Raw genomic sequence first — 72,089 nt, 5'->3', positions numbered from 1 at the left:
GATTCTGGGATTGAATGACTGTGACGAGCTTCAAACTCCTGAAGGCTGGGCGTTAGTGACAGACGCAAAAGAATCAATGGATTCTATTCCAACCTGATTGAGAACCGACAGATGATTAGCCGTGCTGTGACAGAGCATAGGAACGTTTTCACTGAGAGGATGGGAGGTAGCCATTGACAACGGTGACACCCTACATAGAGCTTGCCATGGAAGGGACTTTTCGTGTGTTGAAGGATTTTAAGGAAGAGTTGATGTTCGAAGGACAAAGCATCTCCAAAACTCCAACATATTTCTCATTACTGCACAACAAGTAACGCTGTTATTCTCTTTTATTTGTTCCAATCAAATCTAATAATTCCAACTTAAAATTTTAACTAATATCCTGACTAAGAATAATAAAATAAACATAGCTTGCTTCAAACCAATAGTCTCCGTGGGATCGACCCTTACTCACGTAAGGTATTACTTGGATGACCCAGTGCACTTGCTGGTTAGTTGTGCGGATTATAAATTCGTGCACCAAGTTTTTGGCGCCGTTGCCGGGGATTATTCGAGTTTGAACAACTAAAGGTTTATTTTATTTCTTAGATTAGGAATAATTTATTTTTATTTTTATTATTATAGAGTCATTAAATCTTGGTAGGATAGTTTTTTTTCAAAAATTTCTTTTCAAAATTTATTATTTTTCTTAATTACTTGCTAATTTTCGTGAGTCTAGTGTTTTGTTCTAAGTTTGGTGCCAATTACATGTCTTATATTTTTCTTTAAAATTTTCGACTTGTGTTCTTTGTTCTTCATTGATCTTCAAGTTGTTCTTGTTTATTTTTCTTGTTTGATCTCAAGTTTTTCTTGTTTTGTGTCTTTTCTTGTTTTTCTTGTGCTTTTTCAAAACATTAACTTTTAAAAATTATACTTTTATCCATAAAAATAACACATCTTTAAAATACATTACATTTTTAGCTCAGTTGGTTATAGCGGGGGTTTATGTTCTTAACAATTGGGCACTTTCTTTTTAAAATCCTTTTTCAAAAATAATTTTTCTTGATTTAATCTTGTGCCAAACTTTAAGTTTGGTATTTTCTTGTTAATCTTTCTTTAATTTTCGAAAACTTGTCTTGGTTTTCTAAAAATTTTAAGTTTGGTGTTCTTTCTTGTGTTCTTGGTGTTCTTGTGAATCTTCAAAGTGTTCTTGAGTTTTTCTTGTGTCTTGATCTTAAAATTTTTAAGTTTGGTGTTCCTTGGTGTTTTCCCTCCAAAAATTTTCGAAAATAAGGAGCATTAGATCTAAAAATTTTAAGTCTTGTGTCTTTTGTGTGTTTTTCTCTTTCATCATAAAATTCAAAATTCAAAAAAAAATTTATTTTCTAACTAATTTTGAACTACATTTTTCAAAAATTTTATATAAAAATTCAATTTTCAATTTCAAAATATTTCCACTTTCTTTTATTTATTTAGCTTTTATTTTATTTTATAAAAATTAATTTTTATAAAATAAATAATATCAACATATATACCATCTCTTTTATTCCAACATGGAACTAAGTGGGAATGAACAGTCCAAGAGGACTCTGGGGTCATATGCTAACCCCACTACTGCTTCATATGGGAGTAGTATCTGTATACCCTCCATTGGAGTTAGTAGCTTTGAGTTGAATCCTCAGCTCATTATCATGGTGCAGCAAAACTGTCAGTATTCTGGTCTTCCACATGAAGAACCTACAGAGTTTCTGTCACAATTTTTGCAAATTGCTGACACAGTACATGATAAGGAAGTGGATCAGGATGTCTACAGATTATTACTGTTTCCATTTGCTGTAAGAGATCAAGCTAAGAGGTGGTTAAATAACCAGCCTAAGAACAGCATAAAAATATGGAAGCAGCTGTCAGAAAAATTCCTGAATCACTATTTCCCTCCAAAATGGATGACACAGCTAAGGCTAAGCATCCAAGGCTTCAAACAAGGGGATAATGAATCTCTTTATGATGCCTGGGAGAGATACAGAGAGATGCTAAGAAAATGCCCCTCTGAAATGTTTTCAGAATGGGTGCAATTAGACATCTTCTACTATGGGCTTACAGAAAAAGCTCAGATTTCTCTAGACCACTCAGCTGGTGGATCTATACATATGAGAAAAACAATTGAAGAGGCTCAAGAGCTTATTGATACAGTTGCCAGAAATCAACATCTGTACCTAAGCAGTGAATCTTCCATGAAAGGAGAAGCTAAAACAGTAACTGCTGAACTCAGTCCGGTGGATCAGGCTAATGAATTCAATCAGCAATTAGACTTTCTAACTCAGCAGCTAGCCGAATTCAAGGAAATATTACAGGAAACAAGAATGGCTAGCAGGAACATGGAAGTACAATTAAAGCAGACAGAAAAGCAACTGTCAAAATAAATAACAGAAGAATGCCAAGCAGTTCAATTAAGAAGTGGGAAAACATTAAATACCTCACTTCAAAGCAGCAGGAAACCAAGAAATGAACAAGTGGATACTCAAAATCCCTCTGAGGACAGTCAGAGCCCAGAGAGGAATAAAGCTGGCGCTGAACGCCCAGACCATGCTCATTCCTAGCGTTCAACGCCAGAAACAAGCATGAATCCGGCGTTGAACGCCCAAAGGGAGCATGGTTCTGGCGTTCAAACGCCAGTAACAAACAAGGAAGTGGCGTCTAACGCCACTCCAGCTCCCACCACTGGCATTCAAATGCCAGTGGGGAATCAGTCACATACAAGTGCTGATAACAACCCTTCTAAAAAGGCTTCCCAACCCACCTCTGTAGGTAATAAACCTGCAGCAACCAAGGTTGAGGAATACAAAGCCAAAATGCCTTATCCTCAAAAACTCCGCCAAGCGGAACAGGATAAGCAATTTGCTCGCTTTGCAGACTATCTCAGGACTCTTGAAATAAAGATTCCGTTTGCAGAAGCACTTGAGCAAATACCCTCTTTTGCTAAGTTCATGAAAGAGATCTTAAGTCATAAGAAGGATTGGAGGAAAACCGAAAAAGTTTACCTCACTGAAGAATGCAGTGCAGTCATCCTGAAAAGCTTACCTGAGAAGCTTAAAGATCCTGGGAGCTTTATGATACCATGCACAATAGAGGGCACTTGCACCAAGCAAGCTTTATGTGATCTTGGGGCAAGTATCAACCTAATACCTGCATCTACTATCAGAAAGCTTGGTCTAACTGAAGAAATCAAACCAACCAGGATATGTCTTCAACTTGCTGATGGCTCCATTAAATACCCATCAGGTGTGATTGAGGACATGATTGTCAAGGTTGGGCCATTTGCCTTTCCTACTGACTTTGTGGTGCTGGAAATGGAGGAGCACAAGAGTGCAACTCTCATTCTAGGAAGACCTTTCCTAGCGACTGGCCGAACCCTCATTGACGTCCAAAAAGGGGAAGTAACCTTGAGAGTTAATGAGGAGGAGTTCAAGTTGAATGTTGTCAAAGCCATGCAACATCCAGACACCCCAAATGACTGCATGAGCGTCGATATTATTGACTCTCTGGTAAGAGAGGTCAATATGGCTGAGAGTCTCGAATCAGAGCTAGAGGACATCTTTAAAGACGTTCAGCCTGATCTGGAGGAGTCAGAGAAAATAGTAGAACCTCTGAAAATCCCTCAGGAAGAGGAGAAACCTCCTAAACCCGAGCTCAAACCATTACCACCTTCCCTAAAATATGCATTCTTGGGAGAAGGTGATACCTTTCCTGTAATCATAAGTTCTACCTTAGAGCCACAGGAAGAGGAAGCACTAATTCAAGTGCTAAGGACACACAAGACAGCTCTTGGGTGGTCCATCAGTGATCTTAAGGGCATTAGCCCAGCTAGATGCATGCACAAGATCTTGCTGGAAGGTGACGCCAAGCCAGTGGTTCAACCACAAAGGCGGCTGAACCCAGCTATGAAGGAAGTAGTGCAGAAAGAGGTCACTAAATTACTAGAGGCTGGGATTATTTATCCTATTTCTGACAGCCCCTGGGTGAGCCCTGTCCAAGTCGTCCCTAAGAAAGGTGGCATGACAGTGGTTCATAATGAAAAAAATGAACTGGTTCCTACAAGAACAGTTACTGGGTGGCGTATGTGTATTGATTACAGAAGGCTCAATACAGCTACCAGAAAGGATCATTTTCCTTTACCATTCATAGACCAGATGCTAGAAAGACTAGCAGGTCATGAGTACTACTACTTTCTGGATGGATATTCAGGTTATAATCAAATTGCAGTAGATCCCCAGGATCAGGAGAAAACGGCATTCACATGCCCATCTGGAGTATTTGCATACAGAAGGATGCCATTTGGCCTTTGCAATGCACCTACAACCTTTCAGAGGTGCATGCTCTCAATTTTCTCTGATATGGTGGAAAAATTTCTGGAAGTCTTCATGGATGACTTTTCAGTGTTTGGAGACTCATTCAGCTCCTGCCTTAACCATTTAGCACTTGTTCTAAAGAGATGCCAAGAGACTAACCTGGTTTTAAACTGGGAAAAGTGTCACATTATGGTGACTGAAGGAATTGTCCTTGGGCACAAAATCTCGAACAAGGGAATAGAGGTGGATCAAGCTAAAGTTGAAGTAATTGAAAAATTACCACCACCCACCAATGTTAAGGCAATCAGAAGCTTTCTGGGGCATGTAGGATTCTATAGGAGGTTCATAAAGGATTTTTCAAAAATCGCCAAACCTCTAAGCAACCTGCTAGCTGCTGACACGCCATTTATCTTTGATAAAGAGTGTCTGCAGGCATTTGAGACCCTGAAAGCTAAATTGGTCTCAGCACCAATCATCTCTGCACCAAACTGGGCATTGCCATTTGAATTAATGTGTGATGCCAGTGACCAGCCATTGGTGCAGTGTTGGGACAAAGGCATGACAAGCTTCTGCACGTCATTTACTATGCCAGCCGTGTTTTAAATGATGCACAGAAGAATTACACAACCACAGAAAAAGAGCTACTTGCAGTGGTTTACGCCATTGACAAATTCAGATCCTATTTAGTAGGATCAAAAGTGATTGTGTATACAGATCATGCTACTCTTAAATATCTACTCACAAAGCAGGATTCAAAACCCAGACTTATAAGATGGGTACTGCTTCTGCAGGAGTTTGATATAGAAATAAGAGACAGAAAAGGAACAGAGAATCAAGTAGCAGATCACCTGTCCTGAATAGAACCAGTGGAAGGGGCGTCCCTCCCTCTCACTGAGATCTCTGAAACCTTTCCGGATGAGCAACTCTTTGCCATCCAGGAAGTGCCATGGTTTGCAGACATTGCAAACTACAAGGCAGTGAGATTTATACCCAAAGAGTACAGTAGACAGCAAATAAAGAAGCTGATCACGGATGCAAAGTATTATCTTTGGGATGAGCCATATCTCTTTAAGAGATGCGCGGACGGAGTAATCCGTAGATGTGTGCCTAAGGAAGAAGCACAGAAGATCCTATGGCACTGCCATGGATCACAGTATGGAGGACATTTTGGAAGTGAGCGAACAGCCACAAGAGTCCTCCAAAGTGGCTTCTACTGGCCTACTCTCTATAAAGACTCCCGAGTGTATGTACTTAATTGTGACAGTTGCCAAAGATCTGGCAATCTACCTCACAGTTACGGCATGCCTCAGCAAGGGATCTTGGAGATTGAGTTATTTGATGTATGGGGCATTGACTTCATGGGACCCTTCCCACCATCATACTCAAACACTTATATTCTGGTGGCAGTGGATTATGTATCCAAATGGGTGGAGGCTATTGCAACACCCACCAATGACACTAAAACAGTGTTGAAATTCCTCCAGAAACATATCTTCAGCAGATTTGGTATCCCTAGAGTGTTAATCAGTGATGGGGGCACTCATTTCTGTAATAAACAGCTTTATGCTGCTCTGGTTCGTTATGGAGTTAGCCACAGGGTAGCTACTCCATATCATCCACAAACTAATGGGCAAGCTGAAGTCTCAAATAGAGAACTCAAAAGAATCCTGGAACGGACTGTAATTAACCGTAGAAGGGATTGGGCAAGAAGCTTGGATGATGCTCTGTGGGCATACAGAACAGCATTCAAGACCCCTATAGGGACCTCTCCATACCAGCTTGTGTATGGAAAGGCATGTCACTTGCCCGTGAAACTGGAACACAAGGCCTATTGGGCAACCAGATTCCTAAACCTTGATGCCAAGTTAGCCGGAGAAAAACGATTGCTCCAGTTAAATGAGCTAGAGGAATTTAGACTCAATGCTTTCGAAAATGCAAAGATTTACAAAGAGAAAGCGAAAAGATGGCATGATAAGAAATTGTCATCCAGAGTCTTTGAGCCGGGGCAGAAAGTTCTGCTATTTAATTCTAGGCTCAAATTATTCCCCGGGAAATTAAAATCCCGGTGGAGAGGTCCATATGTCATTACAAGCGTATCACCATATGGATACGTAGAGCTTCAGGATAATGAATCCAACAAAAAGTTCATTGTTAATGGACAGAGAATTAAACATTATCTTGAAAGTGACTTCGAGCAAGAGTGCTCGAAAATGAGACTTGATTAGAGCTTAGTGGTAGTCCAGCTAAAGACAATAAAGAAGCGCTTGCTGGGAGGCAACCCAGCCAATCACAAAATTTAATTTTATTTGTTTTGATTAATTAATTGATTTTTACAGGTATATGTCAAAGTATCTTCAAGGTAAAATAGCAATTGATTGGATTCACAGAGTTATAAGGGAAATTGGAAGCTCACTGGCGTGAAAAAGCCAGTAAGAAACATTTTGGGCGTTGAACGCCCAAAAGAAGCACCCACTGGGCATTCAACGCCATTAAGGGTAGCCATCTGGGCGTTAAACGCCAGAAAGGAGCATCTTCTGGGCGTTAAACGCCAGAAAGAAGCACCTTCTGGGCGTTTAACGCCAGATTGACAGCATCCTGGGCGTTCAGAAAAATGCCCAGTGACAAAGGACTTCCTGGCGTTCAACGCCAGAAAGATGCATCAGCTGGGCGTTGAACGCCCAGGAGAAGCAACATTTGGGCGTTAAACGCCCAAACCATGCAGCAGTTGGGCGTTTAACGCCAGGATGGTGGGGAGGAGGTAAAATTCGTTTCTCTTTACAAAATTTCTATTTTTTTTATGTTTCAATTCATGATTTCTTGCATAAACATATTTTAAATTATCATCCCTCAATTCAAATTAGTGTTCTAAAAATCCTAATTTCTAAAATCCCTTTTTCAAAAATATCAAATGTATCTTAATCCATAAAGACAAATTATTTTTCAATCCAATCAAACTCTTTTAAAATTTGTTTTCAAAACTCAATTACCTCTTTAAAAATCTTTTTCAAAATTTAAAATTCAAATCTATCTTTTTAATTATTATTATTCATATCTTTCTCTTTTTAAACTATATCTTTTTCTTATCATATCTATCTTTTATAAATCATATCTTCTATCTTATCCTTTTCTTATTTTCGAAATTTCCCACCCCCTCCCCATATATTGAGTTCGGCGGCCCACTCATCATCACCTTGCCACACTTGCTCTCTTCCTATCCCTCTTCTTTCTTCTCTTTTGCTTGAGGACAAGCAACGCTCTAAGTTTGGTGTGGTTATCCGTGATCACAAAAATATACTCATTAAGATCATGGCCCCTAAAGGAAAACAACCCACCCCAAGGGGCAAGAAGGAGAGTGCTCCAAAGCCACTTTGGAATCAAGGGAAGTTCTTAACTAAAGAACATTCAGACCATTACTACAAAATAATGAGTCACAGATCAGTGATCCCGGAAGTCAAATTTGATCTGAAAGAAGATGAATATCAAGAGTTTCAAGAGCAAATTCGAATAAGGAATTGGGAAACTCTTACCAATCCTGAAACGAAAGTGGGAAGAAACATGGTCCAGGAGTTCTATGCTAATTTATGGCAGACAGACAGGCAGAGAATAATTGGAGCTGCTCTCTATGACCATCGGACCTTAGTCAGAGGAAAGATTGTTCATACTCATCCAGACAAGATCAGGGAGATATTCAAGATTCCTCAACTGAAAGATGACACAGACTCCTTTAACAGGAGAATGATGAGGGTAAACAAAGGTCTAGACAAGATTCTAGAGGATATATGTATCCCTGAAGCCAGGTGGACTACCAGCACCACTGGCACCCCAATTCAACTCAAAAGAGAAGATCTAAAACCAGTAGCCAGAGGCTGGCTGGATTTTATTGGGCGTTCCATATTGCCCACCAGCAACCGTTCTGAAGTTACCATCAAAAGAGCTGTCATGATTCACTGCATCATGTTGGGAAAAGAGGTAGAAGTCCATCAACTGATCTCATGTGAGCTATACAAAATAGCAAACAGGAATTCCAAGGACGCCAAATTGGCCTATCCAAGCTTAATTTCTATGCTCTGCAAAGATGCCGGAGTGAAGATGGGAATAACAGAGTATATTCCAGTTGAGAGGCCAATCACTGGAATATCAATGGTCAGACAACAGCAACAAGATGATTCAGCCAAGAGGAGAGCACTAGAAGCCCTCCCAGAACTGCCTCAATTCGAATATTGGGAACATCTTGAGGCTTCTATTTCCAGATTGCAAGAAGCTATGGACCAAATAAAGGAAGAACAGAACAATCAAAGTAGCATGCTTTGCAAACTGCTTAAGGAACAGGAAGAGCAAGGGCGTGATCTAAGGGAGCTAAAGCGCCAAAAATTAATCCTTGAAAAGCACCCCACAGATTAGAGGAACATCTACTCCTCAAAACAACAGGTTGCTGAGTTCCAATTTTTTTTTTTGCTTTAACTTAGTGATAGTAGTATTATAGAAATTTACCTTAGGAGATATTTAGTAGTAGTAATTAGTATGTCTATTTTGATTTTATTTCCAAGTAAGCTATAATTTATTTTTCTCATCATCATCAGGCATGAATAAAGTAGTAGATTTTTTTTAGAATAAAGAAGTAATCTATATTTTTCGAGTTCTTAATAATAAAAATTATAATTAATTATGTGTGGTGGCAATACTTTTTGTTCTCTGAATGAATGCTTGAATAGTGCATAACTTGTACTTTGAATTTGATGAATATTGGCTCCTGAAAGAATGAGGAACACGAAAAATATTATTGATGATCTGAAAAATCATGAAATTGATTCTTGAAGCAAGAAAAAGCAGTCCAAAAAAAAAAAGAAGGAGCAATAGAAAAAGCCACGAGCCCTTAAAAGCAAAAGGCAAGGGTAAAAAGGATCCAAGGCTTTGAGCATCAATGGATAGGAGGGCCCAAGGAAATAAAATCCAGGCCTAAGCGGCTAAACCAAGCTGTCCCTAACCATGTGCTTGTGGCATGCAGGTCCAAGTTACAAACTTGAGACTGAGTGGTTAAAATCGTGATCCAAGGCAGACAGAGTGTGCTTAAGAGCTCTGGACACCTCTGACTGGGGACTCTAGCAAAGCTAAGTCACAATCTGAACAAGGTTCACCTAGTCATGTGTCTGTGGCATTTATGTATCTGGTGGTAATACTGGAAAACAAAGTGCTTAGGGCCCGGCCAAGACTCATAAAATAACTGTGTTCAAGAATCAACATACTGCACTAGGAGAATCATAATACTATCTGAATTCTGAGTTCCTATGGATGCCAATCATTCTGAAATTCAAGGGATAAAGGGAGATGCCAAAACTGTTCAGAAACAAAAAGCTACAAGCCCCGCTCATCTAAAAGAATCTGAGCTTCATTTAAAACTCTAAAATATTATTACTTCTTAATTTCTGTTAAAACCTATTTTATTTATCTAGTTGCTTGAGGACAAGCAACAGTTTAAGTTTGGTGTGATGAGCGGATATTTTATACGCTTTTTGGGGGTAATTTCATGTAGATTTAGTATGTTTTAATTAGTTTTTTAATAGAATTTTATTAGTTTTTAAGCAAAAATCATATTTCTGGACTTTACTATGAGTGTGTATTTTTCTGTAATTTCAGGTATTTTCTGGCTGAAATTGAGGAAGCTGAGCAGAAATCTGACTTAGGCTGAAAAAGGACTGCAGATGCTGTTGGATCCAGACCTCCCTGCACTCGAAATAGATTTTCTGGAGCTACAGGAGTCCAATTGGCGCTCTCAACGGCGTTCGAAAGTAGACATCCAAGGCTTTCCAGCAATATAATAGTCCATACTTTGCGCGAAGATAGACGACGTAACTTGCGTTGAACGCCAAGTACATGCTGCTGTCTGGAGTTAAACGCCAGAAAAACGTCATGATCGGAGTTGAACGCCCAAAACACGTCATAACTTGGAGTTCAACTCCAAGAAAAGCCTCTACTCGTGGATAGCTTTAGTCTCAGCCCCAGCACACACCAGGTGGGCCCCAGAAGTGGATTTCGCACCAATTCTCTTAGTTTACTCATATTCTGTAAACCTAGGTTACTAGTTACTATTTAAACAACTTTTAGAGAATTATTCTGGACCTCATGACATTTTCAGATCTGAATTACATACTTTTTGACAGCATGAGTCTCTAAACTCCATTGTTGGGGGTGAGGAGCTCTGCAGCGTCTCGATGAATTAATACAATTCCTTATTTTCCATTCAAACACGCTTGTTCTTATCTAAGATGTTCATTCGCGCTTAATTATGAGAAGGTGATGATCCGTGACACTCATCACCTTCCCAAACCATGAACGTGTGCCTGACAACCACCTCCGTTCTACATCAGACTGAATGAGTATCTCTTAGATTCATTACGCAGAATCTTCGTGGTATAAGCCGGATTGATGGCGGCATTCATGAGAATCCGGAAAGTCTAAACCTTGTCTGTGGTATTCCGAGTAGGATTCTGGGATTGAATGACTGTGACGAGCTTCAAACTCCTGAAGGCTGGGCGTTAGTGACAGACGCAAAAGAATCAATGGATTCTATTCCAACCTGATTGAGAACCGACAGATGATTAGCCGTGCTGTGACAGAGCATAGGAACATTTTCACTGAGAGGATGGGAGGTAGCCATTGACAATGGTGACACCCTACATAGAGCTTGCCATGGAAGGGACTTTTCGTGTGTTGAAGGATTTTAAGGAAGAGTTGATGTTCGAAGGACTAAGCATCTCCAAAACTCCAACATATTTCTCATTACTGCACAACAAGTAACACTGTTATTCTCTTTTATTTGTTCCAATCAAATCTAATAATTCCAACTTATAATTTTATCTAATATCCTGACTAAGAATAATAAAATAAACATAGCTTGCTTCAAACCAATAGTCTCCGTGGGATCGACCCTTACTCACGTAAGGTATTACTTGGACGACCTAGTGCACTTGCTGGTTAGTTGTGCGGATTATAAATTCGTGCACCATGCGTGCGCGCGTCGATTGCACAATCTGCACTCTCGGTACTTTTACCCGAGAGTTGTGCCAGACTTGGGCCGACATTATGCCTCCGACCTAACTCGATGCACGCGTGCGCGCACCTGGCGCGTACGCGTCCTTCAACCAATATGCACATCGACGCGTAAGCACGCATGACGCGCACGCGTCGGTAAAAAAAAAAGAGTTTTTTTTTTCTCATCTTCCATTTCTTTGCTATCACATTTGCATACTTCTACTCTTCCCATTTTCATTTAGTTTTTGTAGCATGTTTCGTTTTTTTAGTCGTTTTAATAATGGTGTTGCATCTTCCTACTCAATTGTTGAGGATTCATTGCATTACTTTGGTGCTTCTTGACTTGTTTCATATTGTTGGGTGATGTTTCTCTTCAAATCAATGCTCAATATTTATGCACTTGTGTTCTTTGTGCATTGATATGACCTTCTATTGTCTTTCATGGCCCACTCTCTCTTGTTCGAACTTGATGCTCATCATGCTCTTCATGCTTTGACCTTACTCTGCATCAAGTATCATTGATATGCCATTTTCTCTATTGTTTCCTCCTACATGTTGTAGCTACCATGTAGTGTGAGAACCATACCTTTATTTGGCATTAACCCCCGCCTATATTCTATTTGCTTTGATATCTTTGTTATAGGCTTAACTTTCTTTCTTTTTCTTTCCTTTAGGTTGGCCACCAAGAAGGGGGAAAGGAAAAGCTTTTAATGGGGCAACAAACAAGTCATCCGCACTACCATTTGAGAGCTCATCAATTGTCGCAACCCGTCCACCGTGCTCTTCTTTGCATGCACCGAGGACGGTGCAATCTTCAAGTGTGGGGAGGTCGTTCGACCGATCTCCATGGGTAACAATTTCCTTTTCAACACCAATTCTTAGTTTTCTTTGTTAGATTAGTTATTGCATTGCATGATAGGTTGCATGTTAGTTAGAATTTGTACATATTTTACTACCTTCTTCTTATTAGGACTACTTGGTTAGAGTGATGATTTCTTTTCCAAGAAACCATTGTAGGGCAACCTACCAATTTGAAAAATTTTTGTTGAACTTGCTTGAAAGAATGTATTTTGGAACATGGTTTTTGAGCTAAGAAACAGAATTTTCCCTTGTGTGGTTACTCTTATAAACTTATTTTTTAACCCACTTGTTCTTTAATTTAGCACATTACAAGCCTTAAAGCAAAAAAAAAAACAATGAATGTCCTTTATTTGGATCTTTGATTGGCTTAGGCTAGTGAGTGTGAGTGTCATCCAAGAGTGGGAAAACTTTGGGACATTGGTTGGGATAAAAGGATGTTTGTGTTTTGTATTTTTATATTGGGGAATTGGTACATACTCATGTATTGATTAAATGTATAGACCTTATGCATTGATGTTCTTGTGTATAGTTTGAAAGAAAAAAAGAAAAATAAAAAAAAAGAAAGAGAAATAAAAGTGAAAAAGAAAAAAAAAAGAAAAGAAAAGAAAAAAATATAGAAAAAAAAGAAAGAAAAAAAAAAGAAAAAAAAAGAAAAGAAAAGTAAAGTAATAAAGGGGACAAAATGCCCCAAAGTGAAGCTCAATAAGAATCATGCATAAGTGTAAAATGAAAAGAAAAGATTCAATCCTAAGTCCACTAGCCAAATATGACCCTACCTTAACCCTAGCCCCATTACACCTAAGGAAAAGACCTCATGATAATTGTATGCGTGCATTGAATAATTGTTGATTGTTAGATGAAAACAATCTTGGGAGCATGATTAGGGGAGAATGAGTGAATTAACCCAACATCGAGTGACTAGAGTGCAAACACTTCCGGTGAGGGTTCGATGCTTAATTCCTTGATTCCCGGCTTTCACGAGCATTCTTCTTGCAAGTCTATTTGAACTTCAATTTTTATATTGAATTGGTAGGATTCATGAATCGTTATAGATCTTGACCCTACTTGTGCATGAATGACTTGGAGGATGATTTATTTTAACCAAGTAGGTACAACCATTTTGCATCAGTTGCATTCATGTAATAGGATGCATATAGATAGGTTACATTGAATAAATGTTGATGCCCTTTGCTTTCTCTTGGCTTAAGCATGAGGACATGCTTGGTTTAAGTGTGGGGAGGTTGACAAACCCCGTTTTGACGGTTTATCTTGTATTGAATTTAGGGGATTTTATCACCTTTTACCCACATTTATTCAATGAAATAGCATGGTTTTGTATATTCTCCTTTAATTGTGCTTAAGAGTGAAAACATGCTTTTTAGGACTTAAAATAGCTAAATTTAATTCTCCTTGATTCCATTAGATGCCTTGATATGTTTGCTAAGTGATTTCAGATTTAGAAGGCAAAGATTGGATCAAGGGAATGAAGAAAGAAGCATGAAAAGTTGGAGAACTCATGAAGAAATGAAAGAACCGGAAAGCTGTCAAGCCGACCTCTTCGCACTTAAATGACCATAACTTGAGCTACAGAGGTCCAAATGATGCGATTCTAGTTGGGTTAGAAAGCTAACATCCGGGGCTTCGAAACGATATAAGATTTGCCATAGTTGCTACACGTATGGTGGCGCGCACACGCAAAGTACGCGCACGCGCCGTTGCTGCCACCTAGTTCACTTAAAGCAACATGTGGCCAGCGATTTTAGAAGCCTTGTGGGCCCAATCCAACTCATTTCTGATGCTATTTAAGCCAAGGATTGAAGGGGAATCAACACACTCTCATACTTTACATGTTAGTTATCATTAGTTTAGTTTAGTAGTTAGAGTTAGTTTCTAGAGAGAGAAGCTCTCACTTCTCTCTAGAATTAGGATTAGGATTAGGTTTAGTTCTTAGATTTAGATTTAGATTCATCTTCTTCTACTTCTATCTTCTCAATTCCTTGTTGTTACATTCATTCTTCTTCCATTCTTTTATTGAAATTTCCTTTATGTTGTTCTTATATTTTGTTGTAGATCTAGTATTGTTCCTTCTACTTTCTTCCAATTCAATAAAAGGTAATTCATAATAAATGTGTTTCTTTTGATTGTTGTTGTTAATTCCTTTCAATAAATGTTGTTAGATTCTATTCTTGTTGTCAATTTGCTTTGCTTTTCTTTTGTGCCTTCCAAGTGTTTGATGAAATGCTTGGTTGGATTTTAGTGTAGGTTTTGTTCCTCTTGGCTTTGGTAGAGTAATTAGTGACTCTTGAGTTATCTAATTCTTTTGTTGGTTGATAATTAGAAGTTGCTAATTGATTTGAATGCCTCTAAAACTAGTCTTTCCTTTAGGAGTTGATTAGGACTTGGACTTGAGGAATCAAATTGATTCATCCACTTGACTTTCCTCCATGGTTAGAGGTTAACTAAGTGGGAGCAATACACAATTCTTATCACAATTGAGAAGGATAACTAGGATAGGACTTCTAGTTCTCATACCTTGCCAAGAGCTTTGTTAGTTGTTAGTTTATTTCCTTTGCCATTTTATAATTCTTGTCTATAATCTCAAAAACCCCAAAATAACTCACAACCAATAACAAGACACTTTATTGTAAATCCTAGGGAGAACGACCAGAGGTTTAAATACTTCGGTTTATAGATTTTAGGGGTTTGTACTTGTGACAAACAAATTTTTGTATGAGAGGATTATTGTTGGTTTAGAGACTATACTTCGACGAGATTTCATTTGTAAAATTCTAAACCGTCAAAAATCCAATCGTCATTCTTCTGCTGAACCACTGCTGCAATTATATTTTCCATTTCTGTTTGAGATCTAGTTGAATCCAAATCATCTCTTGCTGTGATAATTGTTGCAATTTAATTTCCTTTGCTTAAATTCTGAAATCCCAGTCCTCAAATCCCTTTTCCATTCTTCAGCTCTTTTACTTTCAGTTCTTTTTAATTTCTGCAATTCATCCATCTCCCTTTACATTTTCTGCTATTTACTTACTGTTGGATACAAAATCACTCAACCAATACTTAATTCGCTTGACTAAATCAACCACTAAACTAAAGTTGCTTGATCCATCAATCCCTGTGGGATCGACCTCACTCTAAGTGAGTTATTACTACTTGATGCGATCTGGTATACTTGCCGGTTAGATCTATGTGTTGGAAAATTCATTTTCCGCAAAAACACCCATTACTATACACATGAGAAAAACAATTGAAGAGGCTCAAGAGCTCATTGATACAGTTTCTAGAAATCAGCATATGTACTTAACTAGTAAGTCCTCCATAAAAAAAGAGGCTAAGACAGTATCCACTGAACTTAGTCCTCTAGAACAAGTTGCTGAAATCAATCAACAATTATGTTATCTAACAAAAAAATTGGCAGAATTTAAAGAGATGTTACAAGACACTAAGGATGCTAACAGGAACATGGAAGCACAACTTGACCAGACAAGACAGCAGTTATCAAAACAGATAACAGAAGAGTGCCAAGCAGTTTAATTAAGGAGTGGAAAAACATTGAATACCTCAACTCAAAGCAGCAGAAAGCCAAGAAAAGAACAAATAATAGAGGATGAGCAGACTACTACCCAAAATCCCTCTGAGGACAGTAAGAGCCCAGAGAGGAATGATTCTGGCATTCAAATATCAGAAAGGGGTGAAAAATTGGCGTTTAAAGCCCAGTGGATGCCCAGTTCTGGCGTTCAAACGCCAAAAAAGGGAGAAAATTGGCGTTAAACGCCCAACCCATGTTCAGTTCTGGCGTTGAAACGCCAAAAAAGGGAGGGAATCTGGCGTTAAACGCCAATCCAGCCCCTAATCCTGGCGTTCAAATGCCTATGAGGGTCAAACACTTGCAAGTGCTGATAATAACTCCCTCAAGAAGGCTTCTCAACCTACCTCTATAGGAAATGAACCTGCAGCAACCAAGGTTGAAGAATACAAAGCCAAAATACCTTATCCTCAGAAACTCCACCAAGCAGAACAGGATAAACAATTTGCCCGCTTTGTAGACTATCTCAGGACTCTTGAAATTAAGATTCCGTTTGCAGAGGCACTTGAGCAAATACCCTCTTATGCTAAGTTCATGAAAGAGATCTTAAGTCATAAGAATGATTGGAGAGAAACTGAAAAAGTTTTTCTCACTGAAGAATACAGTGCAATCATTTTAAAGAGCTTACCAGAGAAGTTTAAGGATCCTGGAAGCTTTATGATACCATGCACATTAGAGGGTACCTATACCAAGACAGCTCTATGTGATCTTGGGGCAAGAATCAACCTAATCCCTGCATCCACTATCAGAAAGCTTGGGTTGACTGAAGAGGCCAAACCAACCCGAATTTGTCTTCAACTTGCTGATGGCTCCATTAAATACCCATCAGGCATAATTGAGGATATGATTGTCACAGTTGGGCCATTTGCCTTTCCCACTGACTTTGTAGTGCTGGAAATGGAGGAGCACAAGAGTGCAACCCTCATTCTAGGAAGACCTTTCCTAGCAACTGGACGAACCCTCATTGACGTCTGAAAAGGGGAAGTGACCCTGAGAGTCAATGAGGATGAGTTTAGGCTGAATATTGTTGAAGCAATGAAGCATCCAGACACATCAAAGGACTGCATGAGAGTTGATATTATTGACTCCCTGGTAAAGGAGATCAGTATGGCTGAGAGTCTCGAATAAGAGCTAGAGAACATCTTTAAAGATGTTCAGCTTGATCTAGAGGTACCAGAGTAAATAAAAGAACCTTTGAAAATTCCTCAGGAAGAAGAGAAACCTCCTAAACTCGAGCTCAAACCACTACCACCATCCCTAAAATATACATTTTTGGGAGAAGGTGAAACTTTTCTTGTAATCATAAGCTCTGCCTTAGAGCCACAGGAAGAGAAAGTACTAATTCAGGTGCTAAGAACACACAAGACAACTCTTGGGTGGTCCATTAGTGATCTCAAGGGCATTAGCCCAGCCAGATACATGCACAAGATCCTACTGGAGGATAATGCCAAACCAGTAGTTCAACCACAAAGGTGGCTGAATCCAGCCATGAAGGAGGTGGTGCAGAAAGAGGTCACTAAATTACTAGAGGCTAGGATTATTTATCCCATTTCTGATAGCCCCTGGGTGAGCCTTGTCCAAGTTGTACCCAAAAAGGGAGGCATGACAGTAGTTCATAATGAAAAAAATGAACTGGTTCCTACAAGAACAGTTACAGGGTGGCGTATGTGTATTGACTACAGAAGACTCAATACAGCCACCAGAAAGGATCACTTTCCTTTACCATTCATAGACCAAATGCTAGAAAGGATAGCAAGTCATGACTATTACTGCTTTCTAGATAGCTACTCAGGCTACAACCAAATTGCAGTAGATCCCCAAGATCAAGAGAAAATAGCATTCACATGTCCATCTGGAGTATTTTCCTACAGAAGGATGCCATTTGGTCTGTGTAATGCACCGGCAACCTTTCAGAGATGCATGCTCTCTATTTTCTCTGATATGGTGGAAATACTTCTGAAAGTCTTCATGGATGACTTCTCAGTATTTAGAGATTCATTCAGCTCCTGTCTTGACCATCTAGCACTTGTTCTGAAAAGGTGCCAAGAGACCAACCTGATTTTAAACTGGGAGAAATGTCACTTTATGGTGACTGAAGTAATTGTCCTTGGACACAAAATTTCGAACAAGGGGATAGAGGTGGATCAGGCCAAGGTAGAGGTAATTGAAAAATTATTACCACCTACCAATGTTAAGGCAATCAGAAACTTTTTGGGACATGCAGGATTCTATAGGAGGTTTATAAAGGATTTTTCAAAAATTGCAAAACCCCTAAGCAACCTGCTAGCTGCTGACACGCCATTTATCTTTGACATAGAGTGTTTGCAAGCTTTTGAGACTCTGAAAGCTAAGTTGGTCACAGCACCTGTCATATCTGCACCAGACTGGACATTACCATTTGAATTAATGTGTGATGCCAGTGACCATGCTATTGGTGCAGTATTAGGACAGAGGCATAATAAGCTTTTGCATGTCATTTACTATGCTAGCTGTGTTCTAAATGACTCACAGAAGAATTACACAACCACAGAAAAAGAGCTGCTTGCAGTGGTTTATGCCATTGACAAGTTTAGATCTTATATAGTAGGATCAAAAGTGATTGTGTATACTGACCATGCTGCTCTTAAATATCTACTCACAAAGCAAGATTCAAAACCCAGGCTCATAAGATGAGTGTTGCTCCTGCAAGAGTTTGATATAGAAATAATAGACAGAAAAGGGACAGAGAATCAAGTAGCAGATCACCTGTCCCGGATAGAACCAGCGATGTCTCTCTCCCTCATTGAGATCTCTGAAACCTTTTCGAATGAGCAACTCTTTGCCATTCAGGAAGTGCCATGGTTTGCAGACATTGCAAACTATAAAGCTGCAAGATTCATTCCCAAGGAGTACAGCAGGCAGCAAAAGAAAAAATTACTTTCTTATGCAAAGTACTACTTGTGGGATGAACCATATCTCTTTAAGAGATGCGCAGACGAAATAATCCGTAGGTGCATGCCTAGAGAAGAGGCGCAGAATATCCTATGTCATTGCCATGGATCACAATATGGTGGACATTTCGGAGGTGAGCGAACAGCCACCAAGGTCCTCCATTGTGGCTTCTATTGGCCTACACTCTATAGAGACTCCCGAGAGTTTGTACGTAACTGTGACAGTTACCGGAGAGCTGGTAATCTACCTCATGGTTATGCCATGCCTCAACAAGGGATCTTAGAGATTGAGTTGTTTGATGTATGGGGTATTGACTTCATGGGGCCTTTCCCACCATCATACTCAAACACTTACATTCTGGTGGCAGTAGACTATGTATCTAAGTGGGTGGAGGCAATTGCAACACCCACTAACGATACTAAGACAGTACTGAACTTCCTCCAGAAACATATCTTTAGTAGATTTGGTGTCCCTAGAGCACTAATCGGTGATGGAGGCACTCATTTTTGCAATAAACATCTTTATACTGCCATGGTCCGATATGGGATTAACCACAAGGTGGCAACTCCATATCATCCATAGACCAATGGGCAAGCTGGAGTCTCTAATAGAAAACTAAAAGAATCCTGGAACAGACTGTAATTGCCCGTAGAAAGGATTGGGCAAAGAGCTTGGATGATGCTCTATGGGCATACAGAACAGTATTCAAGACTCCTATAGGAACTTCTCCATACCAGCTTGTGTATGGGAAGGCCTGTCACCTGCTCGTGGAACTGGAGCATAAAGCCTACTGGGCAACCAGATTCCTAAACCTTGATGCCAAATTAGCTGGAGAGAAAAGATTGCTCCAGCTGAATGAGATAGAGGAATTCAGACTCAATGCTTTTGAAAATGCCAAAATTTACAAGGAGAAAGCAAAGAGATGACATGATAAGAACCTGTCATCCAGAGTCTTTGAGCCAGGACAAAAGGTTCTGCTGTTTAACTCTAAGCTCAGGCTATTCCATGGGAAACTAAAATTTCGGTGGAGAGGACCATATGTGATTATAGGCGTGTCACCATATGGATATGTAGAGCTTCAGAATATTGATTCTGACAAAAAGTTCATTGTTAATGGACAGAGAGTCAAACATTATCTTGAAAGCAATTTTGAGTAAGAATGCTCAAAACTGAGACTAGATTAAAGCTCAGTAAGGTCCAGCTAAATACAATAAAGAAGCGCTTGTTGGGAGGCAACCCAGCCATTACTGTAGTTTATTTGTTATTTAAATAATAATTATAGGAGTTTAATAAATTATCATCATAACTAATTCTCATTTATAGGAGTTCACAAAGTTACAGAAGGATTCAGAGCAGAGAGTAGAGAAAAGAAGCTCACTGGCACAAAAACACCAGTAAGAGGCAGTTTTGGGCGTTAAACGCCAGAACGGGCACCATTCTGGGCGTTTAACGCCAGTAAGGATCCCTTTCTGGGCGTTTAACGCCAGACTTACAACATCTTGGGCGTTTACAAAATGCCCAGTGACAAAGGCTTTCTGGCGTTTAACGCCAGCCAGGGTACCTGGTTGGGCGTTAAAACGCCCAAAACAAGCAACAATTGGGTGTTAAACGCCCAAAACAAGCTACAGTTGGGCGTTAAACACCCAAAATAGGCAACAGTTGGGTGTTTAACGCCAGGAACGTGGAGGGGAGGTAGTTTTGTTTTCCAACTCAAATTTTTTTATTTTTTTGTTTTCATCCATAATTTCTTGCATGAACATATTACAAATCCTCATCTTTCAATTTCAAATTTCAAAAATAACTCTTAATTCTAAAAATCTTTTCTTCTTTTCAAATCTTTTTTTTCAAAACTCATATATCTTTTTTATTTCTTTTCAAATCTTTTGCAAAACCCATCTATCTTTTTAATATCTTTTCAAATCTTTTTCAACTCATCAAAATATCTTTTCCAATTTAATTTTATCTTTTTCAAAATTCTCTCATATCTTTTCAATTTTAAAATTACATCTTTTGCATTTCATACTTATCTTTTACAAATCATATCTTCTATCATATTTTTTTCAAAAATTTTCGAACCCACCCCTTCCTTTTAAATTAACATTCGGCCAACCCCTCTCCTCCATAATTCGAATTTGGCTCTCCTCCTTCTCTTCTCCTTTCCTTTCTTTTGCTTGAGGACATGGAAACTTCTAAGTTTGGTGTGTTTTGCGTGATCACTGAGCTAAGACTCACTAAGATCATGGCTCCTAAGGAAAAACAAACCACTTTAAGAGGCAAGAAAGAGAATAATCCAAAATCACTTTGGAATCAAGAGAGGTTCTTAACCAAGAAACATTCAGACCATTACCCCAAAATAATGGGTCTAAGATCAGTGATTCTGGAAGTTAAATTCGATATGAAAGAAGGCGAATATCCGGAGATCCAAGAGCAGATTCAAAACAGAGGCTGGGAAATTCTAGCTAATCCTGAGACAAAGGTGGGTAGAAACATGGTTCAGGAATTCTACTCAAATCTGTGGCAAACAAAGAGGCAGAGAATGACTGGAACCGCTTTCTATACCTTTCGAACCATGGTCAGAGGGAAGATGATTTACTTCCACCTTGACAAAATAAGAGAGGTCTTCAAGCTGCCTTAACTACAAGATGATCCAGAATCCTTTAATAGGAGAATGGTGTGTGATAATAAGCGCTTAGACCAAATTCTAGAGGACATATGCATCCTTGGAACCAGGTGGACAACCAGCATAAAAGGTGTTTCAAACCAACTCAAGAGAGGGGATCTCAAACCAGTTGCTAGGGGATGGCTGAATTTCATTGGGCGTTTCATACTGCCTACCAGCAACCGTTCTGAAGTCACTATCAAGATACCATTGATGATCCATTGTATTATGCAAAGAAACGAAATGGAGATTCATCATCTGATTTCTTGTAAGCTCTACACAATTGCAAATAAGAACTCCAAGGAAGCCAAATTGGCTTACCCAAACTTGATTTCTCTGCTATGTAAAGAGGCTGGGGTGAAGATGGGAGTAAATGAGTTCATCCCAGTCAAACATCCAATCACCAAGAAGTCAATGAAGGGACAACAAGTACAAGAAAACTCCATCAAAATGAGGGCACAGGAGTTCTTCCCAGAAATTCCTCAGATTGACTACTGGACTCGCCTAGAAGCATCTGTCACCAAGCTGCAAGAAACTATGGATCAACTTGAGGAAGAACAGCAAAATCAAAATAGTATGATCTGCAAGATACTTAAAGAACAAGAAAAGCAAGGGCGTGAGCTACAGGAACTGAAGTGCCAGAGGCTCTCCCTTGAGGGACCAGACACCCCACAGATTGAAAGAGCATCCATATCCCAAAATAAAGGTTGTTGAGTCCTAATTTTAACTCTGTAATAACTTCTGCTATTAGAAATTTATTTTAGGAGTCATATGAGTAGTAGTAGTTAGTATTTTTATTTTTATTTTTATCATCTTCAAGTAAGCTATAATTTATTTTTCTCATCATCACTAAATATGAATGAAATAGCAGATATTTTTAGAATAAGGAGGCAACTTTTTCGAGTTCTTAATAAAAAAAATTCAAATTATTTATATGTGGTGGCAACACTTTTTGTTTTCTGAAAGAATGCTTAAACAGTGCATATTTTTTATCTTGTTATTTATGAATGTTAAAACTGCTGGCTCTTGAAAGAATGATGAAAAAGAGAAATGTTATTGATAATATGAAAAATCATAAAATTGATTCTTAAAGCAAGAAAAAGTAGTAAAAAAAATTTGCACAAAAGAAAAAGAAAAGCACGCAGAAAAAGCCAATAACCCTTTAAACCAAAAGTCAAGGGTAAAAAGGATCCAAGGTTTTGAGCATTAAGGAATAGGATGGCCAAAGGAATAAAATCCTAGCCTAAGCGGCTGAATCAAGCTATCCCTAACCATGTGCTTGTGGCATGTAGGTCCAAATGAAAAGCTTGAGACTGAGTGGTTAAAGTCGTGATCCAAAGAGTGTGCTTAAGAACTCTGGACACCTATAATTGGGGACTTTAGCAAAGTTGAGTCACAATCTGAAAAGGTTCACCCAATTATGTGTCTGTGGCATTTATGTATCCGGTGGTAATATTGGAAGGCAAAGTGCTTAGGGCCACGGCCAAGACTCATAAAGTAGCTGTGTTCAAGAATCAACATACTAAACTAGGAGAATCAATAACACTATCTGAATTCTGAGTTCCTATGGATGCCAATCATTCTAAACTTCAAAGGATGAAGTGAGATGCCAAAACTGTTCAGAAGCAAAAAGCTACAAGTCCCGCTCATTTAATTAGAATTGAGCTTCATGTAAAACTCTAAGATTGCCTCTTGATCTTTGTGCTATCCTATTTTGTTTATCTAGTTTCTTGGGGACACGCAACAGTTTAAGTTTGGTGTTATGATGAGCGGATATTTTATACGCTTTTGGGGGATATTTTCATATAGTTTTTAGTAGGATCTAGCTACTTTTTAGTATATTTTTATTAGTTTTTATGCAAAAATCACATTTCTGGACTTTTCTATGAGTTTGTGTATTTTTCTATGATTTCAGGTATTTTCTGGCTGAAATTGAGGGACCTGAGCAAAAATCTGATTCAAAGGCTGATAAAGGACTGCTGATGCTATTGGATTCTGACCTCCCTGCACTCAAAATGGAATTTTTAGAGCTACAGAAACCCAAATGACGCGCTCTCAATTGCATTGAAAAGTAGACATCCAGGGCTTTCCAGCAATATATAATAGTTCATACTTTTCTTCAGTCTAGATGACGCAAACTGGCGTTCAACGCCAGCTTTCTACCCTATTCTGGCGTTAAACGCCAGAAACAAGTTGCAGGCTAGAGTTAAATGCCAGAAACAAGTTACAAACTGACGTTCAACTCCAAAAAAGGCCTCTACAATTGAAAGCTTCAATGCTCAGTCCCAACACACACCAAGTGGGCCCCGGAAGTGGATTTCTGCACTATCTATCTTAGTTTACTCATTTTTTGAAAACCTAGGTTACTAGTTGAGTATAAAAACTACTTTTAGAGATTTATTTTGGACCTCATAACATTTTACATCTGAATTTGTATCTTTGATGGCATGAGTCTTTAAACCCCATGGTTGGGGGTGAGGAGCTCTGCTGTGTCTCGATGAATTAATGCAATTAGTTCTGTTTTCTATTCAATCACACTTGTTTCTATTCTAAGATATTCATTCGCACTTCAACATGATGAATGTGATGATTCGTGACACTCATCACCATTCTCAACCTATGAACGCGTGCTTGACAACCACTCATGTTTTACCTTAGATTGAATGTATATCTCTTGGGTTCCTGGTTCACGAGTTTGACTGCCTCTCCTGACAACAGAGCATTCAAATTCATGAGATCAGAGTCTTCGTGGTATATGCTAGAATCAATTGGCAGCATTCCTGAGATCCGGAAAGTCTAAACCTTGTCTGGGGTATTCCGAGTAGGATCCGGAAAGGGATGACTGTGACAAGCTTCAAACTCTTGAATGCTGGGCGCAGTGATAGTGTGCAAAACGATCAATGGATCCTATCCCAACATTAGTGAGAACCAACAGATGATTAGCCATGTACATGGACCCTTTTCACTGAGAGAACGGCTGGTATCCATTGACAACGGTGATCCACCAACATACAGCTTGCCATGGAAGGAGACCTGCGTGCGTGAATAAGAAGACAGTAGGAAACCAGAAATTCAGAAGACAGAGCATCTCCAAAACCTCAACCTGTTCTCCATTACTGCATAACAAGTATCATTTAATTCATGCTCTTTTACTTTTTGCAATTAAAACTAAGAACCACTATTGATATCCTGACTAAGAATAATAAGATAACTGATGAGTGGATATTTTATACGCTTTTTGGGGGGTGTTTTAATATAGTTTTTAGTAGGATCTAGCTACTTTTTAGTATATTTTTATTAATTTTTATGCAAAAATCACATTTCTGGACTTTACTATGAGTTTGTGTATTTTTCTGTGATTTCAGGTATTTTCTGGCTGAAATTGAGGGACCTGAGCAAAAATCTGATTCAGAGGCTGATAAAGGACTGCTGATGCTGTTGGATTCTGACCTCGCTGCACTCAAAGTGGAATTTTTGAAGCTACAGAAATCTAAATGGCGCGCTTTCAATTGCGGTGGAAAGTAGACATCCAGGGCTTTCCAGCAATATATAATAGTTTATACTTTGCCCAAGTTTAGATGACGGAAACTGGCATTTAACGCCAGCTTTCTGCCCTATTATGGCGTCAAAAGCCAGAAACAAGTTACAAACCAGAGTTATACGCCAAAACAGGTTACAAACTGGCATTTAACTCCAAGAATAGCCTATGCACGTGAAAGCTTCAATGCTCAGCCCCAGCACACACCAAGTGGGCCCCAGAAGTGGATTTCTACACTATCTATCTTAGTTTACTCATTTTCTGTAAACCTAGGTTACTAGTTGAGTATAAAAACTACTTTTAGAGATTTATTTTATATCTCATGATATTTTACATCTGAAATTGTACCTTTGATGGCATGAGTCTCTAAACCCCATGGTTGGGGGTGAGGAGCTCTGCAGTGTCTCGATGAATTAATGCAAGTATTTCTGTTTTCTATTCAATCTCGCTTGTTTCTATTCTAAGATGTTCATTCGCACTTCAACATGATGAATGTTATGATCCGTGACACTCATCACCATTTTCAACCTACGAATGCGTGTCTGACAACCACTTCCGTTCTATCTTAGATTGAATGGATGTCTCTTGGGTTCTTGGCTCACGAGTTTGACTGCCTCTCCTAACAACAGAGCATTCAAATCCGTGAGATCAGAGTCTTCGTGGTATAAGCTAGAATCAATTGGAAGCATTTCTGAGATCCGAAAAGTCTAAACCTTATCTGTGGTATTCCGAGTAGGATTCGGGAAGGGATAACTGTAACGAGCTTCAAACTCATGAATGCTGGGTGTGGTGACAGACGCAAAGGATCAATGGATCCTATTCCAACATTAGTGAGAACCAACAGATGATTAGCCATGTACATGGACCCTTTTCACTGAGAGGACGGCTGGTAGACATTGACAATGGTGATCCACCAATATACAGCTTGCCATGGAAGGAGACCTGCGTGCGCGAAGAAGAAGACAGTAGGAAAGCAGAAATTCAAAGGACAAAGCATCTTCAAAACTCCAACCCATTCTCCATTACTGCGTAACAAATATTCATTTCATACTCTTTCACCTTTTATAATTAAAACTAAAGAACCCTATTGATATCATGACTAAGAATAATAAGATAATCATAGCTTGCTTCAAGCCGGCAATCTCCGTGGGATCGACCCTTACTCACGTAAGGTATTACTTGGACGACCCAGTGCACTTGCTGGTTAGTTGTGCGGAATTACATAGTGTGAGTGTAATTTTTGTGCACCAGTAACTATAGCTTGCTTCAAGCCGGCAATCTCCATGGGATCGACCCTTACTCACGTAAGGTATTACTTGGACGACCCAGTGCACTTGCTGGTTAGTTATGCAGAATTACAATGTGTGATTGTAATTTTCGTGCACCAACTCCCTTCTTCCACAAGTGAGGGTCATCCCAAATATAGTATTTGGAATCACTCTTCAACTTATCCCTTTGGTGTTTAGAAAAGTTGGAAGGAAAGAGTTTCGCTATCAAGTAGTTCGCCATTGGGGCAAACCAAGGAAAGCAATCCGATACAGCGTGCAAACTATCCAATGGGAATGAGTCATTGATCGGAAATGGATCAAATTTTAAATTCTCAAGGCGGCTTAAATGATCCGCAACCAAGTTTTGAGATCCACTCCGGTCCCTAATCTCAATATCAAATTCTTGCAAAAGCAAGATCCAACGTATGAGTCTAGGTTTTGACTCATTCTTTGTCAGTAAGTATTTCAAAGCTACATGATCCGTGTATACCACTATCTTTGATCCTAGAAAATAAGATCTGAATTTATCTAAAGCATGAACAATAGCTAGGAGTTCCTTTTCAGTAGTGGTATAGTTGGATTGTGCTGCATCAAGTGTTTTAGAAGAGTATGCAATGACATAAGGGAGTTTACCATCGCGCTGTGCAAGCGCGGCACCTATACCATGGTTTGACGCATCGCACATTATCTCAAATGGCTCTGGAGCCTCGCACAATCGGTGTCATGGTAAGAACACTCCTTAGCTCTTTAAAATCTTTCACACATTCACTGTCAAACTCAAAGTCCACATCTTTTTGGAGTAGGCGCGACAATGGCAAAGCAATTTTCCTGAAATCTTTGATAAAGCGCCTATAGAATCCTGCATGTCCTAAAAACAAGCGGACCTCCCTCACAGATGAGGGGTAAGGTAAAGTGGTGATAACATCGACCTTGGCTGGGTCTACAGAGATTCCTTCATGAGATACTACATGTCCTAACACTATACCTTGTCTTACCATAAAGTGACATTTCTCAAAATTCAAGACAAGGTTAGTGTCAACACATCTAGCTAAGACCTTGGCCAAGTTCTCTAAGAAACAATCAAATGAAGTTCCATAAACACTGAAGTCATCCATAAAGACTTCCAGACAATTCTTCATTAGATCGGAAAAGACATTAGTCATGCACCGCTGAAAAGTAGCAGGTGCATTACATAGTCCAAATGGCATCCTTTTGTAGGCAAAGGTGCCAAAAGGGCAAGTGAATGTGGTATTTTCCTGATCTTCAGGAGCAATGTAAATCTGGAAGTAACCAGTGAATCCATCAAGAAAGCAGTAATGGGATTTACCTGCCAAACGGTCCAACATCTGATCGATAAAGGGCAAAGGGTAGTGGTCCTTCCTTGTAGCGGCGTTCAATCTTCTATAATCAATGCACACTCGCCACGCGTTTTGTACTCTCTTGGTGACCACTTCACCATCATCCTTTTTAACCGCAGTGATGCCTGATTTCTTGGGAACAACCTGGACAGGACTCACCCACTCACTGTCAGAAATCGGGTATATGATACCCGCATCAAGTAGCCTAGTGACCTCCTTCTTTACCACATCGAGGATGGTTGGGTTGAGCCTCCTTTGCAGTTGCCTAACCAGCCTAGCTCCCTCTTGGAGAAATATACGATGCATGCACTTGCGAGGGTCAATCCCCACAATATCGGCTAGGCTCCAACCAATTGCCTTCTTGTACTTTCTGAGAACATCTAGGAGCTTTTCTTCTTCTTCACTAGAAAGCTCACTAGCAATAATGACCAGAAACTTTTGGTTGTCCTCTAAGAAAGCATACTTCAAATGAGATGGAAGAGGCTTCAATTCACTCTTTGCCTCAAGCTGAGGTTCCTTTTCATCAAGCTCATGGAGTTCATTCTCAACAAATTTCTCATGTTCACCTTCTTGGTCATCCGTCTCTTCAACAATATGGTAGCACAACTTGTTATGGTCTTCTTCTCGCACTTCCGCTACCACTTCATCGATTACATCACATCGGAGAACAGAATGCTCTTCAAGAGGATGCTTCATGGCTTCTTCCAAATTGAACTTGATAGTCTTGTCTTCAACCTCAAAGGAATATGTGCCGGTGAAGGCATCTAACTTGAATTTAGAGGTCTTAAGGAAGGGTCTACCAAGTAGAACGGAGGATGAGCTTCTATTTTCTGTTGGAGGCATTTCAAGGATGTAAAAGTCAACCGGAAAAACCAAATCCTCGATCGCCATAAGTACATCTTCGGCTATTCCTGTTACCGTGATCACACTTTTATCGGCTAAGGAAAACCTCGCCGCCGACTTCTTTAATGGAGCTAAATTCAATCGCACAAAGATAGAAAGCAGCATGATGCTTACACAAGCTCCAAGGTCACACATACAATCAAGAAAAGTGCGTCCACCAATACAACAAGACACCAAACAAGGCCTAAGGTCACCACATTTCTTTGGAATAGGTTCCATCAAGGAAGAAATTGAATTACCCAAGGATAATGTCTCCAATTCTCCTATCCTATCTTTGTGTGTACACAAGTCTTTCAAAAATTTTGCATACTTTGGAATTTGTAAAATAGCATCAAAAAGTGGTATGGTTACCTCAACCTTCTTGAACACTTGAAGCATGTTCAAATCAAATTCCGGTGTTTTCTTTGCTTTCTTCACCATGGAATAGGAATGGACTCATCCACTATAGCTTTCATCTTGGGTTCCTTGAGGTTTACTCCTTCTTCCTCATGCCTTTTGTCTACCTCCCCCTCTTTATGTGGAGCTTCAACGACCACCTCTTCCTCATGAATGTTTTCCATGACCCTAGGAGGTATCTCCTCCAACGTAGTCCCTTACCGTAGAGTGATGGCGTTGAGACCGCTGATAAACCACTATTTTACGGTTTATCTTGTGTACAATTGAGTGGATTTTATCAATCTTTCATACACTTATTCATATGATTTGCATGAGTTTATGCTTTCCTTCCTGATTTTGTGCTATGATTGAAAACGTGCTTCTTTGGCCTTAAATTTCCTATGTTTAATCCTCTCTTATTACCATTTGATGCCTTGATATGTGTGTTAAGTAATTTCAGGGATTACAGGGCAGGAATGGCTTAGAGGATGGAAAGGAAGCATGCAAAAGAGGAAGGAATACAAGAAGTTGAAGAAATTGCTAAGCTGTCCAGCCTGACCTCTTCGCAGTCAAACGGTCATAACTTGAGCTACAAAGGTCCAAAGGATGCGGTTCTAGTTGCGTTGGAAAGCTAACGTCCGGGGCCTCGATTTGATATATAATTCGCTATAGTGGCCGTACAGCTAGGTGACGCGAACGCGTGCTCCACGCGGACGCATCGTAGTGACGAAAATCAACGTGGCAAATTTCGCCCCCAACGATTTCTGGACTATCTCCGGCCTTCAGGCCCAGAAAACACATAATTCACTTTTCATAATTTAGATGTAGTTTTTAGAGAGAGAGGCTCTCTCCTCTCTCTTAGAATTAGGATTAGGATTAGGATTTCTCTTAGTTTTAGGATTTATGATTATTTCTTCTTCATCATAGGTTCAATGTTCCTTTAATTTATTTTCTACTTTTATTTGTTCTATTACTTTAATTGTTATTTATCTTTTCAAATTGGTTTATGAACCTTCCATTTTAGGATTGATTTTTTTAATTAATACACATCGAGGTATTTCAGACTTATGATTGTTTTGTTTAATTTATGTTATTGATGCTTTCACTTTATCCAAATTATTTTCATTCGAGTAGATTTTCTTCCCTTTTGGCTTTGGTTAATTAATTGGTAACACTTGAGTTATCAAACTCAGCAGTGGTTGAAATTGGCAATTGCTGATTAATTTGGATTCCACTAACTCTAGCCTTTCCAAGGGAAAGACTACGACTTGAGGATTCATATTGATTTATCCACTTGACTTACCTTCATAGTTAGAGGTTGACTAAGTGGGAGCAACAAACAATTCTCATCACATCTGATAAGGATAACTAGGATAGGATTTCCAGTTCTCATACCTTGCCAAGAGATTTTCTTAATTATTAATTTATTTTTCTTGTCAATTAAATTACTTGTTCTCTATTTCAAAGCCCAAAAAATTATATCTTTTTACATAACCAATAATAAATCATATCTCCCTGCAATTCCTTGAGAAGACGACCCAAGGTTTGAATACTTCGGTTAATTATTTTTATTGGGTTTGTTTAAGTGACAAACAAAACTTTTGTACGAAAGGATTCTCTGTTGGTTTAGAAACTATACTTACAACGCGATCATATTTGTGAAATTCTTTACCAATAGGAATTCAATCGTCAAAATGGCGCCGTTGCCGGGGAATTGCAAACGTGTGCCTTATTATTGGTTATTGTAAATATTTGCTTTTTAATTGATTTTTTTTCAAAAATTACAAAAAAACTCAGATTGTTATTTTAAATTTTTATCTTATATTATCTTAGTTTTAAATTTCAAAATTCAAATCTTTTTCAAAAATTATATCTTTTTCAAAATCTTATCTTATCTTATTTCAAAATCAAATTTCAAATTTCAAAATTCAAAATTCAAAATTTAAAATTCAAAATTTAATTTTCAAATTCAAAATTTAAATTTCAAACCTTTTAATTTAAAAACTTATCTTCTCTTACCTAACTTTTCTTATCTTTTCTAATCTTAAAATCAAATTTTTTTTCAAATCTTTTCTCTTATCTTATTTTATTTTATTTTCTTTTGCTTGTTTATTTGTTTTTGTTTTTAATTTTTATTAGTTACTATGAGTTCTCACCCCTTTGACTATGAGTTTGGTTATAATTATATTGCAGGAAGAGGAGATTACAATAAGAATATGCATCAAGGTTGGGACAATCAAAGATGGGAGGTGCCACAAGGGTTTGATCAACCCTCTTGGCAACAACCACCTCCAATGGACTATCAACAACCATTCTGTGATACATATCAAGGCAATGGCTATGGTGAGCACTCTTTTGATTATCAACAACCACCACTATATGCCTATGAACCCCCTCTTCAACATAGCTTTGGACCACCATACTCACAAGCCCCTTTCCATCATTCACCTCCATATGACCCTAACCCGTATCCACCATACCAACCACCTTATGAGCCAAATGAACCATACATAGAGCCACCCCAATTCCAACCCAATTACTCCCAAAAACCACTACCTCCTTATACACCATGTCCATATCCATGCATCCAAGAGCCATATGATCCTAATCATGCAATCAGAGCGCAACAAGAATCAAGGGATCGTTTCAAGGAAACGGTGGAAAAACTTAATGCAACCCTTCGCCAACTGGATCAAGCGATAAATCGGTTACCTTCCCAATGTTCGGATACTCAAGGAACCCCTATGGCTTCATGTGGGCAATCTAATGAAGAACGTAGCATGAAGGAGATATTAGAAACTTTGGTGGACAGTAAGGAGCATGAATTTGTACTGGAACGAGTGGAGGAAGCCATAATAGTTGCAAAGGAAGAAGTGGTTGAAGATTTAGGAGATGCAGAACCTCCATGGGAAAGCCCAGTCATAGAGTCTCCTTCAAAGACGTCTGAAATTGATGTTGAGGAGGTTGTACAACCTCCAAGGCATAGCCTGGTTGAAAACTTCGAAGGGGATGATCAAGAGATGGATTCAATCATTGATGAATCCTTATCTACAATTGAATCCTCTCCCATTGGATTTGACATGGCGATTAAAGAAGAAGAAGCACAACCTCCCATGCCCTTGGTGAGCAATGAAGAAGAGATTGAATTGGAAGAAAGCTACCAAGAGGAAGAGGTTGATATTGAAGAAGCTTGCAAAGAGGTGAAAGTTGTCAAAGAAGAGCACAAGGCAGTGGAGCTTGCAAGTTCATTAGAAACACCTCTCCTAAGGCCATTACTGTCCAACACAACATTCAAGTGGGTAAAATACCTATCCTTAACCTTTACTTTCCCGCTTGAATATAGGATACTAGAGACGGATGGTCAACTTAGAGCTCTTTATGGAATTAAGAGTAAGAGGAAGATGGTTAGTGGTGGGCAACACAATCCTAGGTTCATTATGGCTGAAAGCTCAAAGTTTAAATGCAAGTGTTGGTGCAGAGCTCAATTGAATGGGTCTAGGATGTTGTTTGGCCGCTTCAGTGAGAATTCAGACTGCCTGCCACCCGGATGGAACAATGATGATCAAGGCAAAGATGGGTGCAAAAGCAAGGTTTGGGACCCCGAAATTCAGTCTAGCAATCTATACTTTTGGGGCCTTATCACTTGCTTCCACTTGCTTGAAGGCGTTATGCGCCTAATCTGGGACCCCGGAGGTTACTGGAAGTACAAACATTGGTGGAGATTCCTGGATGAGTTCAAGCACAAGCTGCCATAATAAGGAGCTCGCCAAATGTCCAACTTAAGGACTTTAACTAAAAGTGCTAAGTGGGAGACAACGCACCATGGTATGATCATTCCTTTTTCAGTTTTAATTCTAGTCTGTTTTATTTGTTTTTGAGTTTTAATTGAACCTGGAATCATGCATAACATTCATATTAGCATTGCATTCTGCATACTGTATTATTATAAAAAAAATGGCATGCGATGCGACAGCATCGCCGACACGTCCGCGTCATATGTGCCTCAAAGAAGAAAAGAGACTTTACAGAAAGTCATGCAAAAGTGTGGTTGGAGGCGTGCCTTTGGCACAAATTGATCCACACGACCGCGTCGCTGACGCGTTCGCGTCATTTGCGAAAAATGCCTCCCACGCGTCCGCGTCACCCACGCGCACGCCTGACCTGAAAATCGGCATAAAAAAGGATGTATGGCAGCAAGTTATGATGGAGTAGGGCTGGACTCGTGCTAGAAGCACAAGCCCTACCACGCGAACGCGTGCCCCACGCGTCCGCGCCATTTTTCAAAAAAGGCCAACCATGCAATGGTGCTTCATGACTTGTTTTATTCTAATTGGTTATTATTATTATTCATAAATCAATGCTAATTTTTATAATACTAATATTCCTTTTGCATTGATATGCACTTACACTATCTTGCATTACCCACACTCTCTTCCCCATTGTTGCAACTTTTGCATTATTGATAGGCCATTTGCTTCCATTTTTTTCTCACTTGCATGTTGTAGCTACCATGTAATTGAGACCTTTATTATTTGGCATTAACACCCATATTTTATTTATTTTTTTCTTTATTTCAGGGTTACTTTTCCTCCTTTTCCTCTTCTTTCAGGATGGCCACCAAGAGGGGAAAGAAAGAACTTATATATGGGGAGACAGGCAAGTCAATCTACACAATCTATAGAGAAAGGCATCAGTTGTAGCAGCCCGTCCATTTGTACATCTTAGCATGCACCGAGGACGGTGCAATTTTTAAGTGTGGGGAGGTCAATACCGATCTCCATGGGTTAGTTACCTTCTTCTCAACACCAATGTCTTATCTTATTTATTAGTTCATTGTTGAATTGCATAATAGATTGCATGTGTAGTTGATTGTTTGCATTTAAATACTACTTGGTTGAGAAATAATAGGTTTCTTTCTAGGACCCTATTTTTGAAATATTTCACTAATTTAAATTAAAAAAATTAAAATTTTATATATGTTAAATTTGTTTGCAGTTGTATTTGGAACATGGTTTTTGAGCCAAAGAACACACAACCTGTGAGATTTTGAGCCTATTTATATGGTTATATTATTTAACCATAAATATTTTATTCTTGTGTGTTTTCTTCTCTATGATTGCAATCTTTACTTTGTTCCATTCTATATGTCCACTATTTAGTGTATTTACATGCTTGCATATGATTGAGGCCATCATTTGATTATTAGCTCACTTATCCTAAATAAGCCAACCCTTTTATGTCACCCTTGTTAGCCACTTTGAGTTTTTTAATCCCCTTCTGTTCTATAACCACATCACTTGCCTTAAGCAGAAAAACAAATTAAATATCCCAATTGAATCTTTGGTTAGCTTAAGATAGAGGTTGTGCATCAACTAAGTGTGGGGAAACTGTGGGAACATGGGTTAATAAGGGAATATATCATGTTTCTAATTTTGAATATTGGGAATTTGGGAACCTACTCATGAAAAACCAAAATAATTAAATAATGGAAAATTCATGTACTTTGATAAGTTATGTTTATTTCAGATAAAAAAATTCTAAAAATATTCAATAAATAAGTAAATAAATAAGGAGACAAAAAAATACCCCAATGTTAAGCTTTAATTGAAAGATCAATGCACATATGATAAAAAAAATATAAAAAATTTGGTACATGAGTATGTGATACAAAATTGGGAATTATGGGTAGCTAGGCATGATTTTCGAAGTTATATAGAATGTATGTATGTTAGGTGATAGCTTAGGTTACTCAAAGATTCAATTTATAGCTCACTTGGCCAAACATATACCCTCACCTTTACCTTAGCCCCATTACAACTCTGAAAAGACCTCATGATGTTGGAGGTATCTTGTTACAAGTTTACTTATTTTCACTGTATAATTTGAACTAGTGGAATTTGTTTTGTATTTGTCTTGGAGAACTTGCTTACTTTTAACTAAGTAGGTAGAAATATTTTGCATGTAGTTGCATTCACATAGATATGTTGCATTGTATACTCTCTATCATTCCTCTTCACTTTTTTATAGCTTCTCTTGAGCTTAGCATGAGGACATGCTAATGTTTAAGTGTGAGGAGGTTGATAAATCACTATTTTACGGTTTATCTTGTGTTCAATTGAGTGGATTTTATCAATCTTTCATACACTTATTCATATGATTTGCATGAGTTTATGTTTTCCTTCCTGATTTTGTGCTATGATTGAAAACATGCTTCTTTGGCCTTAAATTTCCTATGTTTAATCATCTCTTATTACCATTCGATACCTTGATATGTGTGTTAAGTGATTTCAGGGATTACAGGGCAGGAATGGCTTAGAGGATAGAAAGGAAGCATGCAAAAGAGGAAGGAATACAAGAAGTTGAAGAAATTGCTAAGTTGTCCAGCCTGACCTCTTCGCACTCAAACAGTCATAACTTGAGCTACAGAGATCCATATGACACGGTTCTAGTTGTGTTAAAAAGCTAACGTCTGGGGCTTCGATTTGATATATAATTTGCCATAGTGGGCGTACAGCTAGGCGACGCGAACGCGTACTCCATGCGGATGCGTCGTAGTGACGAAAATCAGCGTGGCAGATTTCGCCCCCAGCGATTTCTGGGCTATTTCCGGCCTTCAAGCCCAAAAAACACAGATTAAAGGCTGCAAAGTGAAGGAGTGAAGGGAGACGACTCATAATTCACTTTTCATAATTTAGATGTAGTTTTTAGAGAGAGAGAGGCTCTCTCCTCTCTCTTAGGATTAGGATTAGGATTAGGTTTTCTCTTAGTTTTAGGATTTAGGATTATTTCTTCTTCATCACAGGTTCAATGTTCCTTTAATTTATTTTCTACTTTTATTTGTTCTATTACTTTAATTGTTATTTATCTTTTTCAAATTGGTTTATGAACCTTCCATGTTAGGATTGATTTTCTTAATTAATACACATCGAGGTATTTCAGACTTATGATTGCTTTCTTTAATTTATGTTATTGATGCTTTTGCTTTATCCAAATTATTTTCATTCGGGTAGATTTTCTTCCCTTTTGGCTTTGGTTAATTAATTGGTAACACTTGAGTTATCAAACTCAGCAGTGGTTGAAATTGGCAATTACTGATTAATTTGGATTCAACTAACTCTAGCCTTTCCAAGGGAAAGACTAGGACTTGAGGATTCATATTGATTTATCCACTTGACTTACCTTCATAGTTAGAGGTTGACTAAGTGGGAGCAATAAACAATTCTCATCATATCTGATAAGGATAACTAGGATAGGATTTCCAGTTCTCATACCTTGCCAAGAGATTTTCTTAATTATTAATTTATTTTTCTTGTCAATTAAATTACTTGTTCTCTATTTCAAAAACCCAAAAATATATTTTTTTACATAACCAATAATAAATCATATCTCCCTGCAATTCCTTGAGAAGACGACCCGAGGTTTGAATACTTCGGTTAATTATTTTTATTGGGTTTGTTTAAGTGACAAACAAAACTTTTGTACGAAAGGATTCTCTATTGGTTTAGAAACTATACTTACAACGCGATCATATTTGTGAAATTCTTTACCGATAGGAATTCGATCATCAACCACCCTTTGGGTTTGGTTGGGGTTGGGATGGAAGGATAGAAGAGCTTGAGGGTTGGTTGGTGTTGTTGGAGGTGGGGGTTGGTTTGACGTGACCATCTTTGAAAGCATGTTGGTGAGCTTAGCCAATTGACCGCCCAAGGCATCAAATTGAGCCTTGTTGCTCTCATCTCGTTTCTCCATAGTGGCTCTAAGCTCGTCAACTTGATTGGTGGGAGATGGAGAGGTTTGGTTGGATTGTTGTCTATGGTGTGGTGCTTGGTACTTGTTGTAGTTGTTTTGGTTTTGGTTGGAGTGACTTTGGTTGGCTTGGTAGTTGGTGTTGTTATGGTGGTATTGAGATGAAGATTGGTTATTGTTGTGATGAGAAGAAGAGTTGTTCCATCTTTGGTTTTGATTGCTCCCTTGTGTATTATCCCTCCACCCTTGATGTTGATTACTACCATGAGGGTAGTTGTTTTGGCCTTGAGAAGAATAGGGTGGACGGTTGTTGTAATTCACATTGGCCACTACAAGGACATGTTCCTCTTGAATTTGATGGCATTGATCGGTGTAATGTTTAGTGCTAGAGCATAAACCACAAATCCTATGAGGGCCTTCAAGTTGAGCAACTGGAGGTGGAGCTTAGATGGCTTGGATGGAGTAGAATTCCTTTTGATCCTTTTGTATTTGCGTGAGGATAGTGGTCATATCCCCAAGTGCTTTGGTTAGGCTTGATTCGGAAGGGGACGGTTCTACCACACCCTTGAGAGGATTACTTCTCACCCTTGTATGTTGTGTAGCTTCGGCAACATCCTTTATCAAATTCCAAGCTTCTCCCTCCGTCTTGTTTTTTGAAAGGGAACCACTGCTAGAAGCGGTAAGCAATCTTCTATCTTTCACACAAAGACCTCCAGTGAAGTAGCTAATGAGCAAGTGAGTGTTCATTCCATGGTGTGGACAAGATTCCAATAGCCTCTTGAACCGAGACCAATACTCGTACAAACTTTCTTGGTCTCTTTGCATTATACCCGAAATCTCCTTCCGGATGTAGTCGGTCTTCTCCGGTGGGAAGAATTTATCTAGAAACTCTCTTCTCAAGAAATCCTAATTGGTCGCAATCTCATCTGGTAGTGAATAAAACCATGTCTTTGCTTGCCCTTCAAGAGAGGAAAAGAAGGCAAAAACCATGATAGCCACCTCATCGGCTCCATGCCTTCGGGTCGTAGAACAAGCAACTTGAAAATCCTTTGGATGTCGGATGGGGTCTTGACCCGGCAACCCATGATACTTAGGTAGTAGATTTATCAAGCTACTCTTCAATTCAACATTTGGATCAAGGTTAGGATACCTTGCTTGCAACGGTTGAAGTATGATATCCGAAGCTCTTTTCTCATGCAAAGTGATCCGGCGTGGCTCCGCCATGTATGGCTCACCTGTAGGATGCAAAGATGTATAAGTAGTGCCAACAGAAGAATAGGAAGTAGCGGATTCCAAGTCACTCTCGGTACCGTCTAGTGATTCGGTATATTCCTCAAGAGAGGCCGAAGTACTAGCCGTATAGTCCAACCGCCGTCTAGCTTGCCGAGTGTGTAACAAGGTTCTTTCAATCTCGGGATCAAAATCGGCTAAGCTAGAATTCGGTTGAGACTGAGTCATCAAACTTGAGAGTCATAGCACAAAAATAAAAGAAGCTAAACTATAGCTAAGTATTGAAAGCAAACAAACTATCTACAATATTCACATATTCACATAACCAATATCAAGGCATACGTTGCAACCATTCCCCGGTAACGGCGCTAAAAATTTGATGCGCGCTTGTGGACTATGTCGGAAGAGAATTTCTCAATAAAGTTGCGTTGCAAGTATAGCTCTACCAACAACAATCCTCGAGGATCAAATTTAGAAAGGAATTGGTTGTCACAAGTTCAACCCCAATAAAATAACCGAAGTATTCAAACCTCGGGTCGTCTCACAAGAAATGGGCAAACATGTGCTTCAACATTGGTTAGAAATCCGGGGTTGTAAGTCATGAGCAAGGAATTAAACTAGGAATCTTAGCAAATAAGTAATCGTAAAGTGCAAGGAACTAATTCAAATAACTAAGCAAGATGTGAGCAATTCCAAACTAAGAAGAAAACATTCAATAGAATTCTATTCTAAACTAAACAAGTAACTATAACTAAGACAAAGCAATCAAGATTTTGGTGTTTTCAAATAAGAATGATAAAAGCAACTCTTGGCTAGACATGGGAATTGGGGTCACTATCCTTGTCTAATAATCATATCTTGACAATTATGAGGAATCAAACTCATTACGTCTACTTCTATACTTGAAGTATGTTAAATGATTTGGTCAACATCCACCCATAAGGTCTAACCTCACTACTAATTAACCTAGTAGTAGGCTAGTGTCAATGGCTATCAAATTGACCACTAAGGGTTCCCAAATCATCAAATCCATTAGACCCAACGACTCAAGTTTACCTAATTTCCTTGGCCTAAGCCAAGAGTAAAAAAAACTACTCCATAATCAAAGTAAACAATTCATCAAACACATGGTGAGCATTAACAAAAGACATGTTCAAATTGTAATTGGATTGAAATTAACAAATACCCACTAACAAGTATCAACATACAATCACTCAAACAACACAATTAATCATAGAAATCATCAATGTAACATCAACAAATCAAGATTCACAACATTCATGCAATGGGTATAATGTAATAATTGACAAGAATCCATAAAACTAACACAAGATCTAAGCAAAATTATACTAAGAAATTCAAATTAAACAATCAAAACTAGTAATTAACAAGATCTAATTCAGAATTTAACGAGGGAAGATCAAATTAAAGCTAAATCTAGAGAGGAGCAAGAGTTTCTCTCTCTAGAAGAATAATGAACCAAAAACTAGAAAATGTGTCTTATTGTAAAATGATTGATCCCCCCTTCTCCCTAGCATCCTTGGGTCTTTTCCATGCAGAAACAGCTTGAATTTGGGCCTAATGAGCCTCAGAAATTGCCAGGCACAATTTCCTTTAATGAGGTCACGTGTAGATTCTCGCGCGTGCGCGTCGGTTGGAATTCTCTGGCCCACGCAGATGCGTCCATCCTTGCGCGCCGCTTCCAGCTATCCTCATCCACGTGTGCGCGCGAAGTGCGTGTGCGCGTCGTTGCTGAAGTTCCCAAACTCCAAATCTTCATGTTCCTTCCTCTTGTGCATGCTTTTTTTCTCTCTTCTAGGCCATTCTTATCCTATTAATTCTAAAATCACTCAACAAATACATCACGACATCGAATGGCAATAAAAGAGGATCAAAATATAGAAATTCTAAGGCAAAATAAGCATGTTTTCCATCATTGAGCAATATTAGGAAGTGAACACAAAACCATACATTTCTAGTGCGAGATATATTGATAAAACCCCCCAAATTAAGCACAAGATAAACCACAAAATTGGGGTTTATCAGTGTGCCAATTAAAAAACCTTTAAACTTGCATTATATAATCTTTAATATCATTATCAAAGACATTGTTCATATACAAGAGAGCCATATATATGACACTTTGATGATCGGATATTTTATACGCTTTTTGGCATCATTTTCATATTATTTTAGTGATGTTTTGTTCAAGTTTTATTATGTTTTCATAGGTTTTAGGGCAAAATTTATATTTTTTATTCTTCTTTGAGTTGTTGTATTTTTTAATGATTTCATGTAATTTCTGGCTGAAATTGAGAAAATTTGGCAGTCTGATTCAGAGGCAAGGAAAGCGTAGCAGATGCTGTTAGATTTTGATCTCCATGCACTCAAACGAGCAATTCTGGAGCTACAAAGATCCAAATGACGCTTTTTTAATAGTGTTGGAAAGCTAACTTCCAGAGATTTCCATCAATATATAATAGTCTACACCTTTCTTCGAAGGAGCCTACCCATATTGGGCGTTGAACGCCAAGGAGCTACCCCATGGCTGGCGTTCAACACCCCAAGGAGACAAGCCAGCGTTGAACGACCAAGAATGACCCCCTTTGGGATGTTCAATGCCTACCAAGAAGCAAGGCAGCGCCAATCACCCCCTAATGGGTGCTCAATGCCCATTCTTCAAAGTTGGACGCCAAGCTCAGTCCAAGTACTCAACCAAAGTGGGCCTAAGGATGGATTTTCGCACCTCTAGTCTAATATGTCATACTTTTTGTACTTCTTAGCTATTAGATTAGTATTTAAAGGAGAAGATCATCCATATTTAGGATCCTCTGCCTCATCTTTACCTTCTTCACATTTTACATTACTGTAGGGTATAAGCAACTAAACCTCCTAAGTTAAGGTTAGGAGCTCTGCAGATTCTCATGGATTAATAATATTACTGTTCTATTTCAATACACGTTTGATTCCATTTTCTTTTGCATTTTTGTTCTTCATCTCATGAATTGAGGATGACACGTGACAAACATTCTTGTTCTACATGGGTTCCGTATGAGTCCTGACCCGGATAGCATTGAACCATAGCTAGAGAGTGCATTGTGGATTCTAAGAGCGTGCCTGGGCGAATTTGGATATGTGACATATAATCCTGTTGACCGTGGTTACTGAGGTTTCTGTGGCGTTAAGGCTAGAGTATGAGAAGCAGCATTCCCTGATTCGGAAGATCCGACCTTGTCTGTGGCGTTTTGAATAGGATGGCAAAGGGGAGTGGATTGCTTAGGTCTTCACCTTCGACTATAGTGGGAAGCCATGAGTTAACTTGATGAGGATGCTACATGAGTTTCTCGGATATGGTGGACTACTATGGTTTAGAAAAGACTAACTTGATGAGTATGCTACATGAGTTAGTCAATTACGGTTGCCATTGAATGAGTCATTCATTGTTGAAGTGGACAATAAGAAAAGTTAATTCGGAAAGAATATGCATCCCCAAAGCCTTAACTAAATATCCATAATTGCTTTTACACTAATCTGATATCTCATTCTTTTCTATTCCATTTATGCTTTCAACAAACAACTATCTTTTCTAATTGCCTGACTAAGATTTTTAGATAGCCATTGTTTGCTCAATTCGACAATCTCCGTGGGATTCGACCCTCACTCACCTGAGATATTACTTGGACGACCCGGTGCACTTGCCGGTTCAGTTGTGCAGAGTTCAATTTCGTGCACCAAGTTTTTTGCGCCATTGCCGGGAATTGTTCGAGTTTGACAAACTATCGGAGTGTCTTGTTGCTTAGATTAGGCACTTTTTAAGGTTTAGTTACTCTTTTAATTGTGTCTTTTGTTTTCTTTTACAAATTTTTTTTCAAAACATTTTCTTTTCTTTAGTAATCTTTGTCTTTTGTCTGAGTCTTGTATCAATTTTTAAGTTTGGTGTCCCTTTTTGTGTACATCTTTCCTCTAAATTTTTGAAATTATTCTTGGTTGTTCTTCATTATGTTTGAATTGTTCTTGATCATTTTTCTTGTTTTATTTCAAAAATTTTAAGTTTGGTGTCTTTTGGTGTTTTTCTTTCAAATTTTCGAAAATTGGTGTCCTTGGATCTTAAATTTTTAAGTTTGGTGTCTCTTAGTTATTTTTTTCTCTAAAATTCAAAAATAAAAAAAAAATTTCTTTTATCTTTCTTTAATTTTTTGAAAATCTTGACTAACTTTCCTTATCTAGATTTAAAAATTTTATGTTTGGTGTCTTCTTGTTAGTAAAGTTTAAATTTTGAATTTCAAATCTTATCTTTTCAAATCTTTTTCGAATCTTTATCTTATCTTTTTATCTTTCTTTAAATTTCAAAAATTCTATCTTATCTTACTTTAATTTCAAAATCAAATATTTTTCAAAAATCAAATTTCGAATATTATCTTTGCAAATCTTTTTCAAATCTTTATCATATCTTCTTGCTTTAAGCTCTTCCTATCTTATCTTCTTTTTAAATTTAAAACTTTTAAATTTCAAGTCTTTACTTTCTTTTAAAATTAAATTTCTAAATCAATTCTTTTAATTTGTTTTCAAATCTTGTTAGTTGGTTAGTTACTTGTTTTATCTTATTTTATTTTTGAAAGTTTGGTATCTCTCTAATTCTTCTTTCTCTCTCTTCTATTTTTGAAAACATTCGACTTCTTTCTCTCTCTCCTTTTTCGAAAATTCTTACCTGTTTCTCTCTCTTCTATTTTCAAAAATCTTCTTTTTTTATTTATATTTCAAAAACTCTTTTAATTTAAAAGATATATTTCTTTTCTTTTCTCTTCTTCTAACTCTCTCAAAGGACCTTTATACTCTGACATAGAGAATCCTTTTCTTCTTTTCTTCTTGCATTCTTCCTTGTTGTTTATGAGAAGGAACAGGGATAAAGAACCTCTCTTTAATCCTGATCCTGAACATGAGAGGACTCTAAGGAGGCATTTACAATAAGCTAGAGAACAACACTCTGTTGGAAACCTTACAGAGCTTTTCGAACAAGAAGCTGAAAATACAAACATGGCAACCAATCCTAATGGTGGAGGAGACGCAAGGAAGGTCCTATGTGACTTTACTGCACCCACTTCTGACTTCTATGGAAGAAGCATCTCTATACTCGCCATTGGTGAAAATAACTTTGAGCTGAAGCATCATCTGGTCACTTTAGTTGAACAGAACTGCCAGTTTCATGGACTTCCATCGGAAGATCCCAATAGAAATCTCTGATTTCTTGCAGATCTGCGATACTGTCAAGACTAATGGTGTGGATCCAGAGATTTACAAGCTTATGCTTTTTTCCTTTGCTGTAAGGGACAGAGCTAGGTTATGGCTGGATTCTCAGCCTAAGGAAAGCCTAGACTCTTGGGAGAAAGTTGTCAATGAATTCTTGACCAAGTTCTTTCCACCTCAGAAGCTGAGCAAGCTTAGGGTGGAAGTATAGACCTTCAGGCAAAAAGAGGGTGAATCCCTCTATGAGGCTTGGGAGAAGTACAAGCAATTAATCAGAAAGTGTCCTCCTAACATGATTTCAGACTGGACCATGTTAGATATCTTCTATGATGGTCTTTCTGAGATGTCCAAGATAGCATTGGACCACTTTGCTAGTGGTTCACTCCATTTGAAGAAAACACTTGAAGAGGCATAGGAACTCATTGACATGGTTATTAACAACCAATCCATGTACACTTCTAAGAGGAACCCTGTAAGCAATGGGGTAGTTCAGAAGAGAGAAGTCCTGGAGGTTGACACTTTGAATGTCATATTGGCTCAGAACAAGATCCTGACCCAACAGGTCAATATGATCTCTCAGCATCTGAATTGATTGCAAGCTGCAGCTAATAACACTTAAAAAGCCTCCTATGAAGGAGATGCATATGATCCAGATCAACCCATGATGGATGAGGTTAACTATTTAGGGAATTCTTCAGGAAATACCAATAATGGGCCTTATGGAAACACCTACAACTCATCATGGAGGAATCATCCCAACTTTTCCTTGAGAGATCAATAGAAGCCTCAGTAAGGATTCAATAACAATCAAGGTGAAAGAAACTAGAATAGGTCTAATAATAAGCCATTCCGATCTTCTCAGCAACAGAAGGAGACTTCTAAGCAAATCCTCTTTGACTTAGCCACTATAGTCTTCAATCTTTCTCAGACGACTCACAGTTTCATTGCTGAAACAAGATCCTCCATTAGGAATCTGAAGGTACAGATTAGTCAGTTGAGTAAGAGAATCCCTGAGACCCCTCTTAACACTCTTTCCAGTAATACTGAAGTAAACCCAAGAGAAATGCAAGGCCATCATTGTAGAAGTTGAGGCCGAAACTGAAAAGGAGAAGCTGGCGTTGAACGCTAGCAAGGGAGTAGCTGGGCATTCAATGCCCAAAGAAGAGCAGTTATTGGCGTTGAACGTCAGCAATGGGGTAGAGGCTGGGCATTCAACGCCCAATGAGGGACAACTCCTGGCGTTGAACGCTGCAATAGGAGTAGTTGGGCGTTCAACGCCGACTAAAGATCCCCTGCTTAAAGAACTGAAGGAAATCATGACTCATGAGGAGATTATAGAGGTTCCATTGAATGTCTGGTTGCAGATTATAGACTCTGAAGAATACTCCTCCTCTGATGATGAAGAGAAAACTAGAGAAGAGCAAGTTGCTCGGTACCTAAGAATTCTGATGAAGCTGAATGCCAAATTATTTTGGACAGAGACATTGGAGGATGAACCTCCAGTGCTCACCAAGGAACTCAATGCCTTGGTTAAGAAGAAACTACCTCAAAAGCTGCCGGATCCTGGACGCATAAACCTCATAGGGACAATTACCTTTGAGAAGGCTTTATGTGTCCTAGGGTCAAGCATAAACCTCATGTCTCTCTCTGTAATGGAGAGGCTGAAAATCTTTGAGATGCAAGCTACCAAGATCTCATTGGAGATGGTAGACAAGTCACTGAAAAAGGCATATGGTCTGGTAGAGGATGTCTTAGTAAAAGTTGAAAACTTTTACATCCCTACAGATTTCATAATCTTAGATACTGGAGAGGACGAGGATGAATCCATCATCCTTGGAAGACCTCTCCTAGCTATAGTCAATGCCATAATTGATGTGGCAAAACGAGAGCTAGTTCTGCAATTATGGGAGGACCACATCTGGTTCAACATGCCTAAACCTAACCCATTCCCTAAGGGAGAGACAATTGTGCAACACTTAGTGTTCCAACACTCTCTCTCAGTGCAGATTTATACAGAGTCCTTAGACACCAAATCTAAATTTGGTGTTGTGAAACCATCCACAAGCATTGAGGATAAAGATACTACTATAAGAAAAATACCCATTCAGCCACACTTTTTTAAGCTACATTTAAAAAGCGACACCTTTCTTAGTGTTGCCTTTTTTTAGAAAAAAAGAAACACAATTCTGGCATCATTTAAAAAGTGTAGCATTAAGTATTATAGAAATTACTTATAAAACGTAGGTATATATTAACATCTATAGGTCCACTTTTTATATCAAAGAGAGTACTTTTTGAGGATAGCCTATTTATTAAGATTTTGATGCGCTTCAAAAGTGATCCCAAATAAGCGCCTTTTCCTCTTTTTCCTTATCGAAAGCAAACTCACAACACTTAGCGAAATTTTTGTTACCTCTAAAGTGTTGTGATAAGATCAAATGAGATGGATGACCATCATTTAATATGGGTGGCTCACATTCTCAAGAGAGATGAGTTTAATGAAAGTTGAATATTCTACCTCTTGTGTGCTTATAAATACATGTATTGAGACAAAAGAAAGACACGCACAACAGCAATAAACAAATCACTTCTCTTTCTTTCTTTATATTACTAATATTTTCTATCTCCTTATATTTCTCCTCCCTCTTTCATGCGTTACTAATATATAATAGCAATAAATATATAAGTTTCTTCTATTATTATATTATGATAATTATATTAGTAAATATCAAAATTAGAGTCTTCTATTTATACTTATTTACTTTATATATTATATCTTCATTAGTTATTTATTTATTTTATAACATAAAGCTCATTATCCCCTTTCTAAAACTCACAACACTTAGTGAATCACAGCGCCTTTATCCCCTTTCTGGAACCACACGAATCACAACGCCTTTGTTCCCTCCAAAGCTCATCACTCATCATCGCGAAGAACCCTCTCTAAAACCCTCTCTAAAATTTTTGTTATCAAATGCCTTTATCCCCTTTCTGAAACCCTCTCAGCATCGCAAAGAACCAAATGCAGCACTCACTATCGCCACATCGCCGCACACTCACCACTCACTATCGCCACTGACCGTCGCTCCTCTTCGCCCTCCTGCACTGAGCTGCGCTGCTCTCAGTATCGTCATCTCTGCGCTTCTCATCGTCCTTCCCCTTTCAATTTGATCGTCATTGCTGTAACCCTCAACTTCGCCATTCTCGGTTTCTCACCGTCGCTGGCGACCGTCGCCACCCAGTAACCACTCACCACCACTGTCGCTGTTGATCGTCGATGTTGCTACACTGACCATCGCTCTTCTTTGCCGTTCTTCTCATCATCCTCTTCTCTGTGCTCACATCGTTGAGTATGTATGTATTAATTTCTATTTAGTTTTGCAATTTCAGAGGTTTAGGGTTCCAATTTTAGGGGTTTTAATTTGGGGGTTTTAATCTGTGAAATATGGGTTTGTGAATTGTGATTTGATAACATGCATGCTGTCGTTGATGAAGATGCGTGGTTTAATAGATTAGCGAGTATTGCTAGATTAGTGATTTTTTATGTTTATCCTACCTTCTGATAAAGAATAGAATAGTGTCCTTACAGTGAAATGTGAAAAATGAAGAACATGCTTCTCTTTTTGTGTTCTGCATTTTTTGTGTTAAACCAAAATATTTTACCTGTAGTTTGCCCAAGTTCTCATGCAGCTTGCTTTTTGACAATTTAGCAGCACTTGTTTCCTGCATTATCAGATTTTCCTTGAATGATTTTTTTGTTTCTAATTTGGATTCTTACTCTTAGTAGATCCAAAAGAGTTTTTAAATTTGACTTTATGATAATAGAGAATAAAATTATGCAAATTGCAAAAAAAGAGATAAAAGGTTAACAATAAATAAATAAGTAAAATAAAAAGTTTGCATGTAATATAGAAATTGTGAAATCAATTTGTCAGGTTTTTATTTTTGACATTAACTCCACTTTAAACAATTTTGATACTCACACTTATTCACTTACTTAACATGTCAGGTGCTAATCAGTACCACTTACTTAACTTGTTGTAATTGGATGCCTTTTGAAATTTCAGTAATATATAGTGATACCATGCTTGATTTGTGTTTTGCCATGAAGGCTGTGATTCAGCCACTGGACTTGTATCGAAGTTATGTTTTAAGGTATTTGGTTATTTTGTGCAAGAACCAAGTGCGAGGATGTTAGAATGATGTAGAGCTTTGTTGCAGTGTTTGAAACAAGAGCAATATGATATTCTTTGAATAAATAAAAATGCAATGGTAAAATTTTATGGTTGTAGATTGTGGGAAGGTCAGCTCAGAATTTGGATTGGATACTAAATGAAATTTGATTTCCAACTTCAGTCTTAAATAGCAATCCTGAAGTATGTGCTGTCTTAGCGCTGATCAGAAAGCAATGTCCTTCCATCTTGATTTTATAAAGTTGAATGAATCCATTTTCTAAATTTATAGCTCTGTGCCTTTCTTCTACTCATAAGCACTAACATAAATTTTTTTTTGTATTCTTTTAGGAACAAGTAAAGTTGCAAAATTCTTGAGAGCCAATTGAATTTCTCTTTTCAAAGTACCGGAAGAAACAGTAGAGCTACTTGGGAAATCTGACCTGTATTTCTTTAGCCCCGAGCATCCTCCATTGACCGAACCAGCTCAGAAAGCCCTTGACTGGGCCGTGGATGAGAAATTGAAGTCAGGTATTATGGTTTCTGCCTATCAGTTCCATGCCAAAATTTGTTCAATAAATGAGTTAGACTCATTGTCAGTTCGGATTTTCCATTTCGTGTTGTACTACTTTGCAAGTTACTGTTGCATGAAATTAAAATGAACTGGAAAGAAACTTTGAATTGTCTTGTGCCCCATCTGAAAATGATTTTAATCTGTGTATGAGTGTGGTAATATTACATGTCAGAAACATATAGGATATACCTGATTTATTTTTTTCATCTAATCAGTTTTAAGGGTTTATGATCTTTGTGTACTTCTTTGAAACTTAATTGGATATACGACAACTTAAGTCACTCTTGGATGTACTTCTTTATGATCTTTATGTACTTCTTTTAAAACTGGAATTTTTGTGAGAGAACCAAATCTTGAAGGATTTATTATAGAGAGATGCTGTCCACGGAAAACTATTGTTAGAATCTTTGATAGAAATCAAAGGATTGCTGAGTGAAATTACTTGTTGTGTTTTCTTTGGTTTCTGCTTTGTGCTGTGCTACATTAAAAAGTGAAAGAGATTAATGCTATTTTAGACCTCAAGGTTTCCTCCATTGACCAAAACCTTTGTATGAGTGCACATTTTGCTGCTTAGTGTTGTTCATTGATTTCACTCTTAATCCATACAAAAAGGAATAAGACTGATTCTGGGTTTCTGTATGCTTGTCACTGTTATTAATTTATTTATTTCAAGTTCATAAATCTGGGTGAGTTTATGATTTTGCATAAATAGCCTTTGTTTCCAACCTCATTCAAACCAACATATATTGTTCTAAAATCTGGGTAAGGGAATTTAGTAGCCTTGATTTCAAAGTTAAACAACAAATAAATAAGTAAAATAATTGATCTGAATTTGACTATAATTGGTTATCTTTCTACTTTTCCTTTGCCATTTTCCCAGTCCCACTCCTCATTCAATCAGTTATCTTTTTACTTTCTCCTGTAATGTAACTCCTTTTTTTTATTTCTATAATTGGTTGATGATCAAGACGGTGTCGTTGGATTGTTCAGTTGATTATGATGATGATGATGATGCTTGATTAGGTTAGATTAAGTGTATTGATCAAAATTGTATCTTTTAAGTCCTTGCTGGTTAATGGGTCAGCCATGTTACACGATTTGCTTTTCTAGAAATTAGGACTTAGGAGTGCTACTTTGATTGCAATTGAGAATTAGGGTACAGGGAAAGAGTCAAAAGGGTTACTTTGCATCACATGTTCCCTCTGCATCGAATCCTATGCTTCTGTGTTGTTAAGAGTTGAAGCCCTGCTTCCTTGTGCAGCTGGTTTAACTTTAACTTGTAATTGATGCCTGAATTCTAGGATTTGACTCACTGAAGGAGAAACAAAGAATTTTTAGATCAGATCTATATGTAACTGGTGCTTGTTCTGTTGCTTTCCATACTGAGCTGTAGCTTACACAATCTTTTTCGTTTTGGATGTCAGTGCTTTCTCCCTTTGTGCTTTCACATGTTAATTTGTTTTGTAAATTGTGTTCTACAAGCTACTTGTTGAAATGTGCCTCTCAAGTCCCAAGTTGCATTTTTTTTTGCTTTTTCTTCTGTTATTGTTTTCTCTTCTGTGTAATGGTTTTCATTTTGAAATGCTTAGATATGTTTTGTATTTTAGTTATTTGCATTTGATGTATGTACATGGTCTTTTTGGTTGCCAGCAAAACATGAACTTATCTTCTCTATTTTTTTTTCCTTTTTCATATTTTTAATATATTTTATATTTTAATAAACTTAAGCCCAAATTGATCAGAGGAGTGAACTACTTGTGTTTGTTTTGGATCCTGGTTTGTTGCTTATTTATAACCTACTGAATTCCGTTTTGGAGATTTATTGGGATTGAAGGTTTCCTGCAGCCAAGTATTGATTTGTGAATTCTGAATTTCTGATAAATTGTGCGATTTATAATTTTTCAGGATCTTGAGAAAATGGATTTTGAAGGAAGTGAAAAGGAGACTGTGGTTACTCAGGTTAACATTGGTGGATTTGACCGTGAGGTCAGAGCAAATGATATTGTGGTATTCTTGGAACTTGGAAGAGAAAATTGGAATGGTAGATAGGTGTCGCTTGAAAACATCTTGGACCCCTCCAGAGTCATATCCAGATTTAAAAAAATTATTTAAAGAAATTATTTAGTATAATTATGTATTTATTTTTATTGTATAATATTCAACTCATTTAAATAAAAATGCAGAATTATTATACATGTAAATCATATTATTAACTATTATGTTGTATTAATAATTATTAAAAAATTATATATATATATATATATAAAACGAGACTTGAGGCTTCTTTTATACAGTAGTTATAGTATAAAAAAATCAGACTTAAGGTTACACTTATATACAATAGCTATAGTATACAAAAAAAATGAGGGACTTGTGGCTATACTTATAAAAAGTAGTTATGGTATACAATGTGGCTATGTTTTACAAGTGATGCAGTAGCATTGAAAAGCGCAGCCTATTTTGGCAAAAATGGAAGTTGAAAAGCGTAGCCTTTCGTCTTGGACAGTATCACTTGAAAAGCGCATCTTATTCTCAAATGCCAAAAGCATAGCCCTTGGTGCAGAAAAGCGTAGCCTTTGAGAGTAGGCAATGGCCGAATAGGAATCACCCCAAAAAGCATAGCCGTAGCCCAAAAAGTGTAGCCGTAGCCTAAGACATAATTTTTTTTCACTTTTGGCTATACTTTTTAAGTGTACCTGAATGGGTATTTTTCTTGTAGTGTATTAAGAAGAAGGTACCTAAAGGCTGAAGGGATAAGAAAATTCCCAATGAAGGCCTCTCACCTAGCATGAGAGTTGTCTTCACAGACAGCTTAGTGATTCCACACACTGAGAACAAGATCCTATCTCTAGAACATGTGGAGCTCATCCATAAAAGCACAGGAAGGAAGTTCACTGTAAGGGGTGATATTCTGAACCTCTATCCATCTCTATAAAGGAGCTGATCGTCAAGTTAGTGACGTTAAAGAAACACTTGTTGGGAGGCAACCCAACCATAACTAAAGCATTTCTGTTTTCTTTTATTTCATTTGAGTAATCTTAGTTTGTCTTCATAAATATTCCCTTTGAGTTTGTGATCATGTGCAGTAGTCAGAATAGAGACAGAGACATTCAGAAATGAAAACAGAGCATCCTGGAGTACACCCCTTGTTGGCGTTGAATGCCAGACAAGGAGGCAAGAGGGGCGTTCAATGCCCCCAATAAGTGAGGAAGCTGGCGTTGAACGCCACACAAGGAGAAGTGTGGGCATTCAATGCCCAAGAAGGAGCAGTAGTACTGGCGTTGAATGCCAAGGGAGGAGTCGCTAGAGGGCGGTCAACGCTCATAATGGAGCAAGAAGTTGGCCTTGAACGCCAGCCAAAGAGCAAAGGCTGGGCGTTCAACGCCCTATATCAAACTAGAAGTTGGCGTTAAATGCCAGCCAGGGAGCAGAAGCTGGGCGTTCAATGCCCTATATGGAGCAAGAAGTTGGCATTGAAAGCCAGCCAGGAGCAGAGGCTGGGCGTTCAACGCCCACAAAGGAGCAGGAAATTCGAATTTCCTAGCCTCTCAAGATCAGTGGGTCCCACAGGATCTTTACCTATCCTATATTCTTCTCTCTCTTACTTCCCCTCTTCTCAATATACATTCTTTCCCATACACTCTCAACTAATCACATCCACACCCCTTTTTCTCTTCCCAACACCCCTCATCACTACCATCTATCCATTCCCACCAACCCTACCCACTTCAAATTCCAAACATTCCCTCCCAATTCTCCCACCCCATAACTGAACCCTAACCCAAACCCCCCTATAAGTACCCCCTCATTTACCCCTTCCTACTCACACAACTTTCTTCTTCCCTTTCCTACATACATAGCTGAAAGTCTTACCCCTCTCTTCTCCATCTCTTTCTTCCTTCTTCTACTATTATTTTCTTCTCTTGTTATTTTGCTTGAGGACGACAAAGATTTTAAGTTTGGTGTTGAAAAATCCTTGCTTTTTGCTTTCTATTCACACTTATGTCACCTAAAGTCAGAGAATCCTCTAGAAAGAGGAAAGGAAAAGCCATAGCTTTCGCCTCCGAACCTTGGAAAATGGAGAGATTCCATACTAAGGCTCATCAAGACCACTTCTATGAAGTAGTGGCAAAGAAGAGGGTGATTCCTGAAGTCCCCTTTAGGCTAAAAAAGAATGAGTACCCAGAGATCCAACAAGAAATCCGGAGAAGAGGTTGGAAAGTTCTGACCAATCCCATTCCAGAAGTTGGGATCTTAATGGTGTAAGAGTTTTATGCCAATGCGTGGGTCACCAAAAATCATGACACTAGTGTGAACCCACATCCCAAAATTTTGCACACCATGCTCCGAGGGCGTCTCTTGGATTTCAACCCGGAAAGTTTAAGGTTGGCACTCCAACTACGATTAATGCAAGGAGACCCACACCCTTACAATAGAAGAGTCAATTTCAATCAGAGGCTGGACCAAGTCCTTTCAGACGTTTGTGTGGAAGGAGCACAATGGAGAAGGGATGCTCAAGGCAAGCCTATCTAACTAAGAAGGCTTGACCTTAAGCCCGTAGCTAGAGGATGCTTAGAATTCATCCAACACTCTATCATCCCTACTAGCAACCGGTCCGAAGTGACCATTGACCGAGCCATCATGATTCACTACATCATGCTTTGGGATGAGGTGGAGGTACATGAGGTGATACTTCAAGAGCTGTACAAGGTGGTAGAAATGCCATCCACCTAAGCAAGGTTGGCATTTCCTCACCTCATATGTCGCTTATGCAATTCAGCTGGAAATGTCATAGAACAAAATATTCCCATTGAGGAGGACAAGCCTATCACTAAAAGAAATATGGAGCATGTTAGATAGCTGGCACATAAACCACAGCAAGAGCATGTGGAGCTACCTCAATAAGAAATTCCTGAAATGCCTCAAGGGGTACATTTTTCTCCCCAAGGATATTGGGATCAACTGAACACTTCTCTAGGAGAATTAAGCTTCAACATGGATCAGCTGAGGATGGGACACTAAGAGCATTCCACCATCCTCCATGAAATAAGGGAAGATCAAAGAGTTTTGAGGGAGGAGCAACAGAGACAGGGGCGTGACATAGAAGAAATCAAGCACTCCATTGGATTCTCTAGAGGAAGCAGTAGCCACCGTCACTAAGGTGGTCACGTTCCATATCCCCATTTGCTTATGTTATTTTTCTATTTTTCATTGTATTTCATTGTCTGTTTTCTGTTTCTAAGTGCATGATCATCCTTTGTTTTGTCTTAAGCTATGAAATATTTCATGAATCTCTCACCATACTTAAAAGAAAAATTTTATTTGAAAAAGAGAAGTAAGATGCATGAACTCGAGTTATATAAGAATAGTCCAATTAATTGATGTGGTGGCATTACTTTTACTTTCTAAATGGATGAATCAACAGTGCATATTTGATGTTGGAGTAAAGAATGTTGGTTCTTGAAAGAATGATGAAAATGGTGAAGTATTATTGGTAATCTGAGAAATCCAATTATTGATTCTTGAAGCAAGAAAAAGCAGCAAAAAGAAAGAAAAAGAGAAAGAAACGAAAAAAAGAGAAGAAAGAGAAAAAGCCAATAGCTATTTAAACCAAAAGGCAAGAGCAAGAAAAAGAAAGAAAGAGAAAAAGCCAATAGCTCTTTAAACTAAAAGGCAAAAGCAGGGATCCAAGGCTTGAGCATCAATGGTTATGAGGGCCTAAAAGAAACAAAATCTTGGCCTAAAAAGTTCAAATGAGCTCCTCCCCCTAACTAAATGCTTGTGGTGTGAAGGTGTCAAGTTAAAAGCTTGAGACTGAGCAGTTAAAGTCATGATTCCAAAAGCAAAAGAGTGTGCCTAAAAAATCTAGACACCCTTAGCTGGGGATTCTAGCAAAACTGAATCACAATCCAATTGGGTTCACCCAGTTAAGTGTTTGTGGTGTTTATGTATCCGGTGGTAATACGGGAAAACAAAATGCTTAGGGTTATGGCCAGGCTCTAAAAGAAGCTGTGTTCAAGAATAAAAGAGAACTAAACTAAGAGAGTCAATAATATCATCCGGATTCTGAAGTCCTAAAGACATCAACACTTCTGAGCTTCAAAGGATAGTGAGATACTAAAACTGTTCAGAAGTAAACAGTTACTAGCCCTGCCCATCAATTAGAACTGAGCTTCATTGAAAAACTCTAAGATCCATTGTATCCTTCTCTTCTTCTTGATCCTACTTTGTTTTTGGTTGCTTAGGGACAAGCAACAGTTTAAGTTTGGTGTTTTGATAAGCGGATATTTTATACGCTTTTTGGCATCATTTTCATATTATTTTAGTTATGTTTTTTGTTCAAGTTTTTTTATGTTTTCTCAGGTTTTAGTGCAAAATTCACAATTTTGGATTCTAGTTTGAGTTGTTGTGTTTTCTGATAATTTCAGGCTAAAATTGAGGAGCTTTGGCAAAGTTTGATTTAGAGGCAAGGAAAGCGTCGCTGATGTTGTTATATTCTGACCGCTATGCACTCACACGAGCATTTCTGGAGCTATAGAGGTCCAAATAATGCGTTCACAAAAGTGTTGGAAAGATAACTTATAGAGCTTTCCAATAATATTTAATGGTCTACACTTTTCGTCGAAGGAGCCTGCCTATATTGGGCGTTGAACGCCAAGGAGCTACCCCCTAGCTAGCGTTCAACGCCCCAATGAGACAAGCTAGCATTTAACGCCCAAGAACCACCCCCTTTGGGGCATTTGGTGCACGAAATTGTGATCATCAACAATGGCGCCAAAAACTTGGTAGCGCTCTCAAACGTGAATCACACTTTGTCACAACTTCGCACAACTAACCAGCAAGTGCACTGGGTCGTCCAAGTAATACCTTACGTGAGTAAGGGTCGATCCCACAGAGATTGTTGGTATGAAGCAAGCTATGGTCATCCTGTAAATCTCAGTTAGGCGGATTCAAATGGTTATAAAGGTTTCGAAAATAATAATAAATAAAATATAGAATAAGATAGAGATACTTATGTAAATCATTGGTAGGAATTTCAGATAAGTGTATGGAGATGCTGTGTTCCTTCTGAATCTCTGCTTTCCTGCTACTTTCATCCAATCCTTCTTACTCCTTTCCATGGCAAGCTATATGTAGAGCATCACCGTTGTCAATGGCTACATCCCATCCTCTCAGTGAAAATGGTCCAAATGCTTTGTCACAGTGCGGCTAATCATCTGTCGGTTCTCGATCATGTCGGAATAGAATCCATTGATTCTTTTGCGTCTGTCACTACGCCCAACAATCGCGAGTTTGAAGCTCATCATAGTAATTCAATCCTTGAATCCTACTTGGAATATCACAGACAAGGTTTAGACTTTCCGGATTCTCAAGAATGGCCGCCAATAATTCTAGCTTATACCACGAAGATCCTGATTAAAGAATCCAAGAGATACACGCTCGTTCTAAGGTAGAACGGAAGTGGTTTTCAGTCACGCGTTCATAGGTGAGAATGATGATGAGTGTCACGGATCATCACATTCGTCATGTTGAAGTGCAACGAATATCTTAGAACAAGAATAAGCTAAATTGAATAGAAAATAGTAGTAATTGCATTAAAACTCGAGGTACAACAGAGTTCAACACCCTTAATCTATGGTGTGTAGAAACTCCACCGTTAAAAATATATAAGTGATGCTCCAGGCATGGCCGAACAATAGGGAAGAGGACCCGGTCAAAGACTAGACACTAGTACACTAGTAAAAAGTTCTATTTATACTAAACTAGCTACTAGGGTTTACAGAAATAAGTCTAAGTGCAGAAATCTACTTTCGAGGCCCACTTTGGTGTGTGTTTGGGCTGAACTTGAGCTTTTCACGTGCAGAGGCTTCTTTTGGAGTTAAACGCCAAGTTGTAACGTGTTTTTGGCGTTTAACTTTGGTTTGTGACGTGTTTCTGGCGTTTGACTCCAGAATGCAGCATGGAACTGGCGTTGAACGCCAATTTGCGTCGTCTAAGATCGAACAAAGTATGGACCATTATATATTGCTGGAAAGCCCTAGATGTCTACTTTCCAAGACAACTATCCAATGGAATTAGATCGAGAAGCTTTCTAACAAAATTCAAGAGAAAAGATTGAATAAGAAGATAAAAACTATTATTGATTCACTGAATTACAATAGAGCTCCCTAACCCAATGAAAGGGGGTTTAGTGAGTCATAGCTCTGAATTCAATTACAAAAAGAAAAACTAGCAAAATGATCAAAAGTCCCCCAGTCAGGGGCTGGATTCCCCTTCAATCCCCTTTTTTTCAAATGCAGAAACTAAGGCCTTTAAATAGGCTCCCTAAATTACAAAATGAAAATGAAATTAAAAGCAAATTACAATCAAATGAAAATAAACTATTCTAGATGATTCTTGTGGCCTTGATTTGGTGTTGTTGATGGGCCTTGCTTGCTTGAAGGGTAGAGTGACATAATTGATCCAAAAAGGATAATGATCCATTAAACTACACTCAAACGTTGCACCCCCCTTTCTTGAGTAGTCACTTTGTTCTCTTGTCAACCTTGCCAATTTGATGCCAAATATAGACTATTATACCTCGTTGGAAAGCTATGGATGTCAGCTTTCTAACGCAACTGGAAGCACCTCAATTGGATCTCTATATCTCAAGTTATGCTTGATTGAAGGTGACAAGGTTGCTGGTTGGTTTGACAGCGTTTAAGCCAACGTTTAAGTCACTTAAACGTGCTTGAAAATGCCAATTTTGGGAGCTCAGTTGCATTGTCCACCCCATACTTCTATACATCGTTGGAAAGCTCTGGATGTCTACTTTCCAATGCAACTGGAAGCTCATCATTTGGAGTTCTACAACTCGAGTTATACTCCATGGAAGGTGAAGAGGTCAGCTGGCCTGATTGCATGTTGGTACTATGCTCTTCTATGCACATTACGGGGCTGTTTTCTCCCTCAATTTTTAGTATCCACCATGCATGCCATATATGCTTGGAAAGCTCTAGATGTCTTCTTTCCAATGCATTTTGAATCACCTCATTTGGAGTTTTGTAACTCAAGTTATTTATGTTTGAAGAAGGCATGGTCAAGCTGTTCCATATAACACGTTTAAGCTCCAGTTTAAGCTTAAACTGGAGCTTAAACGCTGGCACTCCCTGGAGGCACAAGCTCGAGCACGTTTAAGCTCCAGTTTAAGCTTAAACTGGAGCTTAAACGTTGGAAGCATCCTGGAGCAATTCCCTTCCTGGCATTTAAGTTCCAGTTTAAGCTTAAACTGGAACTTAAACGCCACAATTGATATCCAGGCTTCCTTCATTGATTTTTGTTGCTTCTTTGCCTAGCCTCTTCTTCCCTGAAATCATCCAAACAACTGCATCAAAGTCTTGCTAAAATTCATGAGAATTCTTCCATTCATAGCATTCAATGAATATAACTAAAAACTCATGGAATTTGCATCAAAATCTTCATGTTTGAATGATTTAAGACAAGCATGACTATTTGGCCCAAATGATTACTTAAGGCTCAAGAAAATGCATAAAACAACTAAAAATAAAAGAAAAAGGCTAGTGAAACTAGCCTAAGATGCCTTGGCATCACAACACCAAACTTAATCCTTGCTTGTCCCCAAGCAAGTTTTGAATTATTGAGAAGAAAGAATGAAACAGAAAGTAAATTCATTAGCCATATCAGTAAGTAATTGACATTGATTAATGGGGTGTTCATGCAGAAAGTTGTTGCAGCATCACTTTATTGTTTCTTAGGTAAGAATGTCACTTTTTTTGTTTCTACTAAAACACTGCTATGACCTCTTGTTATTCACATATCCTTGGCAAGTTTCTTTTCTTTGTTTTTCTTTTTCTTTGAGCTTATTTGCTCCTTGTTGCTCAGTGTCATGTGTTGCACAAGCTTTTGACATTTTTCTTTCCTTATCAGTGCTCACACATATCCACCACAGGCACTTTAGTTTACATTTCTTCACAAGATATTGGTGCCCAGCACCTCTTTGTGTAACTAAATATTTTGTAGCTAGGTTGCTCTTGATAATGGACTTTTGGTTGATAATCCCGGGTTAGTTAACCCAAGTTACCAAGTGTTGAAACACTCCACAGAACCTATTCATCCAAGCAGATCCTAGTACATAAACACCACAGGCATATGTCTCAGAAGTTCAAACTATTGGTGCCTAGCTTTATTTTCTTAATTCTTTTGCTTTTTGGTTACCTTTCTCATTGGCTTTTTCTTTTTTTTTTTTCTTTCCCTTGGCCAAGGACATTTATTTACCAAGATCCATAGACAGCATCCTAATTTCCACTAAAAGTGACAATTCTAACTTTATTTCTTAGTGAGCTGACTATTCAATCAAACATGCATACCACCACTTAATCTTATTTGATTTCTTACCAAATGGAATTGAGTTACTTTTGTTCAAACATTTCTTTTATTTTTATTTTTATTTATTTTTTTTTTTTGGAACAGAACAAACAGGGCAAGCATACATTTAAGCAAGTGAAGTTTATCCAGACACTTAGACTATCACTTATTTGGAAATTAAACAAACAGACAAATAAAAACTGCAATGACTCAAACTTAAAGCAGGGGTGCATGCAAACTTCCAATATCAGCAATTCAAAGTACAAGCAATTAAGTGACAATACAACCTTTTAGCATCTTCTTTGTTGTTCATCATCCTTCCTAGCCTTGGTGTTCTCTTTGATGATGATGTATATTCCTTCCATGAGATTGATTGTCTTCCTGCAAAGCTATTAGAAGTTGCTTGTTCCCCAAGCACTTTGAGAATTGGTTAGCATGCATGTATGTTTGTAGGCCTCTGAACTTAGATTGGTGTGTGAACACCAAACTTAGTTCCTTGCCATATGCAGCAATTTGGATCATATGCAGAAAACCTCATGTGCTTTTATTAAGAAAATAACTATGAACTAGAAAAAGAAACTATGAACTAGAAATAAAACTATTGTTTAAGTAGTTTCCCTGATTGGTTGGAGCTAGTGACTAGTCATGCTGAGGTAGAAATGTGCTTTTAATGAAGTTTTTGGTGGAACACCAAACTTAGAATCTCACATTCACCCTTGAATTGTTTTGGTGTGCAACACCAAACTTAGCTCCTTGCAATACAGATAAATCTACTTAACTCTTTTATTGAAATAACTAGAAAAAAAAAACTACCTTTGGTTGGGTTGCCTCCCAACAAACGCTCGTTTACTGTCATTAGCTTGACATGCTGTTCCTGACTTTCTTCCTCTTCCTCCAGTTTGTTAAGAGGAATGACTTCAAGTGGATAAAGGAGCTAGTTGGTGCCCCTTGTTGTGAATGCCTCTTTCCAGCAAGCTTTCCTTTGTGATTGGCTTGAGTGAACTTGCTTGTTGGCTCAGGAGTTGGATTGTTCTTCGACCTTCTCTTCTTCATGGATATGGTCCTTTGTTTCTCGGTCACAATTCTCATTGTGGTGCTTGTTTCTACTGCCTTCACATCCTTGATCTCAGAACTTGGTTGTTGTTGGACAGTTGGAGTATCCTGTTCATCAAAAGCTTCCTGAATTTGTGGTTCAATGAACCCTTCCTCTTTGCAACTCTCTGTTTTATTGGAGTGTGATCTCCCTTGATTGACTTTCTCCCTTTCTTGTTCTTCTGATTCCTCCCTTGGGTTTGCCATGGTATCACTAGAAGAATTGTGGGTAGGGATTTGCTTTGATAGATATCCAATTTGTGCTTCTAGCTTTTGAATGGCAGCACCTTGATTTTGCAAGTTGGATATCACTTCTTCCTTAAAGCCTTTCAAATCGGCCACATCTCTGCCCATAGTTGCAAGCATTCCTTCCATCCTGGTTAACTGATCATGAAGTGATTGGTTCGGATTGGTTTGATGAGGTTGATTATCTTGGCTGTGATATGGTGGCTGGGAGTATGTGTTTTGTGTGGGCTGATAGGGTCTTTGGTTGGAGTTTTGGTAGTGGTATGACTCTTGTGTGTAGTGGAATGAGTCTTGTGGATAGTGAAATGAATTGTATGAATTTGAGAAGGAATTTTGTGCTGAGAAATGCTCAAGTGATGAAGAATTTGGATATGTAAAACTAGGAGGTGAGGTTGGATAATTAAGAGGTGATGGCTCTTGATGAATGGGGTGTGAATAAGTGAAATCTCTTTGGTTTTGATCTTCCCAGCCACAACTTGAGTAGTGATCAAATTCACCAAAACATGGACCATTTTGTGGCTCTGGGAAGTACCCCGTTTCCTGTTCCTGATACTCCCACCCACCATGAGCATAATAACATGAATCATTCTGTGGTGGTGGAGAGTTTCTCATGAATTTTGATTGACCAAAAGATGATGGATACTCCTTTCTTTTTTGTAATGTGCTCAGTCTCAAACAATACTCATCCAAAGATAGTGAAAATTCCATAGTGAGGCAATATCATAAACAGCTAGTGGTTAGTATGCTAACAAGTGAATAAGCAAAGAAAACAAATTAAAATTTGCAGAAATTAGCAGTAATAAACTGAAACAAAAACTATTAACAAAAGAAAAGAAAAATTGCTCAATCTAGTTAACTTCCAATTGGAGAATTGTCAATCGAAAACCAATCCCCGGCAACGGCGCCATAAACTTGATGTTTGCTATAAACTTGATAGCTACGATTTTAGGAAATTGCACGATCGGCAAAAATTCCTTCCGGCAAGTGCACCGGTTATCGTCAAGTAAAAACTCACAATAGAGTGAGGTCGAATCCCACAAGGATTGGTTGAGTGAGCAATTCGGATTAGAAGTGTGTTCTAGTTGAGCGGAATCAAGATTTAGATGAGAATTGCGGAATGTTAAATTGCATGAATTAAAGAGCGAGAAGCTAAATTGTGGAAATTAAAAGGGGATCGGGGTGATTGCATGAATTTAATTGCAGAATGTAAAGAGAAAGTGATAGATCAGAAATGGGGAATTCATTGGGTTTCAGGAGATATTGAGATCTCCGAATCAAAACATTTTTTATCCCTTCCTCAACCAATGCATTCATTGAATTTTGCTTGGCAATCTTATATGATTGGATCCCAATCCCTTGGCTCACCAATTCTCTCTAAAAACAAACAAATTCCCAATCCCTTGGTTTAAATGTTCATAAGAAGAGATGATGCTCGATCACCGATTATACCACACAGTTTCATGAACCACAATTTGGTAGGATTACATGTCACAATATCCATCCAAACTCCAATCCAATTCACTGTGAGGAAGCTTCTCTAGCATGAATCCTCCATTCCTTTCCCAAGGTTCCGAAGGATTCCAATTATGGATAGTTTCTTTCCCAAGACAACTATCCAATGGAATTAGATCGAGAAGCTTTCTAACAAAATTCAAGAGAAAAGATTGAATAAGAAGATAAAAACTATTATTGATTCATTGAATTACAATAGAGTTCCCTAACCCAATGAAAGGGGGTTTAGTGAGTCATAGCTCTGAATTCAATTACAAAAAGAAAAACTAGCAAAATGATCAAAAGTCCCCCAGTCAGGGGCTGGATTCCCCTTCAATCCCCTTTTTTTCAAATGCAGAAACTAAGGCCTTTAAATAGGCTCCCTAAATTACAAAATGAAAATAAAATTAAAAGCAAATTACAATCAAATGAAAATAAACTATTCTAGATGATTCTTGTGGCCTTGATTTGGTGTTGTTGATGGGCCTTGCTTGCTTGAAGGGTAGAGTGACATAATTGATCCAAAAAGGATAATGATCCATTAAACTACACTCAAACGTTGCACCCCCCTTTCTTGAGTCGTCACTTTGTTCTCTTGTCAACCTTGCCAATTTGATGCCAAATATAGACTATTATACCTCGTTGGAAAGCTATGGATGTCAGCTTTATAACGCAACTGGAAGCACCTCAATTGGATCTCTATAGCTCAAGTTATGCTTGATTGAAGGTGACAAGGTTGCTGGTTGGTTTGACAGCGTTTAAGCCAACGTTTAAGTCACTTAAACGTGCTTGAAAATGCCAATTTTGGGAGCTCAGTTGCATTGTCCACCCCATACTTCTATACATCGTTGGAAAGCTCTGGATGTCTACTTTCCAATGCAACTGGAAGCGCATCATTTGGAGTTCTACAACTCGAGTTATGCTCCATGGAAGGTGAAGAGGTCAGCTGGCCTGATTGCATGTTGGTACTATGCTCTTCTATGCACATTACGGGGCTGTTTTCTCCCTCAATTTTTAGTATCCACCATGCATGCCATATATGCTTGGAAAGCTCTAGATGTCTTCTTTCCAATGCATTTTGAATCACCTCATTTGGAGTTTTGTAGCTCAAGTTATTTATGTTTGAAGAAGGCATGGTCAAGCTGTTCCATATAACACGTTTAAGCTCCAGTTTAAGCTTAAACTGGAGCTTAAACGCTGGCACTCCCTGGAGGCACAAGCTCGAGCACGTTTAAGCTCCAGTTTAAGCTTAAACTGGAGCTTAAACGTTGGAAGCATCCTGGAGCAATTCCCTTCCTGGCATTTAAGTTCCAGTTTAAGCTTAAACTGGAACTTAAATGCCACAATTGATATCCAGGCTTCCTTCATTGATTTTTGTTGCTTCTTTGCCTAGTCTCTTCTTCCCTGAAATCATCCAAACAACTGCATCAAAGTCTTGCTAAAATTCATGAGAATTCTTCCATTCATAGCATTCAAGGAATATAACTAAAAACTCATGGAATTTGCATCAAAATCTTCATGTTTGAATGATTTAAGACAAGCATGACTATTTGGCCCAAATGATTACTTAAGGCTCAAGAAAATGCATAAAACAACTAAAAATAAAAGAAAAAGGCTAGTGAAACTAGCCTAAGATGCCTTGGCATCATTCAACCACAGAGGCGGCTGAATCCAGCCATGAAGGAGGTGGTGCAGAAAGAGGTTACTAAATTACTAGAGGCTAGGATTATTTATCCTATTTCTGATAGCCCCTGGGTGGCCCTGTCCAAGTTGTCCCCAAAAAGGGAGGCATGACAGTGGTTCATGATGAAAAGAATGAACTGGTTCCTACAAGAACAGTTACAAGGTGGCGTATGTGTATTGACTACAGAAGGCTCAACACTGCCACCAGAAAGGATCATTTTCCTTTACCATTCATAGACCAAATGCTAGAGAAACTAGCAGGTCATGAATACTACTGCATTTTGGACGGCTACTCAGGTTACAACTAAATTGCAGTGGATCCTCAATACCAAGAGAAAACCGCATTCACATGTTCATCTGGAGTATTTGCCTACTGATGAGTGGATATTTTATACGCTTTTTGGGGGTATTTTCATATAGTTTTTAGTAGGATCTAGCTACTTTTTAGTATATTTTTATTAGTTTTTATGCAAAAATCACATTTCTGGACTTTGCTATGAGTTTTTGTGTTTTTCTGTGATTTCAGGTATTTTCTGGCTGAAATTGAGGGACCTGAGCAAAAATCTGATCCAGAGGCTGAAAAAGGACTGCAGATCTTGTTGGATTCTAACCTCCTTGCACTCGAAATGGAATTTTTAGAGCTACAGAAGTCCAAATGACAAGCTTTTAATTTCGTTGGAAAGTAGACATCTAGGGCTTTCCAGAAATATATAATAGTCCATACTTTGTCTGAGTTTAGACGACGCAAATAGGCGTTCAACGCCAGCCTTCTGCCCTATTCTGGAGTTAAACGCCAGAAATAGGTTACAAGCTAGAGTCAAACGCTAGAAACAGGTTACAACTTGACGTTTAACTCCAAGAATAGCCTATGCACGTGAAAGCTTCAATGCTCAGTCCCAGCACACACCAAGTGGGCCCCGGAAGTAGATTTATGCACTATCTATCTTAGTTTACTCATTTTCTGTAAACCTAGGTTACTAGTTGAGTATAAAAACTACTTTTAGAGATTTATTTTGTACCGGATGACATTTTACATCTGAATTTGTATCTTCTACGGCATGAGTCTCTAAACCCCATGGTTGGGGGTGGGGAGCTCTGCTGTGTCTCAATGAATTAATGCAATTACTTCTGTTTTCTATTCAATTATGCTTGTTTCTATTCTAAGATATTCATTTGCACCTCAACATGATAAATGTGATTATCCGTGACACTCATCACCATTCTCAACTTATGAACGCGTGCCTGACAACCACTTCTGTTCTACCTTAGATTGAATGTATATCTCTTGGGTTCCTGGTTCACTAGTTTAACTGCCTCTCCTGACAACAGAGCATTCAAACCCGTGAGATCAGAGTCTTAGTGAGAACCGGTAAGTCTAAACCTTGTCTGTGGTATTCCGAGTAGGATCTAGGAAGGGATGACTGTGACGAGCTTCAAACTCATGAATGCTGGGCGCAGTGACAATGTGCAAAAGGATCAATGGATCCTATTCCAACATTAGTGAGAACCAACAGATGATTAGTCATGTACATGGACCCTTTTCACTGAGAGGACGGATGGTAACCATTGACAACGGTGATCCACCAACATACAGCTTGCCATGGAAGGAGACCTGCGTGCGTAAAGAAGAAGAGAGTAGGAAAGCAGAACTTCAGAAGACAGAGCATCTCTAAAACCTCAACCTGTTCTCCATTACTGCATAACAAGTATCATTTAATTCATGCTCTTTTACTCTTCGCAATTAAAACTAAGAACCACTATTGATATCTTGACTAAGAATAATAAGATAACCATAGCTTGCTTCAAGCCGGCAATCTCCGTGGGATCGACCCTTACTCACGTAAGGTATTACTTGGACGACCCAGTGCACTTGCTGGTTAGTTGTGTGGAATTACAAAGTGTGATTGTAATTTTCGTGCACCACCTACAGAAGGATGCCATTTGGTTTGTGCAATGCGCCTGCAACCTTTCAGAGGTGCATGCTCTCTGTCTTCTTTGATATGGTATAGAAATTTCTGGAAGTCTTCACGGATGACTTCTCAGTATTTGGAGACTCATTCAGATTTTGTCTTGACCATCTAGCACTTGTTCTGAAAAGATGCCAAGAGACTAACCTGGTTTTAAACTGGGAGGAATGTCACTTTATGGTGACTGAAGGAATTGTCCTTGGGTACAAAATTTTGAACAAGGGAATAGAGGTGGATCAAGCTAAGGTAAAAGTAATTGAAAAATTACCACCACCTACCAATGTTAAGGCAATCAGAAGCTTTCTTGGGCATGCAGGATTCTATAAGAGGTTTATAAAGGATTTTTTGAAAATTGCCAAACCTCTAAGCAATCTGTTAGCTGTTGATACACCATTTGTCTTTGACACAGAATGTTTGCAGGCCTTTGAAACTCTGAAAGCTAAGCTGGTCACAGCACTAGGCATTTCTACACAAGACTTGACATTACCATTTGAATTAATGTGTGATACCAGTGACCATGCCATTGGTGCAGTATTAGGACAGAGGCATGACAAGCTTCTGCATGTCATTTATTATGCTAGTTGTATTTTAAATGATGCACAGAAGAATTACACAACCACAGAGAAGGAGTTGCTTGCAGTGGTTTATGCCATTGACAAGTTCATATCTTATTTAGTAGGATCAAAAGTGATTATGTACACTGACCATGCTGCTCTTAAATATCTCCTCATAAAGCAGGATTCAAAACCCAGACTTATAAGGTGGGTATTGCGTCTACAAGAGTTTGATATAGAAATAAGAGACAGAAAAGGGACAGAGAACCAAGTAGCTGATCACCTGTCCCGGATAGAACCAGTAGCAGGAGCGTCTCTCCCTCCTAATGAGGTCTCAGAAACCTTTCCGGATGAGCAACTTTTTGCCATTCAGGAAGTACCATGGTTTGCAGACATTACAAACTATAAAGCTGTGAGATTCATACCCAAGGAGTACAGTAAGATGCAAACAAAAAAAATTGATTTCTGATGCAAAGTACTACTTGTGGAATGAACCATATCTCTTTAAGAGATATGCAGACGAAATAATCCGTAGATATGTGCCTTGAGAAGAGGCGCAGAAAATCCTATGGCATTGCTATGGATCAAAATATGGAGGACATTTCGGAGGTGAGCGAATAGCAACAAAGGTTCTCCAGTCTAGCTTCTACTGGTCTACTCTCTATAGAGATTCCTGAGAGTTTGTACATAACTGTGAAAGTTACTAGAGAGCTGGTAATTTGCCTCATGGTTATGCCATGCCTCAGCAAAGGATCTTAGAGATTGAGTTGTTTGATGTATGGGGTATTGACTTCATGGGCCTTTCCCACCATCATACTCAAACACTTATATTCTGGTGGCAGTAGACTATGTATCTAAATGGGTAGAAGTAATTGCAACACCCACTAATGATACTAAGACCGTGCTGAAGTTCCTCCAGAAGCATATCTTCAGCAGGTTTGGTGTCCCTAGAATATTAATTAGTGATGGAGGCACTCACTTCTGCAATAAACAGCTTGACTTTGCTCTGGTCCAATATGAAATTAACCACAAGGTGGCAACTCTGTATCATCCACAGATAAATGGGCAGGCTGAAGTCTCAAATAAAGAACTAAAACGAATCCTGGAACGCACTATAAGTACCCGTAGAAGGGATTGGCAAGAAGTTTGGATGATGCTCTGTGGGCATACAGAACAGCATTCAAGACTCCTATAGGGACCTCTCTATACCAGCTTGTGTATGGCAAGGCCTGTCATCTGCCAGTGGAACTGGAACACAAGGCCTATTGGGCAACCAGATTCCTAAACCTTGATGCTAAGTTACCTGGAGAGAAGAGATTACTCCAGCTGAATGATCTAGAGGAGTTCAGACTCAATGCTTTCGAAAATGCCAAAATTTACAAGGAGAAAGCAAAAAGGTGGCATGACAAAAAGCTAACATCTAGAGTCCTTAAGCCAGGACAGAAGGTTCTGTTGTTCAACTCTAGGCTCAGATTGTTCCCTGGGAAATTGAAATCCCGGTGGAGGAGACCATATGTGATTATAAGTGTGTCACGATATGGATATGTAGAACTTCAGGATACTGACTCTAACAAAAAGTTCATTGTTAATGGACAGAGAGTCAAGCATTATCTTGAAGGCAATGTTAAGCAAGAATGCTCAAGACTGAGACTGGATTAAAGCTCAGTAAAGTCCAGCTAAAGACAGTAAAGAAGCGCTTGCTGGGAGGCAACCCAACCATCAGCATGCATCAGATGTTTGCAACAGTTATATAAGTTTATTCATGTTAGTTAAATAATACAGAGAAACGAAAGGTTCAGAGCATAAAGCAGAGGAATCACAGAGAAAAAGAGCTCACTAGTGTTAAAACGCCAGTAAAGAATCATTCTGGGCGTTAAATGCCAGAATGGGCACCATTCTGGGCGTTTAACGCCAGTAAAGGTAGCATTCTGGGCGTTAAACGCCAGAATGGGTAGCATTCTGGGCGTTTAATGCCAGAATGAGCAGCGTCCTGGGCATTCAGAAAAAACGTCCAGTGACAAAAGATTTCTGGCGTTTAAACGCCAGCCAGGGTACCTGGCTGAGCGTTAAATGCCTAGATTGGCTAGCAGATGGGCGTTAAATGCCAGAATGGATACCATTCTGGGTGTTTAATGCCAGAACAGCAGGGGGAAAGGAATTTCGTTCCCAAATCAATTTTTTTCAATTTTTCTTGTTTTAATTCTTAATTTTCTGCATAAAAACATTACAAATCTTCATCTTTCAATCCCCATTTCAAAAATTATTAGTCTTATAAATTCTTCTTAATTCCCTTTCAATTCTTTTTCAAAAACATTTTTAAAACTCATTCATCTTTCCAATTTCTTTCCATATCTTTTCAAATCACCCATTTTATCTTTTTTTAGATGCATTAACAAAAATTCAAATTTAATTTCCCCATATCTTTTCCATATCTTTCAAAATTTTAAAATCCTATCTTTTTCATATCATGTTTATCTTTTACCAATCATATCTTTCTATCATATCTTTTTCAAAAGAATTTTGAAAACCCACCCTCTCTCCCTTTTAAATCCTATTCGGCCATCCCCATTCAATCACCATTCGAATCCTTTTCTCCTTCTATCCCTCTTCTTTCCTTTCTTTTGCTTGAGGACAAGAAAACCTCTAAGTTTGGTGTGTTTTTCTGTGATCACTGAGCTAAAATTTACCACGATCATGGCCCCTAAAGGAAAATAAACCACTCCAAGAGGCAAGAAAGAGAACAATCCAAAACCTTGGATGCATGAGAGGTTCTGCACCAAAGAACATGCAGACCATTACTTCAAAATCACGTGCAGAAGATCAGTGATCCCGGAAGTTAAATTCGATCTGAAAGAAGACGAATATCCAAAGATCCAAGAGCAGATTCGAGATAGAGGCTGGGAAATCCTAGCTAATCCCGAGATGAATGTGGGAAGAAACATGGTCCAGAAATTCTATGCAAATCTGTGGCTAACAGATAAGAAAAGAATAGAGGGAACTGCCTTTCACACCTTTCAGACTATGGTCAGGGGGAAGATTATTTACTTTCACCTTGACAAAGTAAGAGAAGTCCTCAAACTTTCTCAACTGCAAGATGATCCAGAATCCTTTAATAGGAGAATAGCTAAAGATAAAAAGCTGGATCAAGTTCTAGAGGACATATGCCTCTTTGGAACCAAGTGGATAACCAACACAAAAGGTGTCCCAAACCAACTAAAGAGGGGAGATCTCAAACCAGTTGCTAAGGGCTGGCTGGATTTCATTGGACATTCTATACTTCCCACAAGTAATCATTCTGAAGTTACTGTAAAAAGGGCAGTGATGATTCACTGTATTATGTTGGGAAGAGAGGTGGAGGTTCATCAGCTAATTCCTTATGAAACGTACACAATTGCACAAAAGGAATCTACTGAGGCCAAATTGGCTTACCCAAGCTTGATCTATCTGTTATGTAAGGATGCAGGGGTACAGATGGGAGTGGATGAGTTCATCCCAACTGAGCACTCAATCACTAAAAAGATAATAGATGGATCTCAAGCTCAAGACAACCACAACAAGAGGAGGGCGCATGAGCTTCTCCCAGAAATCCCCCAATTTGACTATTGGGTTTTGATGATTGGATTTTTGACGGTTTAGAATTTCACAAATGAAATCTCGTTGCAAGTATAGTTTCTAAACCAAACAATAATCCTTTCATACAAAAAGTTGTTTGTCACAAGTAACAAACCCCTAAAATCTATAAACCGAAGTATTGAACCTCGGGTCGTTCTCCCTAGGAATTACAATAAAGTGTCTTGTTATTGGTTATGAGTTATTTTTGGGATTTTGATAAGAAACATGAAAGATGAATGGCAAAAAGTAAACTAATGCCTAAAAAGGTCTTGGCAAGGGTTGGTGGTCAAGGATTTCTATCCTAATCACTAACCACAATATGAGAATTAGCAAGGATTAATCTCACTAAATCATCCTCTAACTAATAGTAAAGGAAAGTCAAGTGAGCTACATCAATCCTAGTCCATAAGTCCTAACTCTCCACTAATTCAATTAGTGAGAACTAGAGTCAATGGATTCCAATAATCAATTACTTGGACATTAGCAACTCAAGAAGTCCTAAGTTACCTTTTCAAGCCAAGAGCATAAAATTCTACTATAAAATCCAACCAAGCATTTCATCAAACACTTGGAAGGTACAAAATAAAAGCATAGTAAATTGATAACAAGAGTAGGATCTAACAACAATTATTGAAAGGAATTAACAACAACAATCAAAAGAAACACAATTATTATGAATTACCTTGAATTGAATTGAAAATAAAGAGAAGGAACAAGAGTATATCTACAACAAAGTATAAGAACAACATAAAGGAAATTACAACAAAAGAATAGAAGAAGAATGAATGTGACAACAAGGAATTGAAAGGTATAAGTAGAAGAAAGCATGAATCTAAATCTAGATCTAAGAACTAAACCTAATCCTAATCCTAATCCTAGAGAGAAGTGAGAGCTTCTCTCTCTAAAACTAACTCTAAACTAATCCTAATGAGTGTGAATGATTCAATCTCCCTTTGCTCTTCAATCCTTGGCTTTAAATAGCATTTCTGGCATCAAAGTTGGTTGGGATTGGGCCCCACAACCCTTGAAAATTCGTTAGGTGCGAATTGATGATTGTGCTTTGCTCGATGGTCTAGATTTCCTTCTCATAGAAATAAGAACTACTTCGTTGTAAGCATAGCTCCAAACCATCAAACAATTCTCACATAAAAAATTTGAGTTGTCACGAGTAACAAACCCCAAATGAAAATTAACCGGAGTATTTAGACTCCGGGTCGTCTCCCTAGGAATCACAATGAAATACTTGGTTATTGGCTATAAGGTGTGTTTTTGGGGTTTTTGGAATGATAGACATGAAAGTAATTAATAACAGAGATCAAATGACAAAGGGGTCTTGGCAAGGGTTGGTGGTCAAGGATCTCTATCATAATTACTAACCACAACATGAGAATTGGCAAGGATCAACCTCATTAAGTCATCCTCTAACTCATAAAGGAAAGTCAAATGAGCTATGTCAATCCAAGACCATAAGTCCTAATTCCTTACTAATTCAATTAGTTAGAATTAGAGTTAACGACTCCCAATCATCAATCACTTGGACATTAGCAACTCAAGAGTTCCTAAGTTACCTTCCCAAGCCAAGAACATAAGATTCTACTCTAACATCCTTCCAAGCATTTTGTCAAACACTTGGAAGGCATAAAAGGAAGGTATAACAAATAACAAAATTGATGAAATCTAATGAATAACAATTGTAGAGAAAATGAGATCACAACTCAATTCGGCAACAAAAGAACATCACACATTAAATTGTAATTAAGAAAAGATCCAAACCCAACAAGAATTTATCATCACAAAAGATAACAAAAAGGAAAGTTACCATGAGAACTAAGAATAATCAAGGCTAGAAACAAGAATTTGTAGATAAAAACAAGAGAATAACATGAAATCGGAACTAGATTTAAGTGAAATTAACCTAATCTATCCTAATTCTAGAGAGAAGATGGAGCTTCTCTCCCTAGAAACTATACTACATGATGCTAATACTAACTAATGTTCTTCCTCTCTTTTCTTGGGCTTCAATTCTGCATGAAATACACTCAGAAACAAGCTAGAATTGGGCCTGGGTGGCCCAGAAATCGCCCCCAGCGATTTGCCTTTAAGTGAGTCACGTGTGAGCATCGGCGCGTACGCGCACTTTGTGCTTGCGCGTCGATTGGAAAATCCTTCATCTGCGCGGGCGCGTCATGTTCGCGTGTGCGTGCCTACATAAACCTCTTCTGCGTGTGCGCGCCTTGTGCGCGTGCGCGCCTTGTGCGCGTGCGTGCCCCTTTGATGTAATTCCAATCTTTGTTTCTTCATGCATTCTCCTCCTTGTATGCTTTTCTCCTCATTTCTTCCATCCAATACTTGCTTTATGATCCTGAAATCACTCAACAAACACGTCAAGGCATCGAATGGAGTTAAAGTGAACTAAAATCACTAGTTTAAGGCTTAAAAAGCATGTTTTTACATTTAAGCACAATTCAAAGGAGAATTACAAAACCATGCTATTTCATTGAATAAATGTGGAAAAAGACGATAAAATCCCCCAAAATAAGCACAAGATAAATCACAAAATCGGGGTTTATCAAACCTCCCCACACTTAAACTAAGCATGTCCTCATGCTGAAATCGAGAAAGAAGCAAGGGGTATTAATGTTTTTTCAATGAAAACTAGCTAAGTGAATTCTATCTAAATGCAATCTACCTATATGGATGCATTGGCTTAGTCAAAATGAATCAATCTCCAAGAATCTACATGCAAAGTAATAATCAAAGCAAACCCACAATTGAATTGAAGCATTAAGAGATTTCACAAACTTGCAAGAAAAGATGATCACAGGTGGAGGCATGTAATTGAGCAATCGAACCCTCACCGGATGTGTATCCGCTCTATGCGCTCAAGTGTATAGGGTTGATTCACTCGATTCTCTCCTAATCATGCTTTCCAAGATTTGTTTTTCATCTAACAATCAACAATTACTCCATGCATGCATACAAATATCATGAGGACTTTCCATAGGTTGTAATGGGGTTAGGGTCAAGGTAGGATGCATATGGTTAAGTGAGCGTGAAATTCAAATCTTTGATTAACTTAAACTTCCCACCTAACCTATGACAACATATACAATTCAAAGCTAACCTAACTACCCATTCTCTCACTTTTCACACACACTTATGCATTCTCTTTCTGATCACCACACATATGCATTGATTCTTATTGAGCTCCACTTTGGGGCATTTTGTCCCCTTCTTATTGCTTTTCTTTTTCTTTCTTTTCTATTTT

General features: G+C 38.4%; 1 protein-coding gene, 1 long non-coding RNA gene and 1 other non-coding gene across 3 annotated transcripts; 1 reads left to right on the top strand and 2 right to left on the bottom strand.

Annotated features, from left to right (window-relative positions):
- Positions 1-26,898: 26,898 nt before the first annotated feature.
- Positions 26,899-28,890, bottom strand: LOC130975139 (uncharacterized). Its single transcript, XM_057899968.1, has one exon. The coding sequence runs from the start codon at positions 28,888-28,890 to the stop codon at positions 26,899-26,901; it is 1,992 nt and encodes a 663-aa protein (XP_057755951.1).
- Positions 28,891-43,255: 14,365 nt separating this feature from the next.
- On the bottom strand, positions 43,256-43,364 carry LOC130978446 (small nucleolar RNA R71). The gene has a single exon (XR_009086089.1). It is a non-coding gene; the product is annotated as a small nucleolar RNA R71 (small nucleolar RNA).
- A 2,548-nt stretch (positions 43,365-45,912) lies between these two features.
- On the top strand, positions 45,913-50,082 carry LOC130976446 (uncharacterized). Its single transcript, XR_009084682.1, has 3 exons — positions 45,913-46,419; positions 47,589-47,768; positions 49,717-50,082. It is a non-coding gene; the product is annotated as an uncharacterized LOC130976446 (long non-coding RNA).
- The last annotated feature ends 22,007 nt before the right edge of the window (positions 50,083-72,089 follow it).

The sequence above is a fragment of the Arachis stenosperma genome, chromosome 4 (genome assembly GCF_014773155.1).
Source record: "Arachis stenosperma cultivar V10309 chromosome 4, arast.V10309.gnm1.PFL2, whole genome shotgun sequence".
Lineage (NCBI taxonomy): Eukaryota > Viridiplantae > Streptophyta > Magnoliopsida > Fabales > Fabaceae > Arachis > Arachis stenosperma.
The sequence above is the reverse complement of the archived record's forward strand: the minus strand, read 5'-3'. Positions and strand labels throughout refer to the sequence as shown.

Bases quoted from the DNA above. Each gene is read 5' to 3' on its own strand.
- LOC130975139 (XM_057899968.1), bottom strand. From the start codon at position 28,890: ATGGTGAAGAAAGCAAAGAAAACACCGGAATTTGATTTGAACATGCTT.